The sequence below is a fragment of the Muntiacus reevesi genome, chromosome 3 (genome assembly GCF_963930625.1).
Source record: "Muntiacus reevesi chromosome 3, mMunRee1.1, whole genome shotgun sequence".
Taxonomy (NCBI): Eukaryota; Metazoa; Chordata; class Mammalia; order Artiodactyla; family Cervidae; genus Muntiacus; species Muntiacus reevesi.
The window spans coordinates 116,741,457-116,801,688 of NC_089251.1; the positions used below are offsets into that span (position 1 = coordinate 116,741,457).

The 60,232-nt window shown below is 46.3% G+C and overlaps 1 protein-coding gene across 1 annotated transcript; it reads left to right on the forward strand.

The window, feature by feature from the left end:
• The first annotated feature begins 1,799 nt into the window (after positions 1-1,799).
• On the forward strand, positions 1,800-40,184 carry AZIN2 (antizyme inhibitor 2). Its single transcript, XM_065927592.1, has 9 exons — positions 1,800-1,968; positions 3,653-3,826; positions 16,917-17,089; positions 18,089-18,223; positions 18,998-19,163; positions 21,406-21,568; positions 23,015-23,127; positions 36,344-36,558; positions 39,743-40,184. Exons 1-9 carry the CDS (start codon positions 1,864-1,866, stop codon positions 39,879-39,881), a joined length of 1,383 nt encoding a protein of 460 aa, XP_065783664.1. The 5' UTR covers positions 1,800-1,863; the 3' UTR covers positions 39,882-40,184.
• The last annotated feature ends 20,048 nt before the right edge of the window (positions 40,185-60,232 follow it).

Consider the following 60,232-nt stretch of genomic DNA (forward strand, 5'->3'; position numbering starts at 1 on the left):
GGAATCTCATGCTATGGATAACAAAAGCGGTAAAAGCAAGGAGTCCACCCAGATGTAAGTGCTGTGAGTTCCATCGCTTCTCCTCCAAGCTAGGGAAGTCTTGGTAGGCTCAACGGGGGAGGTGACATACTGGACTTTGATGGATGTGCAGGAGCAGGAGTTCATTAGATATAAAAGAAGAAACTCTTGAGAAAGTCAGAGAATGCTTCTTGGAGAGGGGGACACATTTTAGTTGAGAAATGAGTAGGAGTTTGCCCGATTCAGAAGATAGGATGAAGGGAGGGATTGCCCTGAGCTGGGAAAATGACAAGAAGCACCACTGAAGACATTTCATCTGGGTTTTGAGTTGAAGGATGCTGGACGAGACAAATGAAAACGACTTGATGAGAAAAGTAATACAAGGAGATGACATTTGACCTGGGCTTCCAGGGACGAGTGGGCAGTTCACCAGATCAGAGAGGAGAGGCACCGTCAGAAAAGGCTTCTTAGAGCGAATAGTAAATCTCCTGGCTTTCTGCCCATTCTCTAAGACCCAAGATCCAGGAGTTAAAGATCCCATTGAGTAGACGTTCAGAATTCTGAGCTGGCGGTCCTGCAGTGCCGATTTACCAGCATAGGGGAGTCGCGGTGGGGTCTCCGCGGGACTGAGGCTCAGGTTTGCGGAGCTGGCTAGCAGAGTTGAAGGCTTTATGTCGGAATCGACCAATGGGATGGCGGCACCCAGTTGCCAGGACTACGGAGGGGCCCCGCCGAGTGGAGGCGGGGCTTATGTGCCAGGGGCGGGGTCTGGGCGGGGCTTATATAAGTGGGTAGCGGGTGGAAGGCGGGGCGTGGGGGTCGGTGGCTGCTAGGCGGGCGGGGCGCAGGCCGCGGGGCCCGAGCCGGGGGGAGCGAGCGAGCGGAGGCGCCGAGGACCCGATTCACTCGCTGGGGAGACCTATGGGCCGAAGCCGTGTAAATGCGTTTTAAGGCGAGTGCGGGGAGACCCTCGGGGAGCCTCGGGAGCGGGCGCTCTCGGCTCCGATGCTGACTTGCTCCCTGGCTACTCTTACCTCCTCTCAGCAGGGGCCTCGGCTCCGCAACTGCCACTCCTTCTCGGGGTGTTGCACAAGTTTCGAGGTCACCGGCGACCCCCCCTAGCAGCGCGCCTGGCTCTGGCCCCCGCGAAGGAGCACGGGGCTTGGTAAGGGGGTTTTGTGGGGGCGGGACCTCGGCTCTGCACTCAGGAGGGCTCCCCAGGACAGAACCTCAGCCCGCGGCCCCCACCCACCATGTGGAGCTCCCATGCACGCTTAGAATCCTAGCACGTCAGGACTAGTCTGCCCCCCGACTTTACAAACGGTGAAACTAGGCTCTGAGAGGGGGTCGGGAGTATCCAGGGTCAGAGAGCTGAGACTCCTTAGTGGGGCCACCTGCAGCCACTTTAAGTGGGCGTGGTCACGATGGGAGGAGGGACGCCCCTGGAAACTTCTCCCCTCGGTTGCCCTGCCCTTTCCCTCTCATTCTTTTCCTTTTAACCAAAACCCTAATTTCAGAACTGGAAAGGATCGCCAAAGCAATTCATCCATTTTACAGATGGGGAAACCGAGGCTCGGAGAGGCAATGACATCTAGGCATATAATACCTTGTCCCAGGCCAGAAGTCCTGATCGTCCTCCCTTGCCCAGTGAACCTAAGCTCCCCAGGCTTGTGCTGGGGGCAGGGTGTGACAGGACTGGGTGCCCTGGCTTGGGGAGGTGGGGGGCGCAGCTGAGGCCAGTCCCCCAGCCTCCCCTCACTCTCCTCCTGCAGTGTGTTGCATACTTTCTAAGGCGGCCGGAGGCAGCGGCAACTCCATCCAGCCCATCGGGTCCTCCTCCTCGGCATGGCTGGCTACCTGAGAGAAACGGACTTTGTGATGGTGGAGGAGGGTTTCAGCACCCGAGACCTGCTGGAGGAGCTCACTCTGGGGGCCTCACAGGCCACCACGGTGAGGGTCTGGGGGTGGGGGCGGGACCTATATCTCACAGCTGCCCCCTAGGGCCCTCATCTGGTTCTTTCACTCATTTGGTATTCAATCCTTGCTGTTCGCAAGAGAGGAGCTCATTTTATCTGCAAATTCCTGGTCCTTGCCCCAATCCTGCCCCTCCTATGTCCTCCACTTTCATGAACAACACTACCATCATCTACCCAGCCCTCTAAGTCAGAAACCTGGGAATCCTCACTTCCTCTCTCACACCTGGGCACCACCAAGTTCTGTAAATTCAGCCTCCTTAAATTACCCTTCAGTGTGCAGGAGACATAAGACAGGAGGATTAAATCCCTGGGTCAGGAAGATCCCATGGAGGAAGGCATGGCAACCCATTCCAGTATTCTTGCCTGGAGAATCCCCATGGACAGAGGAGTCTGGCAGGCTACAGTCCGTAGGGTCGCCGAGTCAGATACAACTGAAGGGACTTAGCACGCACACATGTGCTCTTCTGGAACCTCACTTTGTAGTTTAGGCCTCTTCTCTCAATAACCCCCCTAATCTTTTCCCTGCCTCGTCCCACCCTCTCCAACGTTATCACAGCCCTGCTCAAAATCTAAATTCTTTGGCAGTTTCCCACTGCCTACAGGATCCAAGTCAGAACCCCTCTGCCTTCATAGCCCCATTTCTGGCTTTTCCCAGGGTATGTATTGTGCTCCTTCTGAACTGAACTACTCTGCTCATATTCCCCGATGATTCCATGTGCTCCATTATCACTGTTGTCCAGGCTGTTCCTTCTGCCTGGAACACCCTTCTCCCAGCCTCTCTGCCTCTTACCTATTTCTTCTCTTTACTTATCACTCATCTGTATCACCTCTTCCTGATTGCCCCAAGCAGTTTTGTACTTCTCCCTCTGCATTTTGGAGAAACTCCTGCTTAGTATTTCCTGAATGGGCTTGTAATTGCTTGCAGGGCTAGTTCTTGTCCAGACCCAAGCCCCTTCACGGCTGGAGCCCTGTCTGTTCATCTTTGTACCTTATTTAGCATATTTGCATAAATATGCTTGATCAGATGCCAAGTGGGCATCAGTAAAAAGGTGTTTCGTAAAAGGGAAACTGAGGCGCAGGAAAGGTTTAAATAATGTGGTCTCACCCATGGCCTCATACACATCCAACCCTCAGCAGACAGTTATCCACAGGCTTGGGCTGCTGTGACAGTGGAACTACCTCAAGGCTTCATTGAATGCCTAAACGTGAAAGCCAGTGACTGGAGGCCATAGCTTTGGTCTTCAAGGAACTGATCTGGAGGAGACAGATGTATATATATAACCAGTTCTGATACTTTGGCGACATGTGCAAAATGCATTGCTAGCAATAAAGGCAAAGTTGCCTTATTGGTTTCGGGGCAGGTGGCATTTCAGCTGAAACTTGAAGATAGATCAAGAATTTGTCAGACTCCTACGGGGGAAGGGTATTCTACCTGGAGGCATGGTGACAATAAAGGCTGGGAGGTGGAAAATGATGGAAGACAGAGCTGGAGTTTGAGCTGCTGTGAGGGGAGGGACTGGAGCTGGATCACAGAACCTCGAACATCCTGTAGGCTTGGGGAGCCCCAGAGAATTTTAGAGTGGGGTACTTGGGGGGAACGTGGCATGCACTAGCAGGGAGCTGAGTGGGGTTTCATCTTCACCCTTCTTCTTGTACAGGAAGAGGTCGCTGCCTTCTTCATGGCCGACCTGGGTGCCGTGGTGAGGAAGCACTTCTGCTTTCTGAAGTGCCTGCCTCGAGTCCGATCCTTTTACGCTGTCAAGTGCAACAGCAGCCCGGGCGTGCTGAAGGTCCTGGCCGAGCTGGGGCTGGGCTTCAGCTGTGCCAACAAGGTGAGCCTCCCATCCCTGACCTGCACACTGACTTACTGAAAGTGCACACCTGGCCCGCTTGCAGCTGATGCAGTCAGGTGGACCAGGGGAAGCAGGGGTGACCTGTGATTGGCCCGTGTCCTCTGGGAGGAGTTTAAGGGATGAGGGAAGAATTTGCCAGCCTTGAAGTTCTGCATTGGAACTACATGTGTCCCTGGGCAGGTGGGTCACCTTTTTAATGGAGATTTTCAAACTTCTTGGCATAGAGCTGTATGTGATATTCTTCTAATTAAGACATAACAAAACAAAAACACCTTTTTATCATTGGTTTTATTTTTTTCTTTTATAATATTAAGGTGTGACTGTATTTTTTTTTTAACTAATCCTCTTAGAGTTTTGTTATTTTTGCCAGTTCTGCTGCCTTTCTGATTTGATTAATGCTATCCTTCTGCTCTCTTTAGATTTGTTTATTTACTATCTCTATTCATTTCACTCCTGCAATGTGTTATACACTCTGCTAGGTAGGGCTGGCAATACAGTTCAGTTCAGTTCAGTCGTTCAGTTATGTCCAACTCTTTGCGACCCCATGGACTGCAGCACGCCAGGCCTCCCTGTCTATCCCCAACTCCCGGAGTTTACTCAAACTCATGTTCATTGAGTCGGTGATGCCATCCAACCATCTCATCCTCTGTCATTCCCTTCTCCTCCTGCCCGCAATCGTTCCCAGCATCAGGGTCTTTTCAAATGAGTCAGCTCTTCCCATCAGGTGGCCAAAGTATTGGAGATTCAGCTTCAACATCAGTCCTTCCAAGGAACACCCAGGGCTGATCTCCTTTAGGATGGACTGGTTGGATCTTGTTACAGTCCAAGGGACTCTCAAGAGTCTTCTCCAACACCACAGTTCAAAAGCATCAATTCTTCAGTACTCAGCTTTCTTTATAGTCTAACTCTCACATCCATACATGACCATTGGAAAAACTGTAGCCTTGACTAGATGGATCTTTGTTGACAAAATAATTCTCTGTTTTTTAATATGCTGTCTAGGTTGGACATAATTTTCCTTCCAAGGAGTAAGCGTCTTTTAATTTCATGGCTGCAATCACCATCTGCAGTGATTTTGGAACCCCCCAAAATAAAGTCAGCCACTGTTTCCACTGTTTCTTCATCTATTTGCCATGAATTGATGGGACCAGATGCCATGATCTTAGTTTTTTGAATGTTGAGCTTTAAGCCAACTTTTCACTCTCCTCTTTCATCAAGAGGCTCTTTAGTTCTTCACTTTCTGCCATAAGGGTGGTAGTATCTGCATATCTGAGGTTATTGATTTTTCTCCTGGCAATCTTGATTCCAACTTGTGATTCATCCAGCCCAGTGTTTCTCCTGATGTACTCTGCATATAAGTTAATTAAATAGGGCAACAATATACAGCCTTGACGTACTCCTTTCCCTATTTGGAACCAGTCTGTTGTTCCCATTTCCAGTTCTATCTGTTGCTTCCTGACCTCATTACACGTTTCTCAAGAGGCAGGTCAGGTGGTCTGGTATTCCCATTTCTTTCAGAATTTTCCACAGTTTATTGTGATCCACACAGTCAAAGGCTTTGGCATAGTCAATAAAGCAGAAATAGATGTTTTTCTGGAATTCTCGCTTTTTCGATGATCCAGCAGATGTTGGCAATTTGATATCTGGTTCCTCTGCCTTTTCTAAAACCAGCTTGAACACCTGGAAGTTCACGGTTCACGTATTGCTAAAGCATGGCTTAGAGAATTTTGAGCCTTACTTTACTAGTGTGTGAGATAAGTGCAATTGTGCAGTAGTTTGAGCATTCTTTGGCACTGCCTTTCTTTGGGATTGGAATGAAAACTGACCTTTTCCAGTCCTGTGGCCACTGTTGACTTTTTCAAATTTGCTGACATATTGAGTGCAACACTTTCACAGCATCATCTTTTAGGATTTGAAATAGCTCAACTGGAGTTCCATCACCTCCACTGGCTTTGTTCATAGTGATGCTTCCTTAAGGCCCACTTGACTTTACATTCCAGGATGTCTGGCTCTAGGTGAGTGATCACATCATCGTGATTATCTGGGTCATGAAGATCTTTTTTGTATAATTCTTCTGTGTATTCTTGTCACCTCTTCTTAATATCTTCTGCTTCTTAGGTCCATACCATTTCTGTTCTTTATTGAGCATAGAAGCAAGGTCCGATAGAAGCAAGGTCTGATGCTGTAAAGAGCAATATTGCATAGGAACCTGGAATGTTAGGTCCATGAATCAAGGCAAATTGGAAGTGGTCAAACAGGAGATGGCAAGAGTGAATGTTGACATTCTAGGAATCAGCGAACTAAAAGGGACTAGAATGGGTGAATTTAACTCAGATGACCATTTTATCTACTACTGTGGACAGGAATCCCTTAGAAGAAATGAAGTGGCCGTCATAGTCAACAAGAGTCTGAAATTCAGTACTTGGATGCAATCTCAAAAACGACCAGATCTCTGTTCATTTCCAAGGCAAACCATTCAATATCATGGTAATCCAAGTCTATGCCCCAAGCAGTAACGCTGAAGAAGTTGAAGTTGAACATTTCTATGAAGACCTACAAGACCTTCTAGAACTAACACCCAAAAAAGATGTCCTTTTCATTATAGGGGACTGGAATGCAAAAGTAGGAAGTCAAAGAAACACCTGGAGTAACAGGCAAATTTGGCCTTGGAGTACAGAATGAAGCAGGGCAAAGGCTAAGAGAGTTTCGCCGAGAGAATGCACTGGTCATAGCAAACACCGTCTTCCAACAACACAAGAGAAGACTCTACACATGGACATCACCAGATGGTCAACACCGAAATCAGATTGATTATATTCTTTGCAGCCAAAGATGGAGAAGCTCTACACAGTCAGCAAAAACAAGACTGGGAGCTGACTGTGGCTCAGATCATGAATTCCTTATTGCCTAATTCAGACTTAAATTGAAGAAAGTGGGGAAAACCACTAGGCCATTCAGTTATGACCTAAATCAAATCCCTTATGATTATACAGTGGAAGTGAGAAGTAGATTTAAGGGACTAGATCTGATAGACAGAGTGCCTGATGAACTATGGACAGAGGTTCATGACATTGTACAGGAGACAGGGATCAAGACCATCCCCAAGAAAAAGAAATGCAAAAAAGCAAAATGGCTGTCTGAGGAGGCCTTACAAATAGCTGTGAAAGGAAGAGAAGTGAAAAACAAAGGAGAAAAGAAAGATATACCAATTTGAATGCAGAGTTCCAAAGAATAGCAGGGAGAGATAAGAAAGCCTTCCTCGAAAAAAAAAAAAAAAAAAAAGAAAGCCTTCCTCAGCTGGCAATACAGTATTGAGTAAAACAGACTCTGTTGTCATTGAGTAGAATGCACAGCTTATCCATCTTCGTTCTGTTCTCACTTGATAAAGTCTTTTAGCTATTGTTTCCTATGAGAAATAGTTTCCTCCGAGACATAGACAGTTTGACATAGTTATGCATTCAGCAAGTGTTTACTGAGCACCTACTGTGGGGTCAAGTACTTTTCTCAGTGGGACTTAGCAAGTGACCAAAACAAAAAAAAGATTCTTCCTTCATGGGACTTGCTTTCTAAATAACAAGCAAACAATGAAAATCTGTGGTACTTTAGGTAGTAAATGCTATGGAGAAAATTAAGGTGGAAAAGGGAAGTAGGGAAGAGACATGGTTGTTGGGAGACAGGGTTGTACTTTCAGAAAGTTTGGCCAAGGAAGGCTTCACTGAGATCTGAACACTGTTCTGAAGAAAGCAAAGGAAAAATCCAGGTGAATAACTAGGGGAAGAGCATTCCAGGCAAAAGAACCATCAAGTGCAAAGGCCCTGAGGTGGGAGCAAGCCTGGTGGGCATTGGTTTGTGATATTGTTATTACTGTTATTTTTTTTTAATGGTTAGTAATGATTGTTTTGAGAGGGAACCCCTTTTAAATCCTGATCAGCAGTATGGCTGGGTGTTGTAAGGATTCTAGAAAGGAATCCTGGAGGAGACAGACAGTTTGCCTGGGCGGTGTGCAGGGATCAAGGGATTCCAGGTGGAAGAAAGGTGTGCACCAATGGTGGGAGTTGGAATGAGCATGTCACCTTTATCAGAGATACACATTAGTGTCTTTAGTGATTGATGAGTCTCTCTTTTGTCACCCATGAAGCCCCTTTGCATCAGCTCTTGTTTTGCACACCTAGTTCCATGCATGCCCTACATAAGACCTGGTGAGGTATCTGAGGGGGAGATTGACATTTTGCAGTTGAGGAAATTGGGGCCAGCTGCACCGAACTTGCTGATGGCAGAGCCAGGAATTGCCCTTTGCAGCTCTTGAAGTCTCTGCTCTGACCGAGGCGGAAGGGGACCCTTTTCCAGCCTGCTTGGTCTGGAGGTGAAGAACAAGACCAAACCTCACTGACTAGACTTCCTCTGCTTCTGGAAACCTAGAGGTGGGCCCTGTGCTGGCCTTCAAAGAGCAGAACTATGGGGTATTAGGGCTTAGAAGTCAGTGGGGAGCGTTAAAAGCATCTACTGTTTGCTGAGGGCATCTGTTGTGCCAGGCTCTTTGCCAAGCAGTTTCTGTACATGATCTCATTTGATTCTCGAAACAACTCTGTAAAGTAATTATTATCACGGCGATTCTGACAACAGTCCCATGAGGAAGCAGTTAGCATATAAGGAAAGGAGGCCCAGAGGTTTGAGGGATGCAAAGGGAAGGGCCACTTGAGAACGGCGAGGGACTCTCTGACTTTATGGCTGCTGTCTTCAGAAGGTTCTTGGGGAGGCGATGGCAGAGATGGGACCCCTCCTGGGTAGGTGGGATCACCTAGCCCTTGGGTGCTTTTACTCCGAGATGGTACAGCTTTTCTTGGAAGGCTGAGGCTGCCCTCTTCTGGTAGGCTAGAGCTGGTGGCCACCCTTACAGCCTCATGCTTTGGTGCTTCACAAGTGGCTCAGTGGTAAGGAATCCACTTGCAAATGCAGGAGACGTAGGAGACATGAGTTCAATCTCTGGGTTGGGAAGACCGTTTGGAGAAGGAAATGGCAACCTACTCCAGTATTCCTGTCTGGGAAATCCCACAGACACAGGAGCCTGGCGGGCTATAGCCCTTGGGGTCGCAAAGAATTGCATGTGACTAAGCACGCACGCACATGCATGGCCAAGGGACAGGCGTGCGCTGGGGCTTTGTGTACAGATATGCCCCAGACAGGCTCCAGGGTCAAGGGCACCAACCATTCCTTATGTGGGGCTTTGGTCCACCCACCCACCTTCCCAAGGACCTTATGTCATCTCTCCTGCCCCATCCCTTGCCCTCTCTTGTTGTCTTCCTCAGCATCCTCCCATCTTAAAAAGCCTTCTCTGGACACCACATTTCCCCTCCAGTCCAACCCCTTGCTCTCTCCTGAAAACCAAACTGAGTTCTCTACACTCATCTGTACTCACTTTTCTCTTTCCCTTAGCACCCACTCCTTAAGCCACTGCTTTCTGACCTCCACTCATCTTTCCAAGGAATTTCCTCTTACCAATGTCCCCAGTGATCTGCAGGATCCAATGAGCCCTTTATACTAAACACTTACTTTGAATTATTCAAAGAATCTATTGATTTATCTGCAAAAGAAAAGTAGAACATCGGCTTTATATCTCCGGAGATAATCAACATTCTGAGTTTGAGTTTGGTGGCTATATTCTAAAAATACTTACAAATATGATCCATAGAAAATATACAAAGTATGCTGTGATTTTGTAACAAAATATAAAATATTCGTCTGGTAGGCACTGTGCCTCAGTGGCTTTAAAACTCAGCAGATTTTGGAGATCTGTGTTGATGCATTGAGACCTTGTAGGGGACAGTCCTTGATCCTCCTGGTTTTTTTTTTTTTTTTTGCTCTCACCATGAAAAAAGATTTTGTTTGTTTTGTATTGTTTTTTGGAGTGTGTGTATGTGTGTGTGTGCGGAGAAAACTTTTAACGTGAGATTTATCCTCACAAATCTTTACATGTATAAGTAACTCAGATGGTGAAGGACAGGGAAGCCTGGCGTGCTGCAGTCCATGGGATCGCAAAGAGGTGGACACAACTGAGCGACTGAACAACAGGAAATTTTTAACTGTAGTCACTCTGTTGTGCAGTAGATCTCTAGAACTTAGTCACCTGGCAGAACTGACACTATACCCATTGAATAGTAACTCCCCATTTGAAACACATTCTTTTTTTTTTTTAGTTTTTAGAATTTATTTATAATTGAAGTATATTTACATTGAAATATTGTATTAATTACTGCTATACAATAAAGTAACTCAGTTATACATATATATGTGTTCTTTTTCATATTCTTTTCCATTATGATTTATCACAGGATATTGAATATAGTTCCCTGTGCTGTACAGTAGGACTTTGTTATCTGTTTTCTATATACCAGTTTGCATCTGCTTGTCCCAAACTCCCAATTCAACCCTCTCCCACACCCCATCCCCTTGGCAACCACCAGTTTCCTCTCTATGTCCCTGATTCTATTTCTGTTTCTTAGATAGGTTCATTTGTGTCATATTTTAGATTCCACATATAAGTGACATCGTATTTGTCTTTCTCTTTCTGACTTACTTCACTTAGTATAATTTCTAGTTGTATCTATTGAAATATAGTCTTTTTAAAAACACAGGCATAACTAGAGGTATTGTGGGTTAGGTTCCAGTAAGGATCACAATAAAAGGAGTCACATAAATATTTTGGTTTCCCAGTGCATATAAAAGCTATGGTTATACTATATTGTAGTCTATTAAAAGTGCAGTAGCACTATGTCTTAAAAAAACATACCTTAAGTAAAATGCACATACCTTAAATCAAAAATATTTTATTTCTAAAAAATGCTAACTATCGTCTGAGCCTTCGGTGAGTTGTAATCTTTTTGCTGGTGGACAGTCTTGCTTCAATGTTGATGCCTGGTGGTTGATCAGAGTGGTGGTTGCTGAAGTTTGGGGTGGATGTTTCTTAAGGGATGGCTCTACCTTTCACTTGAACACCTAGAGGTTGTAGGATTATTAATTGACCTAATTTCAGTATAGTTGGGTTGTTATGTCTCAGGGAATAGGGAGGCCCAAAAAGAGGGAGAGAGAGTTGGGGAATGGCTAGTGGGTGGAGCCATCAGAACACACAACATTTATCCATTAGTTCATCATCTCATACAGGCATGGTTCCTGGCACCCCAAAACAATAGCAATAGTCACATCAAGGATCATTGATCACAGATCACCATAACAGATACAGTAACACTGAAAATGTCTGAAATATCCAGAGAATTACCAAAATGTGAGACATGAAGTGAGCAAACACTGTTGGAAAAATGGTGCCAGTAGACTTGCTTCATGCAAGGTTGCCACAAACTGTCAATTTTAGAGACAAACCGCAATATCTGTGAAGCACGGCAAGGCGAAGTCTCCTGTGCTTTTGGTTTTAAAGACATCAGAAGCAAATCTGACTCATGTGGAGGCAGCTATGAGCCTCTCCACCCTCTGGGAGGCCTCTCCTCCCAGTGGAGGGGTCTCCTGCACAAATGTGAACTGTAAGACAGGGTTACCTTGGCAGGAATGGCATAGTAACCTCTGCATTGTTCTGCCTCTTCTGGAGATGCTGTCTCCTCCCCTCTCTGCCAGTCCTATGCCAGCTTGCTCCCCTTTCTAGCTGGAATTGTTCCTGTGGATTCCAGCTCAGGCTCCCTTCTCTTATAAACTCTCCATCTTCGTAGGGGATTTCATCTCCTCCCATGGCTTCAAATATCCCCAAGATGCTACCACCTCTCCAGTTTTTCTTTTTTTTTTAATTAACTTTTTGGCTGCCCTGGGTCTTCGTTGCTTTTGCAGGCTTTTTCTAATTATGGGGAGCAGGGCTACTCTTCGTTGCAGTGCTTCTCTGCGGTGACCTCTCGTTGCAGAGCATGGGCTCAATAGCTGTGGCACATGGGCCCAGTTACGCTGTAGCACGTGGGATCCTCCCGGACCAGGGATCAAACCCTTTTTCCCTGCCTTGGCAGGCAGACTCCTAGTTGATACTACAGGATTCCTGGAGCCCAGGGTGTTCAAAGATTGTGCACTCACAGTCTTCCCTTCAAGAGGGGCCCCTAGGTCTGCTGGGTGCGAAGTCCCCCTCAGACATCTTACCCCACGTCCCCACGTGCCATCCATTAGCAAGCTTGCCAGCCCTGCCTCCACACCACACCCTCCCCCCTTTTCTAGCGCAGCCTGTCATGTCTCCTGGGGAGGTCCTTCCAGGCCCTGCCTTGGTCCGTTTGCACGTGGTGGCTAGAGTGACATGCACTTAGGCCTTGCCTTCAAGATGCACATCTGACCATGTCCTTTTCCCTCTTGAGACCCCCTCAAATTGTCTCCCATAACCCAACCTGCAGTGTCAAATATAAATCCACATCAGCCTTCTTGGTCTCCCCGTTGGCTCTGCCTGCCTCCCTCCAACCTCATCCTCCCGCACTGGTCACCCTGCCCAGACCACACCAACATCCTCTGTTCCTCCATCAGGCTGAGCACAGTCTTTTCTCAACCTTCGCACAGGCCGCTTCCTGTACCAGAGATATTCTTTCCTTCCCTTCCATCCTGGCCGACTCCTCCTGCAGGGCTCAGCTTAAATCTTTTTTTTTTTTTTCATTGAAGTACAGTTGATTTACAATATTGTGTGTGTTTGGGGCGTACAGCAAAGTGGTTCAGTTATATATGTATGTGTGTGTATATATATATATTTTAAAAATTCTTTTCCATTATAGTTTATTACAACATATTGAATATAGTTCCCTGTGCTCTATGGTAAATACTTGTTTACCTATTTTGTATATGGACGTGTGCATCTGTCAATCACACACTTCCAATTTATTCCTCCCCTACCTTCCCCTTTGATAGCCGTGTGTTTATTTTCTATGTCTGAGTCTGTTTTGTAAATAAGTTCATTTATGTCATATTTTAGATTCCACATATAAGTGATATCATATGGTATTTTTCTTTCTCTAACTTATTCACTTACTGTGATAATCTGTAGGTCCATCCACATTACTGCAAGTGGCAGGATTTCATTTTTTATAGCTGAGTAATATTCCATTGTGTATATCTACCACATCTTCCTTATCTCTTCATCTGTTATGGGACACTTAGGTTGCTTCCATGCCTTGACTATTATAAACAGGGCTGCAATGAACATTGTGGTGCACGCATCTTTTCGAATTACCGCTTTCATCTTTTCTGGATATATGCCCAGGAGTGGGGTTACTGGATCATATATATGGCAGCTCTATTTTTAGTTTTTTTAAGGAACCTCCATGCTATTTTCCATAGTGACTATTACCAATTTACGTTCCCACCAGCAGGGTAGGAGGGTTCCCTTTTCCCCATACTTTCTCCTCAGCTTAAATTTCTGACCCTCTGAAAGCGTCCTGTCACACCTCTCACCCAGGTTTCTGCATCCCACATTCTCTAGTACCCCATACTTTTTCTCCATGGCTCCTGTCTATTTGTAATCCTGTCATTATTCAGTGTCCATTCGTTCCTCCCCTTCTCTCCCATCTGTCCGAAAGCTGCACAATCAGAGACCCTGTCTGCTTTACTCAGAGCTTTGCTTTCGTTAGCACCTGTCACAGAGCCTGGTGACTCGATGTTCAAGAATCACTTGAGGGCAGCATCGGGGTGTCTTCTCCGCTGAAGCGCTGTGGTTGAGAGCCGGTGTGCTTAAGTCACACAGTCCTGGGTTAGAATTCTAGCTGTGCCACTTGCAAGCCGTGTGACTTTGAATAAGTCACTTGCGGCCTCTCAGAGCCTCTCTTCCCTGTCTGTCTCATAAGATTATTATGAGGATGACATGAGAATGTCTATAATATATTTAATGCAATGACTGACATATGGTAATCCCTCAGTGAGTGACAATGGTTATTATTTAAATAACTATAATCAAAGCTCAACCACAGGTCCTCAAAAGTGCTACCCTGCTGCTTCCTCTCACTTCATGGGTGAAGCCAGGAGCAGAACCACATTTTCATATCTGCGGAGATGCAAGGTCTTTGGAAGCAAGCTCTGATGATAGCAGTTTCAGCTCTGGAGGGGGATCTTTGTTTCTCCCTCTGCTACTCGCTGACTGTGGCACCCAGACAAGTGGGCTCCTTTGAACTCAATTTCGTCCTCTGTAAGATGTGGCCATAAATATTTCATAGGATAGTTACAGACATCACATGAGATAATGCACATAAATACCTCATGCTGAAAAGTTGCTACATTAAAATTACACACCGTCTTATTGCAAACTCAGGATGGCTAAAGACGGCCTTGTGTCTCAACCATGTTTCAAAACTGCTTCCTTGTTAATCATGGAGAGTCAGCTTTGAGTTTGAAATTTGTTTCTGCCTCCTACTTGCTGTGTGGCCTCTCTGAGTATGTTTTTTTCTCTGTAGAATGGAGCTAATACCCCTCTGGCAGGGTATTGTAAGGAGGAAATGAGTGAATCTAAAACAAGTGTTGACAAATTATGGATGGTGGGTTTTGTAGAGTTTACCTGGCCCACGGCCACATTCATTCACTTGTGCTTTATCTGTGGCTGCTTGGTGTTACAAAGGCAGTTTAGCTGTGCAGAAACTACTGGCTCAGAAAACGTGAAATATTTACTCTCTGGCCTTTTCTGGGAAAAATTTGCCAAGGCCTACGTAAAGCCTCTCATTCGGTGCCTCCTTGTGGTAGGTGCTCCATGCCCATGGTTACTTTCATCACCAACACCGTCATCAGCCCACCATCATTCAGTTCAGTTCAGTTCAGTCGCTCAGTCGTGTCCAACTCTGCGACCCCATGAATCGCAGCACGCCAGGCCTCCATGTCCATCACCAACTCCCAGAGTTTACTCAAGCTCATGTCCATCAAGTCGATGATGCCATCCAGCCATCTCATCCTCTGTTGTCCCCTTCTCCTCCTGCCCCCAATCCCTCCCAGCGTCAGGGTCTTTTCCAATGAGTCACCTCTTCACATGAGGTGGCCAAAGTATTGGAGTTTCAGCTTCAGCATCAGTCCTTCCAATGAATATTCAGGACTGATTTCGTTTAGGATGAACTGGTTGGATCTCCTTGCTGTCCAAGGGACTCTCAAGAGTCTTCTCCAACACCACAGTTCAAAAGCATCAATTCTTTGGCACTCAGATTTCTTTATAGTCCAACTCTCACATCCATACATGACCATACATAACCTTGACTAAACAGACCTTTGTTGGCAAAGTAATGTCTCTGCTTTTTAATATGCTGTCTAGATTGGTCATAACTTTCCTTCCAAGGAGTAAGCATCTTTTAATTTCATGGCTACAATCACCATCTGCAGTGATTTTGGAGCCCAAAAAAGTAAAGTCTGACACTGCTTCCACTGTTTCCCCATCTATTTGCCATGAAGTGATGGGACCAGATGTCATGATCTTAGTTTTCTGAATGTTGAGCTTTAAGCCAACATTTTCACTCTCCTCTTTCACTTTCATCAAGAGGCTTTTTAGTTCCTCTTCACTTTCTGCCATAAGGGTGGTGTCATCTGCATATCTGAGATTATTGATATTTCTCCCGGCAATCTTGATTCCAGCTTGTGCTTCTTCCAGCCCAGCGTTTCTCATGATGTACTCTGCATATAAGTTAAATAAGCAGGGTGACAATATACAGCCTTGACATACTTCTTTTCCTATTTGGAACCGGTCTGTTGTTCCCATGTCTATTTCTAACTGTTGCTTCCTGACCTGCATACAGGTTTCTCAAGAGGTGGGTCAGGTGGTCTGGTATTCCCATTTCTTTCAGAATTTTCCACAGTTTATTGTGATTCACACAGTCAAAGGCTTTGGCATAGTCAATAAGGCAGAAATAGACGTTTTTCTGGAACTCTCTTGCTATTTCGATGATCCAGTGGATGTTGGCAATTTGATCTCTGGTTCCTCTGCCTTTTCTAAAACCAGCTTGAACATCTGGAAGTTCACGTTTCACGTATTGCTGAAGCCTGGCTTAGAGAATTTTGAGCATTACTTTACTAGCGTGTGAGATGAGTGCGATTGTGCAGTAGTTTGAGCATTCTTTGGCATTGCCTTTCTTTGGGATTGGAATGAAAACTGACCTTTTCCAATCTTGTGGCCACTGCTGAGTTTTCCAAATTTGCTGGCATATTGAGTGCAGCACTTTCATAGCATCATCTTTTAGGATTCGAAATAGCTCAACTGGAATTCCATCACCTCCACTAGCTTTGTTTCATTAATGCAGCATTAATCAGGTGAAGCACTGTTCTGGAAAGGTGAGGAGGAAGAGGCCTTGCTGGAGCACCCAGCACAGTGCCACACATAGGGCCAGCCTTTGGATGTGGGATGACCTGTGCCAAGAAGACTTGAGCTGGCAAACTTTCTAATACATCAAATGATATTCTCTATCCATTTAAATCTTCCAGGAAAATGTGTCAGAAGTCTGTTTTCAGGGCCACCATGAATCTGTACATTGCCTTTGTGGGAATTAAAAAATATATCTTGAAGACACTTATAAATAAATATACTGATTTTGTCAGAGTAAGATGCTTCACCATTAAGAAGTTGTAATAAACATGCCAATATACTGCGCAGTCTCTGAATGGAGCTTCCTGGCTGGTGCAGTGGTTAAGAATCTGCCTATTAATGCAGGAGATACAGGAGACACGGGTTCGATCCCTGGGTTGGGAAGATCCCCTGGAATAGGAAATGGCAACCCACTCTAGTATTCTTGCTGGGAAAATTCCATGGACAGCAGAGCCTGGTGAGCTACAGTCCATGGGGTTGCAAACAGTCGGATACAATAGAGTGACTGAATACGCATGCACGATTCTCTGAATGTGGGGCCCCACCCTCCCTAGGATTGTGCAGTGCATCCCCTGCACAGCTGTACGTGGCAGCCCTTCTTGTCAATGGGGAGTCAGTGTGAGTTTTGATTGTTGTATATCTGTTGTCTAAAAGTGAGGCCCACTTCTTATGGACCTCCTTAGGCATAGCTATGACTTTGCCCCTCATCTGTGCTTCCTTGGCCTCCATGGGCCCAGCAGGCTCTGGCGCTTCCTCACCACCACCTTTGGGACCCCACAGGCAGAGATGGAGTTGGTCCAGCATATTGGCGTCCCCGCCAGTAAGATCATCTATGCCAATCCCTGTAAGCAAATTGCACACATCAAGTATGCTGCCAAGCACGGGGTCCGACTGCTGAGCTTTGACAACGAGATGGAGCTGGCAAAGGTGGTAAAAAGCCACCCCAGGGCCAGGTAAGCTGAGAACCACTCAGGTGGGAGGCTGGGCTGCAGGTGAGGGTGGGGGGAGTAGGTGAAATAGGGCTGGGGCTGAGGACCCTGCCCTGGAGCCGGCCATAGCCATAGGAGGTTGGGGCGGGCACTCCTGGGCTGGACCCAGGATGCCAGAGCCTGACTAGGGTGGAGGTAGAAATGATGGGTTACTATAGTCCAGGCAAAGCCCCTGGTACTGGGGAGGTCAGAGCCATGGCAGAGGGAGCAGTGGTCAGGAAAGTTACATGGAGGAGGCGGCATTTGAGGTGGGCCTTGAGGGGTGACTGGCATCTGGAGTGGGCCTAAACAGTGCATCAGAGGGAGCTGCAGGAGCAAGCACATGGAGGCCGGAAGCAGCACAGGGCGTTTGCAGGAGAAGCAGAAATTGACGTGGCAGAATCATACCATGTGCGGCGAGGGGTGAAGGAGAAGTCTATGATGCTGGTCACAGGGCAGGGACCCCAGTGCACGTGGGCTTTGGAAGGGGTCAGGGCTGGACATCTTTTTCAGGCTGTGCCCCTCACCTGGTCACTGGACACACTGGGGGGCGGCGCCAAGAGGGGTGCCACTCGGATTCACCCAAAGCAGCTTCCGGTTTGATTATTTCACATATTGAGGATACAGGCGTTCTCAATAAGACTGTTTAAAAAAAAAAAATGGTCCCCTCCACCCCACCATACAAGAGAAGTTGGAAAAGCCTGGCTGATTGGGAGGAAGTAGGGCTTCCCAGGGGGAAACTGGTGAGGTTGGGACTAGGGCAGGGGTCCCATGGAAGGGTCCAGGGACATTTAGGGAGTGGATTGGACAGGACTCAGAGGTTGACTGGCTGTGCAGGGGGAGGAAGGGGGCCGGGGCTTATGGGGTTGGATATAGCTCTGAGCCATGAGGGTTCATCCCCCTTGACTAGAGAAAACGTGGTTGGGGTGGGGGAAGCGGGCTCCCGCCCCCCGCCGAGGTGCTGCACCATATCTCCCTCCTCAGGATGGTTCTTTGCATTGCCACTGAGGACTCCCACTCTCTGAGTCGCCTGAGCCTCAAGTTCGGAGCGTCGCTGAAATCCTGCCGACACCTGCTTGAGAATGCCAAGAGGGACCATGTGGAGGTGGTAGGTGTGAGGTGAGTGCCGGAGCCCCGCCATCCCCAACCATGCCCACTGCCTCCTGCTGCTTTCCCAGGACTTACTCAATTCTGTGTGAGACCTCCCCCAGGGCCCCCAAGGCAGGCCTGTCCCTGGGTCTGGAATTCTGCCATTTGAGAGTTTCCTCCCTTTGGAAAGAAGGTTTGGAGTGTCCCACCGCCCCAACCCCATAGTCTGCAGAAAGTCCTGTCCCAGCAGGTTCCAGGAGGGACCTGGGTTTGCAGGAAGTGTCCCCAGCCTGAAGCCAAAGGTTATCCTGGCACACCTTTCTCTGCAGCTTTTCTGGTGGGGATGTGGAAGAAGCCAGAACTATGACCTGATGATACAGTTTTCCCAAGCTCTGGATTTAGGATGGCCAGGCACCATGCTAAATGCTCCATAGACATTGTCCCGCAATTGTGGGACCTTATCCCCACTTTATAGATGGGGAAACTGAAGCATAGCTGGCCACACTGCTGAGTGAAATGTACATTAGTTCTGGCTGACTCTGGGGCCCTAACCCTCCTCCCAGGAGGCAGCGTGGAGGGACGGAAGGGACAGCAAGTGCCAAAGGTCCTTGGATTTAGTCTCTTGTCCACTCTTCACTTGCCGCATGGCCCTTGGCACCCACTCAACCTTTTAGGCCCATAGTCACTGCATCTGGAAAATGGGCACAGCATCCGGCATGCTTGGGCAAGGCTGCTGCTGGCTGAGGCTGAAGTGGTGGTACCTGGGGTCCTGTGTGTAAGCAGAGACTCTTCTTCCCTCCCCAGTTTTCTCATTGGCAGTGGCTGTCCTGACCCTCAGGCCTACGCTCAGTCCATTGCGGACGCCCGGCTTGTGTTCGAAATGGGCGCTGAGCTGGGCCACAGAATGCACATCCTGGACCTCGGTGGCGGCTTCCCTGGAGTGGAGGGCGCCAAAGTGAGATTCGAAGAGGTCAGTGGGGTCACAAGGGTTGTGCTGGGCTGGGTGGGGGTTGGGGGGAGTGTTACAGTGGTCCTAGGAAGCCCACTGTGAGTGGGTCCTCTGTGCTATGCGCTGTGTTTGGTGCTTTGCCTGGATTATCTCATTATTAACCCTGTGTTACAGCTGAGCAAACTGAGGCTCACAGAAGCTGCTTCATTTCTTGAGTCCACGGCAGGGCCGGCTGCACACCCAGCTCTGCCCGGACTCTGAACATGCACATATATGAGGCTTAACCGGGCCATGTCTGCATAAGTTATAAGGCTCTCTGAGGGTCTGGGTGTGCCCTATTCACCCTCCTATGGGATAATGAGAAATCAAGTCAGGCAAAGGAAGGAAAAGCCAACATTCTGTACACTTCTAGTCCATCTGTCTCCTTCCCATCTGCAAGATTCACTTCAGTTCAGTCACTCAGTCGTGTCCAACTCTTTGCGACCCCATGGACTGCAGCATGCCAGGCCTCCCTGTCCATCACCAACTCCTGGAGTTTAATCAAACTCAGGTCCATTGAGTCGGTGATGCCATCCAACCATCTCATCCTCTGTCACCCCCTTCTTCTGCCTTCAGTCTTTCCCAGCATCAGGGTCTTTTCAAATGAGTCAGTTCTTTGCATCAGGTGGCCAAAGTATTGGAGTTTCAGCTTCAGCATCAGTCCTTCCAATGAATATTCAGGACTGATTTCGTTTAGGATGGACTGGTTGGATCTCCTTGCAGTCCAAGGGACTCTCAAGAGTCTTCTCCAACACCACAGTTCAAAAGCATCAATTCTTCAGCATTCAGCTTTCTTTATAGTCCAACTCTCACATCCATACATGGCTACTGGAAAAACCATAGCCTTGACTAAACAGACCTTTGTTGGCAAAGTAAATGTCTCTGCTCTTTAACATGCTGTCTAGGTTGGTCATAACTTTCCTTCCAAGGAGTAAGCGTCTTTTAATTTCATGGCTGCAGTCATCGTCTGCAGTGATTTGGGGGCCCAAAAAAACAAAGTCTGTCACTGTTTCCACTGTTTACCCATCTATTTGCCATGAAGTGATGGGACTGAATGCCAAGATTAAATCAGGAAAAATGTGTCATTGCAACCCCCACTGAAACCACTAGGGGTCGCTTTTCCTTAGTAAGTGCCTGGTTCTGGAATATTCACATCTCAGAACTGAATTTAAGGAAATAATCTGTGATGGACACTAAGAATTAGCTTCAAAGATGAGCATTGCAACATTCTTCATAACGGAAGTTCAGTGGACTTCCCCAGTCCAATGAACACTCAGGGATTGGCTAAATTACAGTACATTCTTTCTTTTTATGTAAAATATTTTTACTTTTATAAAGATATAATTTTTTATAAAAATGTTTTTATAAAAATATTTTATCATACGGCAGTGATACCAGTGTATTTTCTGGGTAAATGCAAATGAGATTTGTTAAAATATTTTTATTTTTAAATCTTTCTCTTTAATTACTTAAAAAAAGTTATTTATTGTTTTAACTGAAGGATAATTGCTTTATAGAAGTTTGTTTTCTGCCAAACATCAACATGAATCAGCCATAGATATACATATGTTCCCTCCCTTTTGAACCTCCCACCTCTCTAGATTGTCACAGAGCCCCTGTTTGAGGTCCCGGAGTAAATTACAGTATATTCTTACGTGAAAAGAATTTACATAGATTTACATACATGGAGAGATCATTCAGTTTTTTGAGTAAAGCAGGTTATGAAAATCTGTATACTTATAGCCCTTTTATGTTTATAATAAAAAATCAGGTTTTCAGATTTGTATAAAAAGGAATTAAAGGAGTGATTCCAATAGGTTAGCACTGAATAGGTTAATCTGGGGTTAGAATTAGGGGTGACCTTGATCTTTTGTTTCCTTCTCCGTCTTGTCTATAAAAATGAATTGTTTAGCATACTGGTTACTCAGGAAAGAAAGATCTGCATCATGGATTCTGTCATCTGAGTACCAACTGTTCTATTAAAAGTTCGTTTTTCCATTGTGGGGGGCATTGAAGGGTGATTTTCAAGGGTGAGGGTCTTGACCCTGCTCCGTCTGCCTGCCTGCCTTGGCCAGCTGTCTGTGGTTACCAACTGGGGTCTTAGCAGCTGCCAAGTTCTGCTTCCTGAAATCAAAGCTGCTTTCAAGAAGTAAGACTTGGAGCTGTAGCTAGTCTCCAGTATAAACCCCACATTTCAAACATATAATTGTCTCTCCACCCTCAGATTGCTTCTGTGATCAACTCAGCCTTGGACCTGTACTTCCCGGAGGGCTGCGGTGTGGACATCCTTGCCAAGCTGGGACGCTACTACGTGACCTCAGCCTTCACCTTGGCAGTCAGCATCATCGCCAAGAAGGAGGTTCTTCTGGATCAGCCAGGCAGGGAGGGTAGGTGCCAGGTGTGCAGTGGAGGCTCGTTCTTCCCTAAAGCCAAGGATGCTGGTTGGCTGAGCTGGGTCTGATTTTAGGGGGTGGGGAAGTCTGGAGACTGGGTCCCTCTTTAGGAAATTTACAGTCATGTCTCCTCACCCCAAGACACTCTTTTAGCATCTTTTTTTCCCCCATGCATATTTATATTTTATGAAGACTGAGATCAAAACAACCTTGGGGAGAATAGATACTTTATTAAACCTATTGTATATGGGTTTCCTGTGTGGCGCAGTGGTAAAGAACCTGCCTGCCAATGCAGGAGACCCAAGAGACACGGGTTCGATCCCTGGGTTAGGAAGATTCCCTGGAGAAGGAAATGCAACCCACTGCGGTATTCTTGCCTGGAAAATTCCATGGAGCCAGGCGGGCTACAGTGCATGGGGTTGCAAAGAGTTGGACATGACTGAGCACACATTTTATAGTACAGATGAGGAAATTGAGAGCCAGAGAGAATACAAGTGAATTGCTTAAGAGCTAGTAAGTGGTAAAGCCTGCATTTAACCCCATGTTTGTCTTCTTTCCAGAGTCCAGGCTCTTACTCACCCTACTGCTTCTCACAACATAATGAAAACAGTTGACAACAACTTATATTGATCTAAGCCCATTTTGCAGATGACAGAACATAGGCATGAAGAGGTTGAGTCACTCACCCAAGGTCACACAGCTGAGAAGGGGGCAGTGCCAGGGTTCAAGTCTAGGCTAGGCTGACTCATGGACAGAGGAGTTTGGCAGGCTACAGTCTGTGGGGTTGCAAAGAGCTGGACATGACTGAAACGACTAACACTTTCGGGCTGACTCAAGGCTTCTCTGTCCACACTGCCAACATCAGTGCTGCTCCCTGATCTTCTGGATAGATCAGTCCTCCCAGCAGCCTCTTGAGTAAGAGGTCTGATTCTCATCTTAGAGCTTTTTTCTCTGCTCTGGGACCCCCAGCCTGAAGGTCTGGGTGCTTTTCCCAGAGACGGGTGGTGGGCTCCAGGTGGAAGGTCTTCTGTGTGTGTATGTGTGCACTGGGATGGAATTCTTCTGGCCTCCTTTCCAGATCTGGGATTATATTCTCTAGTCCAGCCTGGAGACCCGACTTCTCATTCCAGCTCATGCATTGCCCCATTGTGTGCTTCTGAGCTGGTGACTCAATCTCTTGGGGTCCTGAGTTCTGGTGGGCTGCTCTTCAGCCTTTGCTGGGGCATCAGGGGGCTCAGATGCAAGCCTGGAGTGTGTCCTAGGCAGGGTTGCTCAGCTGCAAGGTGTTTCCAACCCAGTCATGAACCCAGGAGGAGGCAGGAGCCGCCCCATAGCTGAGGAGGGGGAAGCCCTGCTGTCTTCTTGCTGAGCCCGCCGTTGTCCCACCCCTCACATGCTGCTTGTGCCCACCCCCCACCCCGATCCCTCCCCTCCCTGCAGAGGAAACAGGTTCCGCCCCCAAGACCATCATGTACCATCTCAGTGAGGGCGTGTATGGAATCTTCAACTCAGTCCTGTTTGACAACACCTGCCCTGCCCCCATCCTGCAGAAGGTGAGTCTGCCCTGCTGGGCCTGTTTTCAATTGTGTGGGTGCATTTAAATAACATTCTTTTTTTTGGTGTGTGTTGTTATCTAATTTTGAAAAAGTAAAACATATTTGTTGGAGAAAACAGACACTAAGAATGAAGAAGCTTATTACCCCTAATTCCACCACATAGAGATAGACCCCTTGAATATTTAGATTTCAGTCTTTTAAAAATTGTGTTATACTTTTCCCCCATAAAGTTGGGATCATATTCATTTGTAACCTGATTTTTTTCCACTTCATATGGGGTGTGACTCTTCCCATGCCATTCACAAATCTTTAACAACACACTTCTTGATGACCATGTAATATTTTAGGCCATCTAACTCTAGCAGCTGTCTGTTTGGTTTCCTGTTTTTGAGCTTCCTGAGTCTATCTTGACATCCATCTCTGATCACTGCTCGTGGGCTGGGTCTTCATTGTGCTGCGTGGGTTTCGTTTCCCCATAGCATGTGGGATCTTAGTTCCCTGACCAGGGATCGAACCTGCATCCCCTGCATTGCAAGGCAGATTCTTAACCACTGGATCACCAGGGAAGTCTCTCAAAATTCATTTTATTGAGTTTTTCCATGTTAACAAGGGAAAAGGAATAGTTAGAACGTTCCTCCTAGCCTGCCGAATCCAGCCCAGGGCCTTTGGCAGTTTTAGTGGGCTTCGTTATGAGGGGAAAGAAAATCAGACACACTTGTGTTTTCACAGGACTTTGTGTGGTCCTGCTTCAGGAAGGAAGCTTAAGTGCCTAACCAGCACCTAGACCACCGTGAGCTTTCAATATGTGCTGTTGTTTTTCTTTCCATCATTTCCCCCCCCCAGAGTCAACCAGATGTGGGCTTCTCTTTGTAGCTCTTCCTGCCTGTCCTCTTCTGCAGGCAGAGGGAGCTTCCCTCCTCCAGGCGCCCCCCCCCCCCCCCTGCAACTGGATGAGTCCTCATTCCATAGCTGCATCGTTGTCTGAGTGAGCCTCCCCGATGATGAAGTGCTCAGGAATTCAGTTTTCTACAGTGATGCACTGGCGTTGCTTGCATTCCTGTGGTCTCCCACATCCTACCGCACAGGGGAAGGACCGGCCTAGGCCAGACAAGCCCCAGGTTACACAGCAGGCAGCAGTCGCTTCCTAGTCCCCTTCCCAGTCCCAGCCCCTTCTTCCTCTTGCAGAGCATCCCTGACCCACTCCCCGTTCCCTTCATCAGCTCCTCCGAGGAGCAGGGCTGTGGTCCCAGCCCAGCACCACACCTGCCTCAGGAGCCTCGTGGATCATCTCCAGCTGGTATTCCTGGCTTGGGCACCAGGATGTTCCTAACTCCTTCAGTGGTCTGTGCTGCTCCTCCTCTGGGGGGTGCCCAGATTCCTTCTTCAGGCTGTCAGCCACTTAGGAGACCATACCTAGGGTGGGGCCCGCAGTGTGGCCATGGAGACAGTGTGTAGACGGCAGCGCACAGAGTAAATGAGCTACGGTTGTGCTAGGAGTGTGTCGGGAGGGCCCGGCCTGGCCAGGGTATCTGCACTTTCCTCCCCAAGGAAGGTGCCCCTCACTAGCCAGGAGAGTAGCTTCGTACCCTGTTCTTCGTGCCCATGGACTTTGATTTTGGACCTCAGGTAAAAAAGTCATATTAAACATAATCCTTGCTTCAGGGTATTTTTCTCATCATTGGAATATGTGCGGCCTTTTTTGTTTGTTTGTTTGTTTGTTTAATTCAACAAATATTTGAGCACCTTTCATGTGCACTGAGGTCTCCGGAAGGTAGTAGGTGAGGAAGGATTGCTTGTGCCTTGGAAATACAATCTTGCCGAGTAGAAACGTGTGTGTGATACACACACACACACAGAAGTACACAGACTACAGTGTCATGAGAAAAGTACAAAAAGTACAGAACAAATGTTACTGTACTTTTTTCAAAAATATTTTAGTACTTACCGTCTAAAAGATAAGGACTTAAGAAACACAGTATCATCATCAAACTAAAAACTAAGCAATCCCGTAGTATCCCTTGTCACCTAGTGAGTGTTCAGATATTCCCTCATAAATGGTTTTTATAGTTGATTTTACAGCTGAGAAAACTGAGGCATAGGGAGGTGAAGGAACTTACTCAAAGTCACACAGGTAATAAATGGCAGCGTTTTAAACTGTAGACCCTTGGGGTAGGATTCATGTCTTACTCATCTTTGATTATCTGTCTGTTGCCAAAGATCAAACTCTGAACTACTTTCCTATAAAATGATTGTCTCCCTGTAAAATTGCTGCCTCCTTGTAAAATGTCTTCATTAGCATTTGGGCATTGCTAATTTTTTGTTATTCATGTTTCTTTGAGTATCCTCTGTCAAAAAAATATTCTTTGTTAGTCTCTTTGTGTAGCTGGCTCAATGTACATGCTTAAAGTATATTCCCTTTTAAAAACCATTTTCTTATGGTGAGTCTCTGGAATAGGATTACTGAGTAAGAAGATTTAAGCATTTTTATTCCTCTTGATATGTATTGTTAGATTGTTTTCCTCCACACTTGGACTGATATGTATTATTACCAGTAGTGCTATTTCACAATAAGCTCACCAGCATTACATGCTGTGACCTTTTTCTTGTTGGCTAATTTACCTGAAATGGTATACCTCAGTCTTTCATTTTTGTTTCTTTGACAGGTATAAAGCCTTCTTTCATAGATATTTCAACATGCTCTCATATGTCTTAACTAAGTGTTCTGCAATTAATAGTAAGGATATTTATCTCTTTCTACCTGCTCTGCGGTTATAGATTTACCATATGTTTATGGTGTGTGTGTAAATATATATATATATATAAAATACACAGAAAATTTACTGGAGAAAATTTAGCACAAAAAGTAATAATGCACTAATCCCACTATTCAGAGATGACAATTGTTAAATTTTACTTTCATTTCTTTAAGTGTCATAGTGCACATTGTTTTAACTTAAAAAAAACATATTGTGAGACATGGTTTTCTTTTTTATATTAATTCAAATCTCACTATTTGCTCAATATGGGAAATATCTAAATCATAGAATTGAGGAAAATCAGCTTTGTTTTATGTAAACTATAAAAGGCCAACCAAAGCCAAATCATGTTTGCTAAAGTGAATACTTTTAAATTAGAAGCCAGTATATAACCTTTGTCTCCCCAGAGAAGCCCGGGATGTATAATAACTTAGTAACTTTGTCTTTTATTAACAACTTAGTAACTTTGTCTTCTATAACAATGTTTGGGCATATTAATTTTATCTTTTTAAAATGCTATTTTAAAAGCAACAATGGAGGTAAGAAAATATCCTTTACTCTTGAAAATATTTTTAGCATGGTCTTGGTTAGTCACCAAGTTGTGTCTGACTCTTTTTTGACCCACGGACATACCCCACCAGGCTTCTCTGTCCAAGGGCTTCACCAGGCAAGAATCCTGGAGTGGGTTGCCATTGCCTTCTCCAGGACATGATTTTCTTTACTGATATGGCAGGTATACTTGTTATTTATAAACATTTTAAATATTCACTGAGTGGTCTAAAATGACATATGTAGGGTGTAAAGATTCAGTTCAATAAATGTGTGTTAATACTTCATAAATGCAAGGTATAGTTAGGGGTAGGGAGGGTTCCAGAAGGGGCAGGTACTATGGGAGTTTTATGAGAATCTTCGGAAGCAAAATTCAGGGGTACAAACTCTGATCACCCCACTCTGTACAGAGACACCTTGTTGCCAAGATCAAGTTCTCTCACTTGTCATTGTATTTTATTCTAATTATTTATGGTTTTAAAAGTAGGATTTCATCTGGAATACATTGCAGTAGTACTTTTCCAGGTCTGGATCTGGTTAGTTCTTGTCTTAAAAATTCTTAAGTAATGATTTCTAATCCTATTTTATTTCTGCTTTGCCATACTATCCATTACTTTTATTTTTCAATGATCTCTAGTTTTTATCCTGTTCTTTGGACAACAGCTTTGTGCTATGTTTAGAAACCTGGTAGGGGGTGCCTTCTATTTCCAGCAATGTGGTAGACTAGATACTCTGAACAGCCTCCCCACTGACAAAGAAGACTGTGTCCTGACTTACAAGCTAGCAGGGAATCTTCAGAGGTCAATACACAAGTAAAAGCAGGAATTTCCATTTCACTTAGTGTAAAAGTCAGTCAACCCACCAATCCGAGGGATCCTTTTTTTTTTTTTTTTTTTTTTTCCGGCCACCCGGGGAGGGATCCTTTTTAAGTGTAAGTCAAATCATGTCTCTTTTCTACCTGAAACTCTGCTTGGGCTCCTGTCTCACTTGAATTAAAGCCAGAGCCCTTCCAGGATCTCCCAAGGCCCTTTGAGACCTGATCCTGTTACCTCTCACACCACCTCCCTCACCCACATCCCCTTGCTCATCCTACTCTAATCACTCTAGCCTCCTTGCAACTCCCTGAATTCATCAGGCATATTCCTGCCTCAGCACCTTTGCACCAGCTTTCCCCTCTGACCGGATCACTTCTCTTCTAGGTACCACCCTGGTTCTCTCCTCACCTCCTTTAGGTCTTTGCTGACAAGTCATCTCCTTACACCCTGACACCGTATACCTTATTTAATGTTATACCTGTACCCCTCACCTAATCTGTTTTTAAATTACATTATAACATAGTATATAATTTACCTCTTTGTTTCCCTCCCTCCTGCTAGACTATAAACCCTCCGAGGACAAGGATCTTTGTCTATTTTGTTCACTAGTGTGTCCCAAGCATGTACAATAGTGACTGTTCAAAAATGTTAAGTGAATTAATCCAGAGAGAAAACCTAACTCTGAAATTGGCCTTCTCTCTGGGGCTGTATGTGGAATCCTTTTAGCACTCATCTTCAGTTTTGATAGCTATGAGTGTTCCTAGGGACTAGCCAAGATAGAGAATCTGATAAGATCCCTCACATAAAGCTGGGAACCCTAAAAATGTACATCATCATTAGTATAAGAGAATACTAGGAAAAGCCCCCACAGAGGAGAACAAAGAAAATGTGTCTATTTTGATCTTGTTAGTGGTTGGAAGAGAGCAAAAAATTGAGAATTTGAAGGCACAGCCAGTCTTTTCTTGGGTTTGTTGCCCAAATTCATATTAACTGTGTGATCTGGAAGCCTGAAGCCTAGAATTTATCTTGCAGAAGAAAACACAAACTCTCTTGAGGAATCTTCAAGTTAGGCTTTTAATGATTTTCACAGATAAAGTTTCAAGCACATGAGCTCACAATAAAAAAATCACAAAAAACAAAGAAACAAGTCACCATGAGGGGGAGCCAGCATAAGCCAATAGCAGATTTAAACCTGTAATTACTTCATGTACTGGAATTATCAGATGCAAAAATTGAAGAAAGTAGGGAAAACCACTAGACTATTCAGATATGGCCTAAATCAAATCCCTTACATTTATACAGTGGAAGTGACAAATAGATTCAAGGGGTTAGATCTGATAGAGTTCCAGAAGAATTATGGACGTAGGTTTGTGACATTGTACAGGAGGCAGTGATCAAGACCATCCCCAAGAGAAAGAAATGCAAAAAGGCAAAATGTTTGTTTGAGGAGGCCTTACAAATAGCTGTGAAAAGAAGATAAGGGAAGGGCAAAGGAGAAAAGGAAAGATACACCCATCTCAATGCAGAGTTCCAAAGAATAGCAAGGAGAGGTAAGAAAGCCGTCCTCAGTGATCAATGCAAAGAAATAGAGGAAAACAATAGAATGGGAATGACTAGAGATCTCTTCAAGGAAATTAGAGATACCAAGGGAATATTTCATGCAAAGACAGGAACAATAAAGGACAGAAATGGTAGAGACCTAACAGAAGCAGAAGATATTAAGAAGAGGTGGCAAGAATACACAGAAGAACTGTACAAAAAAGATCTTCACGACCCAGATAATCACGATGGTGTGATCACTCACCTAGAGCCAGACATCCTGGAATGAGAAGTCAAGTGGGCCTTAGGAAGCATCACTACGAACAAAGCTAGTGGAGGTGATGGAGCTCCAGTTGAGCTATTTCAAATCCTAAAAGATGATGCTGTGAATGTGCTGCACCCAATGTGCCAGCAAATTTGGAAAACTCAGCAGTGGCCAAGGACTGGAAAAGGTCAGTTTTCATTCCAATCCCTAAGAAAGGCAATCCCAAAGAATGCTCAAACTGCCGCACAATTGCACTCATCTCACACGCTAGTAAAGTAATTCTCAAAATTCTCTAAGCCAGGCTTCAGCAATACGTGAACCGTGAACTTCCAGATGTTCAAGCTGGATTTAGAAAAGGCAGAGGAACCGGAGATCAAATTGCCAGCTTCCGTTGGATCATTGAAAAAGCAAGAGAGTTCCAGAAAAACATCTATTTCTGCTTTATTGACTATGTCAAGCCTTTGACTGTGTGGATCACAACAAACTGTGGAAAATTCTTCAAGAGGTGGGAATACCGGATCACCTGACCTGCCTCCTGAGAAATCTGTATGCAGGTCAGGAAGCAATAGTTAGAACTGGACATGGAATAACAGACTGGTTCCAATTAGGGAATGGAGTATGCCAAGGCTGTATATTGTCACCCTGCTTATTTAACTTATATGCAGAGTACATCATGAGAAATACTGGGATGAAGGAAGCACAAGCTGGAATCAAGATTACCAGGAGAAATATCAATAACCTCAGATATGCAGATGACACCACCCTTATGGCAGAAAGCAAAGAAGAACCTCTTGATGAAAGTGAAATAGGAGAGTGAAAAAGTTGGCTTAAAGCTCAACATTCAGAAAACTAAGATCATGGCATCTGGTCCCATCAATTCATGGTAAATAGATGGGGAAACAATGGGAACAGTGACAGACTTTATTTTGGGGAGCTCCAAAATCACTGCAGATGGTGACCACAGCCATGAAATTAAAAGATGCTTGCTCCTTGGAAGAAAAGTTATGACCAACCTAGACAGCATATTAGAAAGCAGAGACACTACTTTGCCAACAAAGGTCCGTCTAGTCAAGGCTATGGTTTTTCCAGTAGTCATGTATGGATGTGAGGGTCGGACTATAAAGAAAACTGAGCACTGAAGAATTGATGCTTTTGAACTGTGGTGTTGGAGAAGACTCTTGAGAGTCCCTTGGACAGCATGGAGATCCAACCAGTCCATCCTAAAGAAAATCATTCCTGAATATTCATTGGAAGGACTGATGCTGAAACTGAAGCTCTGATACTTTGGCCACCTGATGAGAAGAACTGACTCATTGGAAAAGACCCTGATGCTGGGAAAGATTGAAGATGGGAGAAGAAGGGGGTGACAGAGGATGAGATGGTTGGATGGCATCACTGACTCGATGAGCATGAGTTTGAGTAAGCTCCGGGAGTTGGTGATGGACAGGGAGGCCTGACGTGCTGCAGTCCATGGGGTTGCAAGGAGTCGGACATGGCTGAGCAACTGAACTGAACTGAAAAATAAAACAAAAATATTTACCATGTTTAAAGAAATAAGAAATTGAAAATAGATAAATTGAAAATTACTTCTGCTTACCAAAAAGTAAGCATATATAAAAACATGATCTAACAGATTTTTAAAAGGACTAAATAGAATTTCTAGAAATTAAATATATGAACATTGAAATTATACACAGGGTAAGCAAGCTATTGGGGCCTCCCAGGTGGCTCAGTGGTAAAGAATCCACCTGCCAATTCAAGAGATGTGGCTTTGATCCCTGGGTCAGGAAGATCCCCCGGAGAAGAAAATGCAACCTACTCCAGTATTCTTGCCTGGGACATTCCATGGACAGAAGAGCCTGGTGGGCTATAGTCCATGCAAAAGAGCCAGACATGGCTTAACAACTAAACAACAACAACAAAGTAAGATATTAGAGACAGTTGAAGAGAGAAGATATGGGAAAATAAAGAAGGAATGGGAACAGAGCTGAAGGAACTTTGCAAATGTAGCAAAAAGAGACAAATAGAAAAGAAGAAAGGCAAAGAAAGTGATGGATAGAGCGAGAGGGCATAATGTCTAATCATAGTTTCAGAAAGATTGTATCAGGATACAGAAACAAGACAGGTAGTTTGAACAGGGAAAATTCAATATAAAGAATTGCTAACTTTAAAGATGGCTAATTATTGAAAAGGATAAAAGCAGGTACTACATCTGGTAAGGGAGAGTGAAAAATGAAGCGTCTTAGAGGAGGGCTCCTCCCTGCAAGTCTGAGATTGAAACCTTTGAGGAAAGGCTATGATATGCAGCCTTCCAGTGGCAAGGAAACTTTCAGAGGGTTGCCACCACAAATGAATTGCAGAAGTAGTCTGCTGTGGAGTGGAGAGAAGCTTGTGGGACTGTGCAGGCCAAAGTTGAACTGAGGGCCACCGAGGTGAACGCAACCACACCCTCATACCCTGAACGAAAGGTGGCTACATAGAAAACAGCAGGCTAAAAGGGGGAGAGTCCCTTCTTCCTGATCTGCCCTTGTAGTGTTTTTCCAGTAACTTATCTTGACAAAGCCTAACATAGAGCTACCTGGGCTTCCCTGGTTGCTCAGTGATGAAGAACCTGCCTGCCAATTCAGGAGACGTGGGTTTGATCCCTGGGTCAGGAAGATTCCCTGGAGAAGGAAATGGCAACCCATTCCAGTATTCTTGCCTGAGAAATTCCATGGACAGAGTGGCCTGGTGAATTACAGTCCATGGGGTTGCAAAAGAGTCAGACATGACTTAGCAATATCAACAACATAAAGCTGGCTAGTAGGGAAGAAATGTCTCACTCTAGTATACAAAGCAAGGCGAAGAAGGGTAGATTTGGAACTGAGGCAAAATAAATAAAATTAAAAATGAATAGCTGGCAGAGAGTTAATGAGAGGAACATTTATTCTCAGATTCAGGAAATCCATCAAATTCCAAGTATATTGCCTAAAAATAAATCCATACGTCAACAACGTATTAGTGAAACTGAATACCAAAGACAGAAGAAGATCATAAAACTAGTGAGAGAAATGAGACAAATAAAAGAATACCTGTAGAAGAATATTAATTAGACTTATAACTTATTTTCCCCTCATAACAATGGAAGGCAGAAGATAGTGAAACAGCAGCTTCGATCTATCAACCTACACTGGATAGCAATTGAATGTAATTTGGGAGGTAGGGTGACCAAGTTCGTATTCTAAGGTTTTGAATTTCTTGTGTGTGTGCTGAGTCGCTTTAGTTATGTCCGACTCTGTGCGATGCTAGGGACTGTAGCCCGCCAGGCTCCTCTGTCCATGGGGTTCTTCAGGCAGGAATACTGGAGTGGGTTGCCGTGCCATTCTCCAAAGGATCTTCCTAACCCAGGGATCGAACCCACATCTCTTAAGTCTCCTACCTTGGCAGGTGTGTTCTTTACCACTAGCACCACCTGAGAAGCCCTTCAGTTGCTTGAGCAGAAGGTAAAGATGTTGACTGATTTTAGACTACCTTAGGTATACATATTACAAAGTAAATATCTGGAATAACCACTAAAATAGTAGAAGTTTATTAAAACAGTTTGGTTTGGAGAGTGGCATAAAAACATAGACCAGCAAATTTTAGAGCACACATCTATATCTGGAAACTTGACTTTGACAAGGCTTGCAAAGCACATCATTGGGAATTGCTTAATAGATGATGCTAGGTCATCTGGTTGTCTGTATGCAAAAAATGAAATTGGATCCCTATCTCTGCGGCTTTTAATTAGTAGTAGCTTATTTGTTTCTTAAATTGGAGGAAATTCTCTTTTTTGCTTTACTAAGTTTTTCCAGCTAGGAGAAGGTAGAGTCCTTGTATTTTATCTCTCCTTTCAAGGTTTTATTATTTTCATGGGTTAAGTATTATTGTGGCCCAAGTACATCCCTGAGTTTAGTAACTTAATGCTTTCATTACTGTGTGAGTGGAGATGGTCCCCCGTGTGTTTAAGCTGAGACATCGGCTTACATGTAAAAACTCACTAATCTCTAGTAACTACTCCTCTCCCCTCTGAATTTTCTAGGTGGGCAAGCTTTGTCTGCAGTATAATATTTTATTTCTTTATTTTTCTATAGTATACCTTTTTGTTTCTTTTTCTTCCAGATAATAGCTATTGTCAGCATTTCTCATGCTATGTAAAATAGAAATGACAGAAAGGTTCAGACTTGGAGTCAGAAGACATGGGTCTTGTTCTTGGCTCTGCCATCTAGTAGCTGAGTAACATTAGGCAAGTTACTTAACCACTCTAGGCCCTGTTTCTATAGTTTCTTCATCTGGAAAACGAGGGGGCTTAATTTTAATAACTAAGGTTGCTTCTAGTTCTGAAATGAAGCCATTTTAGTATATCTCCATTAAGTTAGAGTTGGCTCCTTATTTTAAATAGTTTCTCTTTATTGTGGAGTTTAATTTTGTCTGTAGTTTCAATCAAGAAGGGGTGCTATAGGCTATTGAATGCCATGTTGATATATATTGGGAAACTTAAATTTGAATTGTAGATCTATATTTTCCATGTTACGATGAAGCCAGTGATCACCTTGTTCATTGTCCCTGCCTTCCACTTAAATCATCTGACCATTGAAAGTGATTTTTTGAATAAAAGTATGGATTTGATTAGCTAGGGTTTCATTTTGGATTTTTGTCTGTATGTTCACAAGTGAGATTTTGATCATAGGCTTTTGTTATGTTTCTTCTTTTTCCTTTTTGTGTGCTGCCCTTGTTCATCCTGTTTTTTGTTTTCTTTTAAAATATTATTGTACACTTTATGCAGTAGAGGAGCTACCTTATGCATGCTTTAAAAGTTGGGGAATTATTTAGGGATTCCATCAGAGCCATGTGCCATTTTAAATGTTTCGTGTGTTTCTTCTGTGGATCTGCTCTCATATCGGGCCTTTTTGAGGAAAGCTGTCATCCAGGTGCAGCTAGGAGGGCCCTTGTCTGGGACCCCCAGGGCTGTGCCACTCCCTCCCTCCAGAACCCGGAGCAGGTCCCTTCTTCTGAGTTTTCTCATCTGTAAACTGGGAATTGCAACTGCCTCCCAGATGAAGTGTGAAGTAGTGGTGAGTGTGCTTTTAAAGTAGGACCCTCTGCCTGCTCTCTCAGAGGGGGACCCTAGTAGCTGATTGGGTTTCTTGTATTTTTACAGGTGCTTGTCCATTTCCGCTCAGTTTTCCGACTCAAAAGCAGAACTGAGAGTTAAAAGCCTGCCCCACATGCTTTTCGAACATTTATTTTGCTGATTCCTTTTTTGTTTCCTTTTTTGAAAAAAAGGTTGTAAATGGTAATTGCCTTATTTCCTATGAAATTTTAAAATCTTTCCTTTCTACCCATTTTAAATTTATACCACTAATAAGAGAGAGAAATCTGATTATAACTCAAGGATGCCTTTTTTTTTTTTTTTTTCATTTTATTGTGGAAGAAGCTTTGAAACCTATTTTCTTAAGGATTTCTTAAGGATCCTCATGGATACATTTATGTAGCATTTCCCCTCACATGTCTTTAAAAGTCAGTTTATTGTTTTTTAACAATCGGAACTAAGGGAAATAATTCAGAGCAACTGAGATGAATTTTACTCATTAATAAGAAGCTTGTGAACAAGAGTGCTAAGTTGTATGAACAAGGATGTATTGATTTGACTCCTTTTTCTAGCATGTGAGGTTCCTGAGCACAGGAACTTTTTTTGTGTGTTCACTGTTGCATCCCAGGCTCTTAGATCAGAGCCTGGCACATAGTAGGTGCTTAATAAGTATCTGTTGAATGAATGAATGAATATAGGATAGTTCTCACGTTTGAGTTTAGTAACATGTGCGTAGCTTTATTAATGAAACCAATGGCTTATGCAGTAACTTCTTGTCACACACAAGTATTATTTCTGCTCATGGCACATGTGGCTGTTCCTGCTCCCAGCTGAGGTACGGAAACACCTTTCCTCCGCCTTCCATTGGTCTCCTCTGCTTGCCTCCTCCTAGGCTCTTGGATAGCTTCTGTTTGTACCTTCTTTTTCTTTTTTGCTCTTTCCCATCACTCATGTATTCCCTATTCATTTATTTATTCATTCACTCACTTAAGGTGTCTTCACAAAAGCACCTACTGTAAGCCAAACTGCTAGGCTTGGAGGAGATGGGGGTAAACAAGACTGTTGTGATCTCTGGACTCAACTGAATTTATGGTCTGATGGGAAGACAGGCCTGAAGAGATATACTTCTTAAATATCTAATTATAAATGATAGGAAATGCTATGAAGGCAAAGCTTGCAGAGCCTTAGTAAAGGCTTCCAGGAGGAAGCTGAGATCTAAAGGAAAATTAGGAGTTGGTAGGTTTAGGACCTCAGGGAATAGCATGGGGATGGCTTGGGGAGCCAGGGGTGAAGGGAGGGAGGGGACAGAAGCAGGGTTTACCCAGGGAGTCACAACTCCACAACTCCAGTCACAACCTGCAGCATCCCTACACTGTGACAAATGGCCCTGATATCTTGGTTGTCCTCAGATGGTCTGTGCTACAGATTTTTCTGGATTTGGAAGTCACTTAAGAAAAAAGTAAAAATGTCATGTCATTGTTAGTTGTGTCTTTGGGTAAGTCACTTAACCTCTTAGAACCTCAGTTTCTCTGAAATGGGAGCAATTCTGTTGAATCTGTGAGGTCCTCTGTGACCTCTGCCAGGTCACCCTGTGATGGCTCCTGTTACTGGCCCAGGCCTGGAAGGAGGGGATCGTGACGGCCTGCACAGGAGCCGCAGGGCTGGGCCCAGAGGACAGTCTCGATTTGAGGGAGGGGAAAGGGCTGCAGAGGTGGGGAAACACCCAGGGTCTGCAAAGTGACAGATACTCCAGTGAAGACTGAAGCCAGAAGCTGACGGCAACACCAACAATTAATAAAGATGGTGCTAACCTACTGGGCCCTCACCGTGTGGTCTACACACGTCTGGTATACTTTTCCTATACTCATGTATCCTTTCACTGACCCTGGCAGGTAGGTAACTGCTATTATTCCCATTTTACAAATAAGCAAACTGATGGATATCTTGCCCAAGGTCACACAGCTAGCAAGTGTTGGAGCCTGCATTTAAGACCAGGCACTGTGGCTTCTGAGTGTAGGAGGCAATGAATGCAGAGAAGTGGGAGGGCCCTAAATGCAGGCTGGGAGGTCCAGCTGGTCTTGATCCTATGTGCTCTGGGAGCCGTGCAGGCTTTGGAGGGAGGGAGCGCTCAGACTGTGCACGTTTGCCCGGGAAAGCTGACTGTCCCTCTCTCCTGCAGAAACCATCCATGGACCAGCCCCTGTACTGCAGCAGCCTGTGGGGCCCGGCGGCCAATGGCTGTGACTGCGTAGCTGAGGGCCTGTGGCTGCCGCAACTACACGTAGGGGACTGGCTGGTCTTTGAGAACATGGGCGCCTACACCGTGGGCATGGGTTCCCTCCTCAGGGGTGCCCAGACCTGCCGCATCACCTATGCCATGTCCCGGGTGGCCTGGTAAGGGGGCCCTGCTGGGAAATGGAGTGGGGATTGGAGAAGGGGGCAGGCTGGACAGAAGCCACACGGGGAGCCCCAGGTTTGGGGCCCTGCCCCTGTGTAATCCAATGGGACAAGTAATCCTTGGCTACTGATTTCAAGTGAGGCCTGCGCTAGGCACCTGGCTGTGACCTTTAATGAGGCCGAGTTTCCCTTGGGGAGCTCAGAGCCCTGGCAGGACACAGAGGCAGACAGGTGAGCCTGAGAATACAGTGCTGCGGGGAGGGCCCGGGATTTGGAAGCTTAGATCCCCACCCTCACCTCCCTGAGGCCCAGATCGACCTTCCTGAGGAAAGAAGGATGAACTCAAAGCCTGGTGGGAGTTAAGTGGCTGGAAGGGCAGGAAGGGGGTTCTGTTCCAAGGTCCCCCATGGAAGAAGGACCTTCCATGGGGGGGGGGAGACATGGTCCGATTTGGATTTTAGAAGGAATTGGGGGCGAACATGGCTTCAAGAAACATGAGGTTGGTCGGGGCTGGAGAGGGAGCAGGGTTGGACATGGGAAGGGCCATGAAGGCTAGCTAAGAGCTTCCAGAAGCAGCCAGCGGGGCCTGATTGGAAGCCTGGGGGTGACAGAGTCCGATCTGGATTTTAGAAAGATCACTCTAGCTACTGGGTGGATGAAGGGAATACAAGGGCAGGTGTAGAAAGAGCTGACCAGTCGGGTGGCTACTCACTGAGCATGCCCGCGCCAGACCAGCACTGGGATCCAGTGAGACAAGACTGAAAGAAAGTCCTGGGCCTTTCTGTCAGGCTCTACAGTAGGCATCATATGATGATTTTCTTTTACTCAAACACAAAACACTATGGAATCGGTGTTGACACAAGCAGAGGTCACTTGCTTGAGGTCACACAGCTGCTCAGCGGTGGAGAGCCCCCCTTACGGGGCTGGGGAGACGGCTGCAGAGAGCAGGAGCCACTGGGAGGGGCTTTTATGCCGGGTCCTGGAGGACGAGTGAAGCCTGTGCCCCCAGGGACATGCTGGGGCTTGAGCTCCCCCCGCCCCAGGAACAATGGTCCCAAACGGCAGGCCTGGCTGGGCATGGGATCCGAGTCACCTGTAGTCCGTCCAGTCAGCAAACCTGCCGCTCCTACTCTCTGCACGGGATAGGCTGGTGCTGCCATTTTGAAATCACGGGTGTTTTGACAAGGCCAAAAAAAAACCTCCCCACAAAACACCAAACGTAAAAAAACAATCATCAAAACAGGCTTCCTTATTTATCCTGGCTCCATCGTAAGCAAACACAGCTGGATGAAGTTGCATGGAGTCAGGTGCACACATTACTAGGAACATAAAATTCTGATGTATTGAAATGACCACGTCAAAAAATTCCCCATATCAAAGGGGCCTCATGGGCATGTCCTTCTTTAGAATCTGGCTCTGTGCTGGCTCCTGGAGGGTAAAAGAGCATCTGAGAACATGGTAAGCCAGGGGTTGGACCTGCACGCATGCACACACACTCATGCACACACACACACACACTCATGCACACCTGCACGCATGCACACACACTCATGCACACACACACACACACTCATGCACACACACACACACACTCATGCACACACACACACACACACACACACACACACACCCCGGAAGAGTACAGAGGTCACGAAGGAGGGAGGGTGGGCCAGTGAGCTGGGGAGGAGGCACTGCCTAATGGGTGAGGGAGGAATTGGTCAGGCACTGGAGGGCCAGGCAAGCTGACAGGAGGGTGGCCTGGGCTGAGGGGGCAGGGGCTTCAGAGTCCAGTTCATCCAGAGTTTTAAGTGGCTTTGTCTAGCTGCAGTGGCATGAAGGGAAGATTCGGTCAAGAAGGACCTTGGAGGCCCAGGTTGGCCTTGATCTTGAAGGCAGTGGGGGAGCCAGTGAGATCTCTAAGAAACTTATCTTTCAAAACCCATTTAGATAAGGAAACAGAGGTTCAGACAGAGGGCACTTGGCCTAGAGTACCTCCCACCTGGAAGGGAATGGCCTGACTGGACCGACTACTGATTTGCTGCTGAACTGTACACATCGGCAAAGGGGGAGGTGGGGGACTGGAATAGGCTGGAAGTATGAAAGGAGGGGAGGGAAGATGTAGATGGAAGAGGGAGGGTCCTGGGAAGCAGACCTGGCAGAAGTAAGCAACAGGCTGTCATGCTGCCCCAACCCCGGCCTCTTGATACTGAACCCAGTGCTCTTTCCCTGTCCCCCATCCAGCGTCCACCCCTCCCCACCAAGTGTGCGTTTACTTGCTCTCAGGGGCACTAGCCAATGAGTAACTCAGGTACACCCCCTGCCCCGCTGTAGCTGGAGGGTTGTCAGGGAAGCAGATATTGAACGCTCATTGTTATCAAGGAGTACACTGCGCTGTGGGACTCAACTGAGGGCTGATGATGCAGGCAGAGACTGGATGTGCATAGGATGTGCCTGGGATGGGATGCGAGCCCAAAGACGGCTGCACCGTTGTGCGTGGTGGGAGAGGCTGGCAGGGGCCAGATCTTGTGTGGTCTGAGAGTGGAGGGGAGCTGCTGGCAACTCAGAAGGGATTTGCTTTTTGGAAAGATGAACCTGGATCGGACTTGTCTGAAAGACTGTGCTTTCCTGGCTAGAGATGGTGGTGTCAGTGGGAATGGAGAGAAGTGGGTGCCTTTGGGGATGCTCAGGAATGGGGCTCAGCTGGGTGTGGGAACAAGATCCCCAACTTGTGGTCAGAACAGGAGCTGTTTATTAATGTGAGGATGTAGGAGAAATGGTTTGTAGGATTTTTGAGGGAAGGACAGATTTTTATTTTTTAAGTACTAAGCCTGAGGTATGAAGAATGTGGACTTTGAAGTGAGTGTTGGGTTGAATCCTAGTTCTGCCTCCTTCTGGGGATGTGACCTTGGGCAGGTAACTTCTAAGTTGGTTTGCTTGGAGTAAAATGGGGATGATAAAGTCATCCTTACAGGGTTTTGGGAGGATACAGTTAGACTGTAAGTGAAGTGCCTGGCACAATAATGGGCACATCAGTGAATGTGGGTTCCTTTCCCTTGTGGGTTAGGCTCTGGGGAGAAGACAGCAGTGGGGGAAGAGGGGGACCCAGTGCAGGAGCCATGGGTAGTTCTTGGCCTATTGGCCCCATGCCAGTTACCTCAAGAGACCCCCCTCTCCCTTGCAGGGAAGCTCTGCAAGGGCAGCTGCTGCCTGCAGAACAGGACGAGGACGCCGAGGGCATGTGCAAGCCTCTGTCCTGTGGCTGGGAGATCACGGACACCTTGTGCATGGGCCCCGTCTTCACCCCGGCGAGCATCATGTGAGCGGGCCCCGTTCCCCCCCAGAGAACCCCAGCGGGGCCCCAGAGATGCCTCTGGGAGAGGTGGGGAAAGTGGCAAGCAGAGGCACCCTCTGGCCAGGACTCTGGTGCTCGCTCTGCCACCCCTCACGCTCCACCTGTAGTGTTTCTGCCCTGTAAATAGGACCAGTCTTACACTCGCTGTAGTTCAAGTATGCAACATAAATCCTGTCCCTTCCAGCTGTGTCTGCCTCCTCTGCAGCGCAAGGGGCCTGGTCAGCCAGGTGTGGGGGTGTTCTTGGGGGTCTCCCTTGGTCTCCTTCTCACCTTTGTAAATATGAAGCAAATAAAATATTTAGGTTTTTTAATACTCCAGTGCAATCAGCAGTTCAGTTCACAAAGCAGCCTGGGTTAGGCCAGGGCTGAGACTTCCCCATCCTACACTGATAACCTCATGCTGCTGTGTGGGCCTCCCCTGCTGGCGCCCAGCTTCTCTGATTCACCTCTCTTGTCTCCCCAAGTTCCACGCTGGTATCATGAGGAAGGCAGAGCGGTCAGGGGTTGGGGTGGGGGTCAGGGTTGCCTCCCTGTAGCACTGGAGCTGCAGCTCATGGCTGAGGAGGTGTCTCTGGGTGTCCCCAATACCCAGCTTAAGTGGGGGCAATCGAATATTTGACACAGCTTTTCTGAGTTCCTACCAAAGATGAAGAGCGAAGAGTTGGGTACTTGGGAGGTTCTAAGGAGATCCCCTACCCATCCTCTCCTTGCAGGTCAGCAAGGCAATCAGAGCAATACAAATACATGGCTGGTTTTGCTTATTCAGGCAGTGACTGTTAGCATGTGGTTGGCTATAGACTACTGCCACATCCGGTGTCAAGGGCCCCGCGGCCCGCGTCTCCTCAGCTTGGCAGCTCTCATCAGGACTTCACATTGTTAGGGTCATAAAGCTATGCACGTGGGGTGTGTGAGCTGCTTAGCAAAGGAGTTCAGATTTTAGAGTTCCCCCAGCTGTTAATGGGTGATCCTAGAGATTTTTCTTTTGCAATTAAAAAAGATATAATTTATATTCCCTAAAACTCACTCTTTCAAAGTTTAGAATTCAGTGGTTTTTAGTATATTCACAGAGTTTGTGCAACCATCACTACTATCTAATTCTAGAACATGTCCATTACCTCAAAAAGAAACTGCGTATTCACACTCACTCCCCATTCTCCCTTTCCCCCAGCCCCTGGTACCCACTTATCTATTTTCCACCTCTGTGGATTTGCCTGGTCTAGATACTCTGAGTTGCAGTTGTTTTTACATCCTCACTTGAGCTTCTTCCTGGGTAGGCCTGGTACAATGTGTGCGTTTTTCCCCCTACACCACCAAACAATTCTCTGACAACAGCAGGGTGTCCTACAACTCCACTCAATTCTGACACTACCTACTTACAGTAGAGATAGAATCAGATCCCACAGGTTAAGGGCTCAGTCCTACAAATCTGAACAACAAAGCAAGGAGTCTGAACTTAATTCTGCAGGCAGTAGGGAGCCCTATATGCCTCTGGAGCAGAAGCATGGTAAGACCTTTGAGAGGATAAATGGAAGCTTATTCAAAAGGGGCAGAGGGAGACCTGGTGGGAGCATCCACTTCTTCACCCCCAGCCTGTTTAAGGCAGGTCCAGCCAGGGGGTGCAAAAGACACGAGTTGTCACCTCTGTCCACCCCTGCTCAGGAGGAAGATAGTGACTCTCTGGGTGTCACCCACCCCCTCCACACCCCCCCCCCCCTTTAGGAAACCCACCTGCCCAAGCCAGCTCATCAAAGGGACCATAGGGAAGGCAGCAGGATGGGAGTTTCCAGTCAACCCTTTGTTCCATTTTAAACCCTCTTCCTGGCATCTAGCTGATGAGTAGCTAAGCCTGTGTAAACGTAACCTGCAAAATTATTCGATGTAGGCTTCTAACAGTCAGAGGGATCTTTTTGAAATATGAATCCAATCTTGTCAATTCGCTGCTGAAAACTCTCCAGTGGCTTCCCACTGTGATGCCCCAATAGAAGTTAAATTGCCTGAGATTTCCTACCACTTTCCAACCTCATCTCCTGCTGCTCTTTTCTCACCAAGCACTGGCCCGTTTGGCCTCTTTTCAGTTCCTCACGTTTATCGGAATTCTTTTCTGCTTCCAGGCCTTTGCCCTTGCTGTTCCCTCTGCCTAAACTGCATTTCTTCCAGCTCTCCAGGGCTGACTCATTCCCATCTTAAACAGCTCATCAGGAAGACCTTTCTGTACACCCTATTCAAAGTGCCCCTCCCATCTAATTATGTGGGGGGTGTGTGTGTCACATTTTACAGAAAGTAGATTCTAAAGGTAACATTTAAGGCAAGAAGCATAGTCAAAGTTGCCGCTGAAAATCCCTGAGAAAGCTATCCTATTGGAAGCAGTTCATTATTTCTCTGTCTTCCTCTAACATGCCAGGTGCATTTCCTTATAACCCCAAATAGCTCTATGATACCTCTCCCTCACACCTTCAGATCTTTGCTCAGATGCCACCTTCTCAGTGAGGCCTTCCTGACCATTGTTAAAGCTGTAACACTCCCACTCCTACCCTACTATCCCATGATCCCCTCCATAGGCTCACCTCCCCCCACCCCCCATAGCTCATCATCTGACATACATTTAATTAGAATTAAGCTCTTAATTCTAAAATTTCAAAAAGGCAGAGGAGCCAGAGATCAAATTGCCAACATCTGTTGGATCATCAAAAAAAGCAAGAGAGTGCCAGAAAAACATCTACTTCTGCTTTATTGACTATGCCAAAGCCTTTGACTGTGTGGATCACAACAAACTGTGGAAAATTCTTCAAGAGATGGGAATACCAGATCACCTGACCTGCCTCCTGAGAAATCTGTATGCAGGTCAAGAAGCAACAGTTAGAAATGGACATGGGACAACAGACTGGTTCCAAATCAGGAAAGGAGTATGTCAAGGCTGTATATTGTCAACCTGCTTATTTAACTTATATGCAAAGTACACCACAAGAAATGCTGGATGAAGCACAAGCTGGAAAATCAAGATTGCAGGGAGAAATAATCAGTAACCTCAGATATGCAGATGACACCGCACTTAGAGCAGAAAGCAAAGAACTAAAGAACCTCTTGATGAAAGTGAAAGAGGAGAGTGAAAAAGTTGGCTTAAAGCTCAACATTCAGAAAACTAAGATCATGGCATCTGGTCCCATCACTTCATAGCAAATAGATGGGGGAAACAATGGAAACAGTAACAGACTTTATTTTGGGGGGGCTCCAAAATCACTGCAGATAGTAACTGCAGTCATGAAATTAAAAGACGCTTGCTCCTTGGAGGAAAAGTTATGACCAACCTAGACAGCATATTCCTTTGACTGCATGGATCACAATAAACTGTGGAAAATTCTGAAGGAGATGGGAATACCAGACCACTTGACCTGCCTCTTGAGAAACCTGTATGCAGGTCAGGAAACAACAGTTAGAACTGGACATGGAACAACAGACTGGTTCCAAATAGGAAAAGGAGTACATCAAGGCTGTATATTGTCACCCTGCTTATTTAACTTATATGCAGAGTACATCATGAGAAATGCTGGTCTGGAAGAAGCACAAGCTGCAATCAAGATTGCTGGGAGAAATATCAATAACCTCAAATATGCAGATGACACCACAATTATGGCAGAAAGTGAAGAGGAACTAAAAAGTCTCTTGATGAAAGTGAAAGAGGAGAGTGAAAAAGTTGGCTTAAAGCTCAACATTCAGAAAACTAAGATCATGGTATCTGGTCCCATCACTTCATGGGAAATAGATGGGGGGACAGTGGAAACAGTGTCAGACTTTACTTTTTGGACTCCAAAATCACTGCAGATAGTGACTGCAGCCATGAAATTAAAAGACACTTACTCCTTGGAAGGAAAGTTATGACCAACCTAAATAACATATTAAAAAGCAGAGACATTACTTTGCCAACAAAGGTCCGTCTGGTCAAGGCTATGGTTTTTCCAGTGGTCATGTATGGATGTGAGAGTTGGACTGTGAAGAAAGTTGAGTGCCAAAAAATTGATGCTTTTGAACTTGGTGTTGGAGAAGACTCTTGAGAGTCCCTTGGACTGCAAGGAGATCCAACCAGTCCATCCTGAAGGAGATCAGTCCTGGGTGTTCATTGGAAGGACTGACGCTGAAGCTGAAACTCCAATACTTTGGCCACCTCATGCGAAGAGTTGACTCATTGGAAAAGACCCTGCTGCTGGGAGGGATTGGGGGCAGGAGAAGGGGACGACAGAGGATGAGATGGCTGGATGGCATCACCGACTCGATGGGCATGAGTTTGAGTAAACTCTGGGAGTTTGTGATGGACAGGGAGGCCTGGCGTGCTGTGATTCATGGGGTCTCAAAGGGTCAGACACGACTGAGCAACTGAACTGAACTGAGACAGCATATTAAAAAGCAGAGACATTACTGTGCTAACAAAGGTCTGCCTAGTCAAGGCTATGGTTTTTCCAGTAGTCATGAATGGATGTGAGAGTTGGACTATAAAGAAAGCTGAGCACTGAAGAATTGATGTTTTTGAACTGTGGTGTTGAAGAAGACTCTTGAGAGTCCCTTGGACAGCATGGAGATCCAACCAGTCCATCCTAAAGGAAATCAGTCCCGAATATTCATTGGAAGGACTGATGCTGAAGCTGAAGTGTCAATACTTTGGCCACCTGATGCAAAGAACCAACTCACTGGAAAAGACCCTGATGCTGGGAAGGATTGAAGACAGGAGGATAAGGTGATGATAGAGGATGAGATGGTTGGATGGCATCACCTACTCGATGGACATGATTTTGAGCAAGCTCCGGGAGTTGGTGGACAGAGAAGCCTGGCGTGCTGCAGTCCATGAGGTCACAAAGAATTGGACGCAACTGAGCGAGTGAACTGGCGCGACTGAGCGACTGAACTGAAGCTATTAAGGGCAGAGATATGTTTATTTTTGTTGCCATTTTTCTAGCACCTAAAACACTACCCTATACACCAATGTCCAACATATAAGTTGAACAAATCTTTCAAGTCTCAGCTTGGATATATCCATTTTCTTTTACTCTATACCTGTGAATTGCATCTCTGCACTTTCACTGCTCTGTATTCACCCATATAAAAGAACTGTTGATCACAGTGCATTGTGATTTTTCTTGTCTTCCTGCAAACCTGTTAATTCCACAAAGAGAGGGAATGTTTTTCCTACTTGCCAATGTCATCTGGAGCCTGAGTCTGTGCTGGACACCAAGTTAGTGCTTAGTGTCTTTTGAATAAACTAATCTTAGAGGATGGGGTGGCGGGGATTTATCCCTGAACCTCGAGGCAGGAATATCCAGGCCCTTCTCCTCAGCTCCTGAACAGCAGCCTAGATCCCGCTAAGGGCAGACCACTAACTGGAAAAGAGTAGTGGCCCTGCAGGCTTCCAGGATGACTACCCAGGAGGAGCGCGGGTCCACATACCAGTGAATCTTAGGTGGGGAGGGATACAAGATATCTCAATAGCTCTTTCTGCTCTTCTACTCGACTGGGTGACCTTGGGGTAGGATTACCATGTAAAATATAAGACGCCCAGTTAAAGGTGAATTCAGAAAAACGACGGCTACTTTTTCAGTAAACGTAGGACCCATGTACTAACACTGCTGTTTATCTGAATTTCACCTTTAACTGGGCGTCCTGCATTTTAGCTGCTCAATCCGGCAACCCGATCCTGCAAGTCACTGTCTCTCTCTGGGTGCGTTTTCCCCATCTGAGCAATGGGTGTATTCCAGAGGCACTTGCCTCAGGGGACTTCTCAGGTGGAGCAAACCACCTCGAGGACGTCCCTCCGCTCCGAGGAGTCGCGTGGGAAGCGCGCTGGTTCTGGGAGAGGTTCTCGCCGGAATATGAACAAATCCCTGCCTCTAGAAGTTCACTTTTCTCATCTGAGTCTCGGGAGTCTATCCGGAGCGGAAACGATGCCTTTAAACACCGCCTAAACTAGCCTTGCTCGCTCGGCTCCCAGCCACGGGACCTACCCGTTCCATCACAAGTCCCCGCGGACGCGGATTTCCGGCGTCGTGACGTCACTCGTGTCAGAGAGCCTCCCAGGTTTCGAGCCCCTGCGCTCTGGCGCCCCCTGCCGGAGTGGAGGAGGACTTTACCAAACAGCGAGAAGACAGCCGAGTCCATTGGCTGAAGGAAAAGACAGAGCTCGCAGCCTCCACGAATGGAAAATCGAACCTTTGCCGAGGGAGGGCCCCCACCGGCAAGGGGTCCTCCCGGGACACAGGAGGCAGGCAAGGGTGCGAGCGGGCCCCTGCTCGGCTAGAAAGGCCTGCAGTAACACCGGAAGTGGGCTTCTGCCCACCAGCTACTTTCACTTGGCCTTGCAAAATAGGAGTATCCATGAGTAACGGGACGTGAGAGCTTTATCGATCTTGGGAGGCTTGTCCTCAGTGTCCTCCCCATTCATCCATTTCTCCCCCTAGAGGAGACGCCTGATGAATTCACACAGGAAATCACGGGCTTTGAATGAATTCCTGACTTGCAGGCCAATGTGTTTTACGTTTCAAAACAATACTCACTGCCATGCTCTGCCCTACCCCTTCACTCTCATCTTTTTCATTTAACCCGCACAAGTCTGTGAAGTGGACATTATAACAGGAACTCCCATTCCTCAGTGCCTGTGTTGGAATCCTGGACTCCTGTGCATCTGTAAAATGAAATAATACACCTATCTCATACCCTAATTCTGAGGATTAAATAAGTTAGCATGTTTAAAATACTCAGAGCAGCAGCTGATCCGTGGTCACCATAGGAACCACTTAGGTGACCTCCATTTATAAAATAGGATACGGAGACTTTGAAATGAAGTAACTTGTCTAGAATAGATAGTGTTAATTACTAGTGGAGGTAGGTAGGGAAGCAACTCTGCCCACTCTGGAGAAACTTCTCAGTCATACTCACCCAGCCCTCTTCCTGTGAAATCCTATGGGGACCATAATTGTCTTTAGAGAACGATAGGTATTTATTTAGTAAGACCCTATACCAAATGACTGCTCTCTGGGCATTTAAATAACACCAGTCAAGATGGTGAGGTTCTATAATTTGTTCTATACACCTCTATTGAAAATGGGCTTCCCTGGTAGTTCAGATGGCAAAGAATCTACCCACAATGCAGGAGACCCGGGTTTGATCCCCAAGTCGGGAAGATTCCTTGGAGACAGGAATGGCAACCCACTCCAGTATTCTTGTCTGGAGAAATCCATGGACAGACCATGGGGTGGCAAAGAGTCGGACACGACTGAGCAACTAACACTTTTCACTGTCATACATCTCCATTGAAGATGGCGAGGCTGCAAGATCCACTCCTGCTAAATCTCACTGATATAAAAGTCAGCAGAAATGAACTTCTGAATGTGTTGAATCTGAGATCCTGTGAGAGATCCAAATGGAAATAATTATAACTTGGTGTGGTAAGTTGTGTGTTAGTGGAAAACAGAGGGTTGTAAGCGTGATCTGATTAGTGATAGATGAAACTGCCTGCTAGAGTTAGGGTGGACCTGGCAGAAGCAGTGGAAAGAAGCAGAAACCTTGATGGAAAAGTAGGAGTTGACCAGGTAGAAAAGCCTGAGAAGGCTGAGGGAAGTTTTCCAAACCAGGGAAATGGTGTGGAAAGGGATAGTGGTGCAATAATTCGGTGCACTTTCTTAGGAACTGGAGCACAGGATAGAAGATGAGAATGAAATAGCGATTGAGGCATATTATGAAGGGCAGTGCGGTAGTGTTGGCAAGTTAATAGAAGTTGCTGAGAAAGGGAGAGAAGAAATCAGCTTTGCACTTTAGGTGGCTCACTAGAGGCAGTGAAGAGGTTGTGGTATGCAGTCTCCAAGATGTCCCCAATGATCTCAAACCTCAGTATTCACACCCTGATATGATTCTCTCTCCTTGAGTATGGACTGGGCTTGTTGATTCCATTCTAATGAATAGACTATGTTAGAAGTGATAGTTTACCACTTCTGAGATTAAATTATATATAAAAAAACTTGTAGCTTCTGTTTTTGGCACCCTCTTTTGCTCACTTGCTCTTGAGGAAGACATCTTCCATGTTCCGAGTTGTCCTGTCCTATGGAGAGGTTTAGGTGTCCAGGAATGGATGTCTCTGTCCAAAAACAAAGACTTGAGGGCTTATAATAGCCATGAGTGGGCTTGAAGGTGGGTCCTCCTCCAGGTCAGCATTGGCATGACTGTAGCCCTGGTCAACACTTGCTGGCAGTTATGTGAGAGACCCTGAGCCAGAGGCACCCCCTAAGCCATGCCCAGATTCCTGACCCACAGAAACTTCGAGATAATAAATATTTGTGGCTTTAAGTTTTAACAAATATTTAAGGTAATTTTAATGAAGGAGTAGATAACTAGATAATAGACAGGGATTGGAAGTAAAGAGAAAGCAGACTGATTAGGAGGGGACACTTGTTCTAGGCCAGGGAAGAGATAATGAGAATCTGGATTGGAACATTGGCTGTAGGGGTGGGTGGATTTGAGATAGGTCTCAAATAAACAAAAGATATTTGGCAATGAAGTTGGATGTGGGAATGAGGGAGAAGGTGGAGGAGAAAATAACACTGGTGTTTTGTAACATGGGGGATGGTATTAGCTAGAGTTGCCAGCATGCAAGCCTCTGGGGAAAAGTTTAAAAAGTAGCTCCTTGAGATTTCTGGCAACAAGAAGATAGATCAACAAGCAGACTCTTGGACAAAGAGAACAGCCACTGTGGTCTGAGGGAAAGGAATTGTGGAAAAAAACAGAATCAAAGGATTAAGAACTGGAAAGAGCTCTCTTGCCTGAATTAGATTTATTTGTCAAAATGTATGGTGTACTATTCTCCCCTTCTCCTGCTCATTCATTCAGCTAGTATATGTTAAGTGTCTTCTCTGTGGCAGGCATTGTCCCAGGCACTGGGGACATAAATATGAGCACAAAAGTCTTTGCCTTCATGACAGTCATACCTTCCTTGCAGGAAGACAAACAATAAGAATTTTGGCTTCTGCCTCTTAACTCTCTTCGACATTATTTCTGTCTTAATCTTTGACAATTTCAATATACACAGGGATGATCCTTCTGACATTGTTCTCTCAGTTTCTTGCTTCAGAGATCTTGTGCTAGACCTTGCCATGAATTTAACACTCTAAACAATACCTCATGTCTTTCCAGTTATTCTCCTCTCTCCTATTCTGACTCCATCAGTGCCAGGAACTGAAATCTATTAATCTTGTATTTTGCATTTTCTCCCTCCCTGTTAATGTCCTCTCTTGTGGTTACATCAGTCAGGCTCGGCTATGTGGTGCTGCAGTAACAAACAATCCCAATGTTTCAGGTTTATATTTAAGACTTACATTTTAAGCTTTAATACAATGAAGAAAGATTTATTTCCTGCTCACACAACTTGAACATTGTGGGTCAACAGAGGGCTCTGCTTTTCATAGTCAGAAACCCAGGCTGATGGAGAAGCCACCATTTCAAATAACGTTGGTCACTAAGTGACCAGGAAAAGAGAACTCTGGAGGGTCTTGTTGGCAATTAAATGCTCCATCTGGAGAAGGAAATGGAAACCCACTCCAGTGTTCTTGCCTGGAGAATCCCAGGGACGGGGCAGCCTGGCAGGCTGCCGTCTATGGGGTCGCAGAGTCGGACACGACTGAAGCGACTTAGCAGCAGCAGCAGAATCTGTAATCTAATTGGCCAGAACTCGTCACATGGTCATACCTGCCTCAAATGGACAGAAAAGTGCATTTCTTCCCAAAGTACAGAAGCAAGGGGTAGGGTTGGAGAACTGGAATTTTTATGAATATCTCTTAAAGATTCCCATGCCAGCTTAAATTCCATGGTTATTTTTATCATCATTCCCTTGCATTCACCCACTACTTCCTTGCCTCTTTTATTTGTTGTATGCATACTCTCTAAGCAAAACCACAACCCTGGTTAAATATAACTTTCCTCCTTCACCCATGCAGCAGAAAGCTCTTCTTAGAGTTTCTGGAAACTTCCTAGGACAGGACCTCCAGTTTATCTTAGATTGGGCCAATATTCCTGTCTTTCAAATGTCAGGATCAGTGGTTAGGTATGGGCAAGAGCATTCAGAGGAGATTTTGTTGAGGGAGGAAAGACACATCTGTTGATTGATCTCCTGTTGTGGACCACTTTGCAGTCATAACTACTGGGGACTATGCCTTAAAGATCATAGATTTGCCTCTTTGGTTGCTGGAGAGAATAGGGGAAGATATGTGGGATGGAGTGATGGGAAGGAGATACACAAAGTGTGCAGGTGGGAAATAGATGTCATGTGTAGGGTTAGCAGTAAAGATGAGGTGCATCACTTCTGCCTCCTTAGCCTCCCTTGAGGTGAACTGCATCTTAATATTTCAGCTGCTGCCACCAAAGTCTATCATCAACATCTTTACCTCTCACTCTCTCTTCAGCTCCTCCTGATTTCCCTAACTTGAGCTTCAGTTCCTTTCCTGTCCATTCTATAAGTGGAAATCAGAGTGATCTTCCTAAAGTTACATATATATTTTATCATGTTACTTCTAGATTTGAATCTCTTCAGGGGATGCCCACTGCTTTCAGAATTAGGCCGGGACTTCTTAGCAGGTCCTTCATCACCTTGAATATCTTAATCTGTGCTATCCATTATGCAGGCGGCCAGCCTCCTGTGGTTATGGAGCACTCAAACTGTGGCCAGTCTTATTTGAGATATGCTATATGTGTAAAATACACCCCATATTTCAAAGACATGGTTCACAGAGAAGAATGTAAAACATCTCATTAACAATTTAAAAATATTGACTAGATACTGAAATGGTAAATAATATTTATCTATATTGGGTGAAATGAAACACATTGTTAATATTAATTTCACTAACTTCTTTTCAATTTTTAAAATGTGGCTGCTAGAAAATACAAAATTACATATGTGGGTCATATTATACCTACACTGGACCATGCTGACTGTATACCCCACCAGCTTCATCTCTCTTCACTGTTAATTTTAGCTAAAGTTTTTTCTTTAAAAGTAACAAACTGATTCTGAAAGAAATGAAAATTAAAAGTTTGGGGTATTGATTGCAAGGACTTTCAGAATCAAAAGATTATTGATGAATGGGTCTTTGAAAGGAGCAGGGGAGCTCCAGGAGCCTCAGCAGCAGAGGTTCACAGGCATGAATATAACTCAGCTCCATTTCTGGGTGTCACATTCCACAATTGAAATTCCTGGGAAGAGAGAATCTGATTAGGTCAGTGTAAATCAGGTGTGTCTACTTCTGGATCAATCCACAGTGCCTAAGAGAAGAAGAACTCGCTGTGAGATGCTTATTGTAGGGTTCTCACCCTCAACCCTACCGCCACTATGTTCCTAAGAGGCAGTATAAAAGCTCTCTAACCTCTAGGAGTTAGCAATATTTCTCTTTCAAGGACGAGATAGTAAATGTTTTAAGCTTTGTGAGCCAAAGAGTCTGTGACAACGATTCCACTCTGCTGTGTAAAGCGAAAGCAGCCAGAGACAATACGTAAATGAATGGACGTGACTATGTCTCAATAAAACTGCATTCATAAAACTAGTTTGCCGTCACCTTACTCTGTACTTTCGGTTCTCTCTGCCTCTACTATCCTTTCCCACCTTCCTTCCAGCAACTTCCTATCATCCTTCAGGTCTCAGTTTAGATGCCACTTCTTGGAAACTTTCCCTGACCCTCCCTCCTTCTCTAGCTGTTGTTGGTCTCTTCTTTACACTCCGCTAGACTCCTGTACCCTATCCAAGAACTTCTCACACTCTGTTATCATTGTTCTGTAACAGCCACTAGATTCTTGTCTGGGTCTCATTTGTTGTTATAAACCCAGCACCTGGCATGCCTGGCACATGTTACACACCTGGGTACCACAGGATGAATGTAAGACGCTGTGAACCTGTGGCTGGCAGACAATCAAAACAGACATCCCGAGATCTTAGGGCAGTGGTGAGAATTCTGGGCTTTTGTATTAGGCTGCATGAGACCCAATTTCCTCACTTTGTTGCTCCCCTGAGTCCCAGGTCTCAGGTAGTAGACAAGGAGTCTCCTGGCAATTTCCGTGCCATCCAAGCCTTGCCTGCTAGGGGCCATAGGGCTATGTTCCCCTCTAAGAACCATAGAATAAGCTAAACACCATGACCTCAGGAAAGCACTGGCGGTGCAAGTGTTTAGAGATATGAGAAGTGGAAAGATTGAAGGACTGCAAGCCTTGGATACTGTGATAAGCCACGCCACAACTGGGGTGAAACCAGGAGCATTCTCATTCAGTCCCGGGAGGAGGACTTTCTGCTCCTTGGTCAGGTTCCCTGTGGAGGCCCCACCAGGCCTCCCCGGGGCATCCCTGGGAGGTAGGGGGCAGTGTGTGGCCAAGGGTAGCCTTGGTCTCATAGTCACCCAGAGTCACAGTTACAGGGGATGCAGAATGGGCTTCCTTGACCCGCAGGGTTGATGATGATTACAACAGAACCTGGACAAAGGTACAGGAGACTGTGAGGCCACACATGCGGCTGTGGCCTCTGCGAGGCTTTATCCAGCTCAGCACATCATCCCTTATGCCTCAAGACAATAAGGAGGCTTTCTTCTCTTACGGGAGACAAAGAATAAAACTGATCTAGAACCCCCCTGTGCTGAAAGTGCTTAAGTGGCTTACCTGGGCCCCTCATGTGGATGGCAGGCGGGGGTGGGTGACTCGAGACAACCGGCGGCAAGTTTTCCATATGATGAAGCTGACAATTAGCAGAGTGGATGAGGAGAGCAGGGTTGGGATGATGATCTCTGCAGCCTGCAGGCCACCCACGTCTGGGGACGAAGGGACAGAGGCATCAGGGCAGGGGTAGTGGAGTGCTCCCCAAGGGCAGGCCATGCCCTGGCCCTCAGTAGCTGGGGCCCACATAATATTGGGGCCCAGGTCTGAAGGAGGACTGGTACAATCACAGGCTTGGAGGCAGAGACTGAGTGACCTTGGACAAGCAGGCAGTAGTTCATTTCCCCCAGTGTTTGGCACTTGGTGCTAGGCATGTGTTTGCGGACTAAAAGGGAGAGAGTGATACTATAACACAAGGTGGTTTACATACCGGGTCTTAGCCCACTAGCAAGCTGCTGTCTCCATTTGCCAGATGAAGAAGCTGAGATGCAGAGGTTGCCTCTTTGGCTCACATTCAATGCTTTAACCACATGATCTCATTTCTGGCCTCCTAACCCTAGCACATGCTGTTCCCTCTGCCTGGAACACTGTCCCCAACTCTCACTCATGCTGGAGGTCTCAACTTCCATGGTACCTCCTCCAGTGGCCCCTCTGATTTTCGCCCCTCTTGTCCAAACCCAGCCCTCTGCGCATGTGCTGTGACTGTCTGGTCACTATCACCTCTTTGATGGAGACCTGAGATAAACCGGTCCTTGCTCATCTCAGCGCCAGCACGGTAGTAGCCGCTCAATAAGGGTTTGTCAGGTAAGTGATTGAATGGCAGAGTGAGGCAGTGGAGAGACAGTGGAGTTGTCTAAGAGGAGAGTGGGGAGGGGGCTCCTCTGGCCCAGCCCTCCCCCACTCACAGGTAATGTCACCTTTTCTCCTTTGGGACCTGCCCAAAGTCAACACTTCCCGGAACTGAGCCAGAGGAGGGTAGAACCAAGCTGGGCTGAACAAACATAACCTTTTCTACCTTACTGCCCCAATTAGTTCCGGGCATTTGACTCCAGTCCAAGGGCTGTTTCTGGCTCAGCAGCTTCCCTCTTTGAAAGCTAGCCAGGGAAACACAGGAGGTGAGGGTGGGCTGGGAGGCAGAAAGCCTGGCTTCACCTAGCTCTGCCATGAACACACTCTACGACCTTGAGGAATTCACCTCCCCTCTCTGGCCTCAGTTTCCTCAACTATAGCAAGCGAAGAATGATCTCTGCATACATATCACGGTGGTATGTGGATGGGATGATAATAAAGAACGTAGGTTTGGGGGCCCCACAGCCCTGGGTTCATATCTGAGCTTTACCATTTAATGTGGAAAATCATTTTAACTGTTTGGGCTTAGTGTTCTCATCTGTGAAATGGGGATAAAAGTGGGTACCTCCTCTTAGGCTTGTTGTGAGGATTAAATAAGTTGACAGCTAATAATACGCATTATGTTACTGATCCCTCAAACAAGGCCTGGTGCACAATTAAATTTAACCAATCACAAGGTTTTTAGGGGCTTGGAGAGAAAAGAGAGCATTTGGGAAAACATGGGTTTGAATTGGGTTACAGAATTTCAGAGCGGGGAATTTGCCTTAGGAACCACATGGTACGTTGGAGAGGAGACTGAGGCCCCCCAACCACTGCCCCACCTCCCGCCCAAAAAGTGGATAAGAGTCTGGTCCAGGATCACACTTAATTTCTTACTATTCGGCTGGTAACTTCCTGGGGCAGAGCATGGGCTTAGGCTGGAAAGTTAGGTATTTGCTTTGGGAACCAGAGAACTTTCAAGTGGCTCAGCTCTTTCCCCCACCCTCCCCCTGACCCTCATCTGCCCCTGTTACTCCCCCAGGCACAGCAGTACAAGGAAAAGCTGGCTGAAGAGCTGGCTGAAGTACAAGGACAAGTGGCAGTCCGCCCCTCCCCTTCCACTTGATTCCAGCCTCCCTACTCCACCTCAAGGTTGAGATTGCCCAAGTCCCCCACCCTCCAGGACTCAAGAAGCCCAGGGTCCAACAGAGCAGCGGAGGAAGGAACAGCTGTCTACTTACTGCAGCGGTGGGCGGCAGTGGAGATGTTACAGGGGGGCCCTGAGCCCATCTGTGGGGTGTCGGGACCTTCTCCCAGGAGTGGTGGAGGCGGCAGGTGTTCAAGGCCTTCCCGGGCCTTCCCTTCCTGAAAGTAGGGGGCAGGCCAAGGTTAAACCCTGGTGCAACAGGCTCTGGCTCACTGCTGCAGCAGGCTCCCTACTCAGAAGGGGAGTCAGGAAAAAGGCTACTGGGGGACCTCAAGGTCAAGCAACCTTATTGTATCAAACTGATGCTGTAGAAGACGATTCAACAATATGGAAAAATGCACACAATCTATTAAGTGGAGAAAAAAAATAAACTAGCGAACAACAGGAGAGTGTGTTCCAATTTTTGTAAACAAACACATGTACTCACATGGGGAAAAACCTGTACTAATCACCTAGACATGAGCCATGGTTATCTCTGAAAAATGGCTAACAGGAAATATGTACTCTGTGTGTCTTGACTATTTCACAATTTTTCTACAATGAACATGTTGTAAGAAAAAACATTTACTTAGGAAAGCAAGACATTTAAAATGAGCAAGGAACTTCCCTCATGGTCCAGCGGTGAACAATCTATCTGCCAATGGGTTTGATCCCTGGGCTGGGAAGATCTCACATGCCACAGGGCAACTAAGTCTGCACCACAACGAGAAAATTCACCACAATGAGAAGCTGGTGCACGGCAACTAGGAAGAACCCTGCTCACCACAACTAGAGACAGCCCGAGCACAGCAATGAAGACCCAGCGCAGTCAGAGATAAATGAACAAATAAAATTTAAAAATAGAATAAAAAAAAAAGAATAAAATGAGGAAACCTTTTGATCAACAAATTGCAGGAATTTGCAGAACTCAGGGTCGCAAAGAGTCAGACACGATGCATCCATGCACAGAACTCATAGGAAATTAAAAATGAACATATTTTTATAAAGGAAAAAGCTATCTTTGTTTATGTATAAACAAGAATGCCTGGAAGGACCTGCAACAAACTGTAAACAGGTGTTGACTCCTGGGAGCAGAATGAGGGGACTTTCTGTTTTAATAGGCTTATGTCTATTGTAATCTTTTTGCAAAAAGCAGAAGTTATTTTATAATGGGGAAAAAAAAGAAAAGACAATCAAGCAATGTTCCTAGTCTTTGCTGGCTCTTCCTGGTTCTCTCTGGGCAGAGCCTGGCTGGGGGTGTGTCAGTATGCTTGTCCTGGGCATCTTTAGGGAGGGTTAGGGTGGAGACATCCCTGGTCTCTATGCTCCCTCCCAACTCGGACACTAACTGCGATTCCAGCTTGGACACTAACCAGCTCCAGCCAGCAAAGATTTTCTTTCTTTCTTTTTTTCATAAATTCTGTTTTTGGATGTGGATCATTTTTAAAGTCTCTATTGAATTTGTCACAATATTGTTTCTGTTTTATGTTGTTTCATTTTTTGGCTTTGAGGCATATGGGATCTTAGCTCCCAGACCAGGGATTGAACCTGCACCCGCTGGATTGGAAGGCAAAGTCTTAACCCCTGGAGCACCAGGGAATTCCTCAGCAAACATTTTCTGTGACCCTCTCTGCACCCATGACCCCAGGGAACATGATCCCTGTTTCACGATGCTCATGGTCTAGTGGTAGTGGGAGACCCAAAGCGCTTCAAGGGTGCAGAACATTGAGTTCCACTGGACCTGAATGATCAGGACAGCTTCACCTTGAATGGGACGTGAAGGATGAGTAAGATGTCAACAGGAAGAAAAAGAAGGGCAAGGATATTATAGGAGGTAGACGGGCATTACAAAAGCAGAAGTGTTAAGGACCAAAATCTGCTCCACACTGTTCACTTGAGATCCCAATATTCTTTTTTAAAAAATATTTGTTTATTTATTTGGGTGCCCTGGGTTTTAGTTGTGGCTCATGGTATCTTCGATCTTCATTGAAGCATGTGGGATCTAGTTCCCTGATCAGGGATTGAACCCAGGCCTCCTGCATTTGAGCACAGAGTCTTAGCCACTGAATCACAAGGGAAGTCCTGATCCTAATATTCTGTGTGCTCTGATGCTAATATTATACACATCATCATTTGTTTCCTCTACCAGGAGAGCCTCAAAACAGAAAGGCAATATTGTGTCACCATTAGCCTGTTGGATGCTGGCGAGGGAGGGCTGAAGGCTGGGTCAAGAGTAGGACTTGGATTGGTTCAGTACATGAGAGCCATGGTCATTTCTGGCCAGATCTGTGCCCGCACAGTAACTGCTGCTATATTGCTGCCTATATGGAGGTCTCCTCTGCCTTCCTATTCCCACTATTATCTTGGTGTGGTATCTGGAATCCCACCACTAGCTGTTCTTTAAGAGGTTTCTTTATACATGTGCATAGGTCAGGGAAGGGGGCATCGAAAACCACAAGTCAGTTACTCCAAGGAACACAGGAGGGTAAGTCTTGATGGAGGAATAAAAGGGGTGGAGGAAGGCATTCCAGAAGTATGACAGAGGGAGACCCCTAAAGAAGAGGGAAGGTGCAGCAGGTAGAGACTCTTGAACAAATTCCATGAGGCTGCCTCAAGCTAGAACCTTAGAACGGGAGGTTGCCCCATAGCCCAGGGCCACCCTTCTTTTCCACTGAACAAACGAAAAGTGGACATCAGTAAGGTGGCTATGCCGGGAGTTGTCCAGGGTCACTGGTGAGTCAGACTTCAGTGGGGGTCCACTCCAGATTTAGCAGGTTTGTCTAGATCTCAGCCCACAGCCCACACCTGTGAGATGCGCACACCTCCAGCTGGTCTCTGCTTTTTGCTGGGACTTCCTGGGGCCCTTATCTGCTTCTCCTTCCTCCCAGGAGCAGGAGAAGAGCTGCTAAGTCTGGGACCCCATTCCTGATTTGTATATCTGGCAGCTTAGTCATCGAGGGACTTCACCTGGGGTTTGCAGTTAGCACAGGAAGCAGGCCCTGGGGCTCAGTCTACAGGGAGAGAGGGGGCAAAAGCCCCTTCTTTAGGAGAAAAACCCCAAATCTCTGTGGAATCAGGGGACCTCCTTGGGCCATCACTCCCAGTGCCCTCTCTTACCTGCGACTCCCCGTGTCTCCAGCAGTTGCCCAGGTGGCTTTGTTCCTGCTGTGGCTGTTACTAGCTCTGGACTCTGTTGCCAGTAAGGGAGGTACCAGGTGTGGGTAGGTACCGACTGACTCTGTCCTGGAGGAGGGGCCGCTGGGGTCCCGGCCAGTTCTCCATTCTCTTCCGGGAGGAGGATGGAGAAAGGTAACCAGCTCTTGGTGCCTGGAGCTGCAGGGGCCCAGGCCACTCCCCTTCTCCTTTGGCTCTGACTCCAAGTTCCCAGAGGGTAGGAGGAGGCATCAGAATCCACAGGGGGGAGATTAAAGGTTGCATGTGAGTCTGGAGACCTGGGTCTGGGCCTGCTCTGCCTCATGGACTGGCGACTTCCCATCCTGGTCTCAGTCTTCTTACCTGTGAAATGATGGAGTTGAGGCCAGTGGTCTCTTAGCAGCCATCCTGGAGTCTATGTTGCTGACTAGCATGCTCAACTGGGCTGCCTCCACCCAGAGAGGACTTACTGACTCTGCTTGTTCCTCTTCCTCACCTGGTTCCCCAGCTTGGCTCTGTCATGTGCTATATGACCTTGAACTAGAAATAAACCCTGTCTGGGCCTCTGGATTGGGCTGGAGGAGCCCCTAGGTGCCTTGAGCATTCAGGCTTGATCATATTGCACCCCACGGTTTGGGGGAGCTCACCAGGGCCTGGGCCTTGTGCTTCTGACTCTAGCCTCCTGAAAGGCCCTCCCTTGACATGACATCAGAGTAGGAAGCCCCCTGGTCCTCGGGTCCAAAGTGGCCATTCTTCCCCTACTTCACTGAATTCCTAGGGTGAATGGGGAGCATTTTGTAACAGTCAGAAATATGATAGATCTGTCAACATTTTGAAAGAAGATGAAAGACTGTTCTATACTCTATCTAGGGTAAACAAAAATCCACATAATTTAAACTAGATAGAAAAGAAAAACAAAGGAAAATGAGCATATTTCAAAATAAAAGTCCCCATCTTTTGCTATTTTTTAGAGGCTACACCTCCTAAATGCATCTTTACTTTTCTCTCTCTTTCTCTCCTTCTCCCTCCCTCCCTCTCTCATTCCCTTTCCTTCTCATTTCTCCTCTGCTTCCCAGCACTCCTTTTCCCCCAGAGGCACTGGCTAGAATTACAGATGTCCCAGAGTAAGGAGAAATTACCATTCCCTGGTGGGAATGAAGATTCAGCACCTCGGTCAGCACATGGCCCCTCCCCCAACCTCATCCCACTCCTTTCCGTCTGCATTTAAGCCTGTGACAGGGTCTTTTGCAACTTACGTTCCGGTGGAGCGTGTGAGGAGAGTGAATAGAGCCAAGACTCAGACAGGAGGGGATGAAGCCAGGAATGCTGCCCAGGTGTGAGCAGTCAGCCTCCCGGGATGGCCTCTCGGGCAGGAGAGAAGGCCCATCCCCAGAGCCCCTGAGCTGAGACTGTGCTGCTAGGAGACCTTATCTCTGTTGTTTTCTATTCCTGCTGCCACCCCAGAGAGAAGGACTCAGAGCTGATGGCCTTGTTAGGTGCTGAGTGGGCCAAGCCCTGGGACCAGCATAAGACTTGCAGGATCCTGGGCCATCAGAACCACTGCCTTGGCAATCAGTTAGCTAGAATCTGAACCCCTCCTTGATAGAAATTGGGAAACAGGGGTCTAGAAAGGGAGAGAGACCCACTCCAGGTCACATAGTGCCTTCACGAGTCCACCTCTGATCTGGCAGGTACATAAGGTGGAGTCTAGAGGTGAAACTTAACTCACAATTGCATAATTCAATGGTGTGGAGTCTGGGTTAAGTTCCCGCCTTGAATCCCAGGGGGATCACAATTCTAGTGGCTGCTGCCTGTCACTGAAGCTGTTCTCAAAGTTGAGAAACATTTCCAGGGAGGCCAGTGAAGAGCTGGGCTTTAGCCTTGGACAGGCCTGAGTCTGATTTCCAGCTTTACTGAGTACTGCCTGTGGATCCCCTGGGAAGTAGTGTTTCCCTGCTCAAATACTGAGATAATGATACTGACTTCTTGGCTTATTTCAATGTTAGATAAGGTGCAAAAAGTCCCATTGCTTCACTTGCTGACCATGAACATGGTTGTGAGTGGGGGTTTTTGTCATTCTATCAATTCTTTCCTGCCCTGGGGAAGATGCTTGCTGATCCCTGCTTCCACCCCAAGGCTGGACTGCCTTTGTCTCCCCTCTTCACTTACTTGTATTAAATGTGGGGTTCCTGGTGTTATACTGACAACCGCAAATTCTTTCATTCAGGAAGTCTCTGGACACTTCATACCTCTTGGAGGTCCCCTGATTTCCCAGAGTTCCCAGTTGGGTGTTCAGATTAGATCCCTACACTCCCAGACACTTGGAAACCATGCATGAAGATGGGGCAGCAAGCAGCCTTTCTGGGACAAGGTGCTGAGCCTGAGTGGGGGAAGGGGAAGGAAGGACCGTAGACAGGGTACTCCTCCTCCAGGGGACAGATGCCCTGAGCAAAATAGAGGAGTGTGGCTTGGGAGGAGTCACAGCGATCTGA

What these genes read in the sequence shown, in the direction of transcription:
- AZIN2 (XM_065927592.1), top strand. Translation starts at nt 1,864, where the DNA reads ATGGCTGGCTACCTGAGAGAAACGGACTTTGTGATGGTGGAGGAGGGT. An exon ending in CCAAAGTGAGATTCGAAGAG is followed by an intron (nt 19,164 to 21,405) that starts GTCAGTGGGGTC and finishes CTCCACCCTCAG; the next exon opens with ATTGCTTCTGTGATCAACTC. An exon ending in GCCATGTCCCGGGTGGCCTG is followed by an intron (nt 36,559 to 39,742) that starts GTAAGGGGGCCC and finishes TCTCCCTTGCAG; the next exon opens with GGAAGCTCTGCAAGGGCAGC.